General features: G+C 42.0%; 1 protein-coding gene across 1 annotated transcript; it reads right to left on the minus strand.

Annotated features, from left to right (window-relative positions):
- Nucleotides 1–32,630: 32,630 nt before the first annotated feature.
- GAS2L2 (growth arrest specific 2 like 2) lies at nucleotides 32,631–52,482 on the minus strand. Its single transcript, XM_056560120.1, has 6 exons — nucleotides 52,008–52,482; nucleotides 48,657–48,901; nucleotides 45,902–46,009; nucleotides 40,322–40,418; nucleotides 36,752–37,037; nucleotides 32,631–34,671 (listed from the first exon to the last, which is right to left on the minus strand). Exons 1-6 carry the CDS (start codon nucleotides 52,363–52,365, stop codon nucleotides 32,631–32,633), a joined length of 3,135 nt encoding a protein of 1,044 aa, XP_056416095.1. The 5' UTR covers nucleotides 52,366–52,482.
- Nucleotides 52,483–68,722: the final 16,240 nt, after the last annotated feature.

Below are 68,722 nucleotides of genomic sequence, written 5' to 3' on the forward strand. Positions count from 1 at the left end.
TTTCATCTGACCATATGACATTTTCTCAATACTCTTCTGGATCATCCAAATGCTCTCTAGCAAACTTCAGATGGGCCCGGACAAGTACTGGCTTAACTCCTTAACGACGAAGGAGGTATATTTACGTTCTCCGCCGGCTCCCGCGATATGCCGCGGGGTCACGCAGTGTCCCCGCATCATATCGGGTCGGTCCCGGTGGCTATCAATGGCCGGGACCCGCGGCTAATACAGGACATCACCGATCGCAGTGATGCCCTGTATTAACCCTTCAGACACGGCGATCAAAGCTGACCGCCGCGTCCGAAGTGAAAGTATCCCGGCTGCTCAGTCGGGCTGTTCGGGACCGCCGCGGTGAAATCGCGGGGTCCCGAACAGCTTACAGGACACCGGGAGGGCCCTTACCTGCCTCCTCGGTGTCCGATCGACGAATGACTGCTCCGTGCCTGAGATCCAGGCAGGAGCAGTCAAGCACCGATAACACTGATCACAGGCGTGTTAATACACGCCAGTGATCAGCATGATAGATCAGTGTGTGCAGTGTTATAGGTCCCTATGGGACCTATAACACTGCAAAAAAAAGTAAAATAAAGTGTTAATAAAGTCATTTAACCCCTTCCCTGATAAAAGTTTGAATCACCCCCTTTTCCCATAAAAAAATAAACATATGTGGTATCGCCGCATGCGTAAATGTCCGAACTATAAAAATATATCATTAATTAATCCGCACGGTCAATGGCGTACGCGCAAAAAAATTCCAAAGTCAAAAAAAGCGTATTTTTGGTCACTTTTTATATCATTAAAAAATGAATAACAAGTGATCAAAAAGTCCGATCAAAACAAAAATCATACCAATAAAAACTTCAGATCATGGTGCAAAAAATGAGTCCTCATACCGCCCTGTACATGGAAAAATAAAAAAAAGTTATAGGGGTCAGAAGATGACATTTTTAAACGTATACATTTTCCTGCATGTAGTTATGATTTTTTCCAGAAGTGCGACAAAATCAAACCTATATAAGTAGGGTATCATTTTAACCATATGGAGCTACAGAATAATGAATAAGGTGTAATTTTTACTGAAATATGCACTGCGTAGAAACGGAAGCCCCCAAAAATTACAAAATGGCGTTTTTTTTTCGGATTTTGTCGCACAATGATTTTTTTTTCCGTTTTGCCGTGAATTTTTGGGTAATATGACTAATGTCACTGCAAAGTAGAATTGGTGATGCAAAAAATAAGCCATAATATGGATTTGTAGGTGGAAAATTGAAAGGGTTATGATTTTTAAAAGTTAAGGAGGAAAAAACGAAAGTGCAAAAACTGAAAAACCCTGAGTCCTTAAGGGGTTATGCAGGGGGACATGTTTGGCACTGCATGATTTGAATCCCTGGGGGCGTAGTGTGTTACTGATGGTAGCCTTTGTTACTGTGGTCCCAGCTCTCTGCAGGTCATTCACTAGGAGATCTTGCGTGAAGCCCCAGATTGAGGGAGTTTATCAGTGGTATTGTATGTCTTTAATTTTCTAATAATTGCTCCCACAGTTGATTTCTTCACACCAAGCTTCTTGCCTATTGCAGATTCAATCTTCCCAGCCAGGTGCAGGTCTCCAATTTTGTTTCTGATGTCCTTCGACAGCTCTTTGGTCTTGGCCATAGTGGAGTTTGGAGTGTGACTGTTTGAGGTGGTGGACAGGTGTCTTTTATAGTGATAACAAGTTCAAACAGGTGTCATTAATACAGGTAACGAGTGGAGGACAGAGGAAACTCTTAAAGAAGAAGTTAAAGGCCTATGAGAGCCAGAAATCTTGCTTGTTTGTAGGTGACCAAATACTTATTTTCCACCATAATTTGGAAATAAATTCTTTAAAAATCAGACCATGTTATTTTATGGATTTTTTTTTCTCATTCTGTCTCTCATAGTAGAGGTATTACCTATGATGAAATTTACAGGACTCTATCATCTTTTTATGTGGGAGAACTTGCACAATTGGTGGCTGACTAAATACTTTTTTTCCCCACTGTATAAGTAACCAAGTATTAACAAAATATCTCCAGCCACACAGAAGTTATACTAGAACATACATTTCCAATAGATTTGCATTGGACTTTAACCCCTCAAGGACGCAGCCCTTTTTCACCTTAAAGGGGTTCTCCCTTGTTTATACTGTTTTTTGTTATTATGTTTGTGTGTTATATGTGTATAAGTATGTGTTTTTTTATGTGTGTTGTGATTATGTATATATGTATTTTCTTACCTTTTGTGAAGATCCGGAAGCTGGCCCCTTTTTCTTCCAGTGGGTTGCTGTGTAACCTCGGCCTCCGTCATGTTGTGTTCAGTAAGTGGGATGTCGGGGGGTGTGTTCTTGCTTCGGTCCTTCCTATCTTCTGATGTCCGAGGCAAATCTTTTCTTCCTGTTTCTTCCGTGGTTCAGCGACGAATCTGCGGCCTCTTCCGGCGCATGCGCAGGTATTTTCTTTTTTACCAATAAAGTTTTTTTGTCTAATTGACAAACTGTCTGCGCATGCGCGAGTACGCAAGTGCTACGCTAACAGCGTAGCGTACGTTAGGTATACGCTAATAGTGTAGCTTTGCGCAAGCGCAGACAGTTTGTCAATTAGACAAAAAAAACTTTATTGGAAGAAAGAAAGAGGAAGAAAAGATTCGCCTCAGACGTCAGAAACACACCCCCCGACATCCCACTTACCGAACACAACATGGCGGAGGCCGAGGTTACACAGCAAGCCGCTGGAAGAAAAAGGGGCCAGCTTCCGGATCTTCACAAAATGTAAGAAGATACATATATACATAATCACAACACACATAAAAAAAACACATACTTATACACACATAACACACAAACATAATAACAAAAAACAGTATAAACAAGGGAGAATCCCTTTAAGGACTAAGCCCTTTTTCGCAATTCTGACCACTGTCACTCCACGCAGTGGTCAGAATAACTCTAATAACTCTAAAGAGCTTTTTCCGAATATTCTGATTCTGAGATTTTTTTTTTCGTGACATATTCTACTTTATTTCGGTGGTAAATTTTCAGCGTTACTTGCATCCTTTTTTTGTGAAAAATCCCAAAATTTCTTGAAAATGTAGAACATTTTGCATTTTTCTAACTTTGAAGCTCTCTGCTTGTAAGGAAAATGGATATTCCAAATAAATTGAATTTTTATTCACAAATACAATATGTCCACTTTGTGTTGGCATCATAAAATGGACATATTTTTACTTTTTGAAAAAATTAGAGGGCTTCAAAGTAGAGCAGCAATTTTCAAAATTTTCATGAAAATTGCAAATTCTGAAGGGACAGATGTTACAGAACTACAACTCCCAGCATGTCTGGGCAGTCTAGACATGCTGAGAGTTGTAGTTTGGCAACATCTGGAGGGCTACCGTTTGGACACCACTGTAACAGTGGTCTCCAAACTGTGACCCTCCAGATATTGCAAAACTACAACTCCCAGCATGCCCAGACAGCCTTTGGCTGTCTGGGCATGCTGGGAGTTGCAGTTTGGCCTTCCTAGTGGTTGTCACAGTAAAGATCGCTTTACTGCAACTTTCCTCCCCCTCCCCCCTACCCACCATCGCTTCCCTACCTGCGCCGCTGATCTCTGCTGATGTCTCAGGTGATCAGAGGTCCCCACGACATCTTCTTTGCAGGTACGTGGCCTCCATCTTCTCCCCCCGTTCTGCCTGACATCCAGGGGTGGCCAGAACGGGGGGGTTTCCATGGCAACCCACTGTCCTGCGCTGCCATTGGTCAGAATTCATTTCTGATAAATGGCAGGGGATCGGAGGATATTGCAGCACTGCGACCTCGCTCCTGTCCCTCAGGATGATCGGGGCTGTCACTGACAGCTCCGATCATCCCTATTTTCCAGGTGATCGGGTCACCAGAGACCCGATCAGCCCGGAATAGCAGAAAATCGCACGTCTGAATTGACATGGGATTTTCTGCAATCGCCGACATGGGGGGTCTCAGGACCCCCCTCGGCGATGTGCCGGGATGCCTGCTGAATGATTCCAGCAGGCATCCCCGTCCGGTCCCCAACCGGCTAGCGATGGGGACCTGAATTCCCACGGGCATATGCATACGCCCTATGTCCTTAAGGACTCGGGATGCAGGGCGTATGCATACGCCCCCGTCCTGAAGAGGTTAAACAAAAACCCCGACCGACGCAAATGAGGGTAGTTTAGGGTTAAATTAACTATCCTATATTTTTAATGGACATATTAGTAACATGTGACCAAGTATTATGGAAATATCTCCAGCTGTTTGGAAGTTGTGCAGTAACATATATTTCCCATAGACTTGTATGGGACTTTGAACAAAAAACCCCACTCTCGCAAATATGGGTGAGTAAGGGTTAAATTACCTATCCAATGTTTGTTGTTGACATATAAGTAGCATGTGTACCAAGTTTTATGTTAATATCTTTAGCCGTTTGGAAGTGATGCTGGAACATACACACATACATACACACACACATACACATTGAATTCTATATACATTTACTAGCTGAGTACCCGGCGTTGCCTGGTTTTTCCTTCCTAATCCTTGTTGGGTAGGAAAATCAACAAAGAAGGAACTTTTGACTTCATATCCCATCCTCATATATTGTTGTCCTATCCCAACCCCATATCCTGTCCCCATATCATATCCTGACCTCATATTCCGACCTCATATCCTGACCTCATATTCCGAACTCATATCTTGTCCTCCTATCCCGACCTCACATCCCGTCCTCACATCCTGTCCTCATATCCCATCCTCACATCCCGTTCTCATATCCCATACTCACATCCTGTCCTCATATCCCGACCTCACATGCCGACCTCATATGCTGTACTTATATCCCATCCTTATGTACCATCCTTATAGCCTGTCCTAAGGTGGGACTGATTTGTGATTAAGATATTGTAAGCTGAAAATAGAAGGGGACGTGACTTTGTGGGACTGGGCGTGATTTCTAAGCCACAAAAAGGGTAGAGAATAAAAGGTTGGGCATAAACAGTGGGCATGTCTTTGTGAGATGGGGTGTGGCTTGCAAGCCGGACTGACACATTCACCAGGAGATGCAGAGCGGAGCTTGTGGAGTAAGGTCCTGGAAGTCCCATTTACTTGCATGGGACATGAAACAAAAACCCATCTTTTATATAAGGGTGTAGGTAAGGGTTAATTTAACTGTCATATCTTTTTATTTGACATATAAGTAATATGTGTACCAGGTATTATTGAAATATCTCCAGCCGTACGGAAGTTATGTGGGAACATACATTTCCCATAGATTTGCATTGGACTTTAAACAAAAACCCGACCCTCACAAATGGGGGTAGTTAAGGGTTAAATTAACTATCCTATATTTTAAGTGGATATATAAATAACATGTGACCAAGTATTATCGAAATATCTCCAGCCGTTTGGAAGTTATGCAGCAACATATATTTACCGTAGATTTGTATGGGACTTTAAACAAAAACCCCGACCCTGGCAAATGGGGCTGAGAAAGGGTTAAATCACCTATCCTATGTTTGTTGTTGACATATAAGTAACATGTGTGCCAAGTTTCATGTTAATATCTTTAGGCGTTTGGACGTGATGCTAGAACATACAAATATACACACACATTGACTTTTATATATATAGATAGACTAGCTGAGTACCTGGCGTTGCCCGGTTTTTCCTTTCTTATTCTTGTTGTGGAGGAAAATCCACAAAGGAGGAAGCTTTTGACTTCATTTCCCAACCCCATATTCCATCCTCACATCTCAACCTCATATCCAGTCCTCATATCCAGTCCGAAAAAGGGGCGTAACCCGACATTTCTGAGCTTTCCCACGTATTTATTAAGGTTTCCAACCCGAATTTGTTGAATTGTTGTGGATTTTTTCCCGACAGCTCAGAGGAGTTGGAAACCAAAACCAACAAAACCCACGTGAGACAAACAGGATGCGACATAATGATAAATACCAGGGGAAAAAAGCAGTCGGGTAAGAAAGCAACATAGACTTACAACCCGATTTTCTTAGTAAATGAGGGCCATTGAGATATATATATATATATATATATATATATATATATATATATAGAATAGGCAGTCTGAGTAGTAAAATAAGAATTTTTCACCCGACAACCTTTTTCTATACAAAGAAATCACTGTCTAAATAAACTCAATTCTCTTTAACTCTTTATATAACATTTTGAGGTGAGAACAGAGGGAAATACAATGTACGGAATGAACAGTGCATTTATTGTATTTATTGTACATACAGTGAATGAACAGTGCATTTATTGTATTTATTGTACATACAGTGAATGAACAGTGCATTTATTGTATTTATTGTACATACAGTGAATGAACAGTGCATTTATTGTATTTATTGTACATACAGTGAATGAACAGTGCATTTATTGTATTTATTGTACATACAGTGAATGAACAGTGCATTTATTGTATTTATTGTACATACAGTGAATGAACAGTGCATTTATTGTACTGCAACATGCTAAGACAGTGTTATTTGTAGTCATTTCTTATTATGGTATAGTGCCATCTGCTGGGTAAATTTATTCGGACAGCTTTTTAAGTTGCTTTGTTTTACTGGCTATAAAAATTCTACTGGCTTTGATAAATAGTATTGGTATGTTTGAGTTGCCTGAATGCTGACTATCAGTTTTAACAGAAATATAATTTTTTTTTTATAGATTGGTCAGCAGATAGTATATTGAATTTATAGCACTCATAAGTCTTTATATACTGTATAAAACATAAACTGTCAATAAAAAATAAGCAACCAGCAGACGGTGAGTGCAGCTGTAAACTATAACATACGCTGTACCTCAAGAACAGTGCAAGATAAACCATGCAATGTATTTACAAAGTAATATCACATTTTATGCAGGTAATATCTGTGCATGAACTGGGAAAATGTTCAGTCTAATATAACCTTTAAAAGTGTATATGAACATTTAATTGCTATGGCTTTAGTTGTCTCTGTAGATCAATGACATAGCTTGTATTAGGTTAAATTCAGTCGATTAGCTGTGGCTGGGTTACTGAAGGACAATCACATAGTTGTCCCTGAACCACTCCTGTGTTGTCTTGGATGTGTGCTTTGGGTTATTGTCTTGATGGAAGGTGAGCCCAGGATCAGGTTTATATTAAGAACATCAGGATCCCTGAAGAGAGTGGAAAAAATGGGCTCTAAAACAACCCCTTGTTCAAAAAATGGCAGATTTAAATATTGAGATTAAAGGGGTACTCCGCAGCTCAGCGTTTGGAACAAACTGTTCCAAATGCTGGAGCTGGCAGTAGGAGCTTGTGATGTCATAGCCCCGCCCCCTCATGCCATCATGCCCCACCCCCTCAATGCAAGTCTATGGGAGGGGGCGTGGTGGCTGTCATGCCCCCTCCCATAGATTTGCATTGAGAGGGCGGGGCACGACATCATGAGGGGCGGGGCTATGATGTCACAAGCTCCCGGCGCCTACTCCATCGCTCGGAACAGTTTATTCCAAACACTGAGAAACGGAGTACCCCTTTAAGGTTTTACAGGGCTCAAGTCCTCCAGGAACGCATGGGAATGGAGTTTGTGCACTTTATCCTCAGCAGGAACACTTATCCCCTTAGCAGGAGTCCTGCAGGACCAGCCCTTGAGTGCAAATCTTGGGTGAATTCCCACACTTTTTTTCCCAGGACTTGACCCCTGAGGTTTTACACTAAATTGTTAATAGTAAGAAAGTGGATATGAAAGGTTCCCCCCAAGTACCCAAAATTGGTTTCAATTAGTAAATGTATATGAAAGAGAGTGAAAAATGTTTTTATGATTATTATTAGTTTCCTTTCTTTCCCTCAGTTGGCAGGGGTAGTAAAAAAGAAAAAGAGTATGTCGTTTTCCCTGAACCCTGACCAGTCGCCCTGTGCCTGCCGAAAAACACCCCCACCATGCTTCACTGTAGGGACAGTATTAGGCAGGTGATGAGTAGTGCCTGGTTTCCTCCAGACATGATGCTAAAATTTGAGGTTAGGAAGTTAATTTTTTATGTTTCATCATAACAGAGAATTGTGTTTCTTATAGTATGGAAGTTCTTTAGGTGCTTTTTTGCAAACTCCAGGCAGGCTTCATGTGTCTTTTACTGAGGAGAGGCTTCTTTTTGGCCACTCCACCATAAAACCCAAATTGATGGAGTGCTGCAGTGATAGTTGACCCAAATTTCACTCAGAATCTTTAGAGCTCAGCAAGAGTGACCATTGGGTTCTTGCTCTCTTACCAAGGCCCTTATCCCCTGATTACTTAAAGGGGTTATCCACCGTAAGGTGATTTTAGTACGTACCTGGCAGACAGTAATGGACATGCTTAGGAAGGATCTGCGCTTGTCTTGAGGCTAAATCGCTATGTCATGAGATTACCATAACACTGTGGCTAGCTTTTTGTGAACTTGTATTTCTTGTTTCACTTATGTTTTTTTGACTACAAATCCCACAATTCCATTTTCCTCCCTCTCACACATCAGCCACCCCACCCATTGAAACAAAAGACCTGTGGTTTTCAATCAAGGTGCCTACAGCTGTTGCATTAGTTGCAGATTGATCCCTCCACCCATTGAAGCAGACAGATTAGCTGATTAGTGAGTCAGGTCTCGGACGCATTGCAAGCTGGGAAAAATCGGAGACAACAGTTATTTTGTATGCTGGTAAAAATAAATAGTGGGGTGAAAATCACAGAAGAATTGTGAGAAAACCGTCACACACAAGTACAGACACTATATTATGAACTACACTAACTTTACAGCCCCTGTAGCATAATCAAATAAAGTAAATTCCTGGAATACCCCTTTAATTTGGTGGAGCGGCCAGCTCTAGGAAGAGTCCTGCTTGTTCCAAACTTCTTCCATATAAGAATTATGGAGACCACTGTGCTCTTGTGAACTTTATTTTTATTTTATTTTTTTTGTACCAGATCTGTTTCTCTACACAATCCTGTCTCTTAGCTATACAGGCAATTCCTTCCTCCTCATGGCTTAGTTTTTGCTCTGCTATGCATTGTCAAATGACTTCAAGGTGTAGAAACATCTCACAGATGATCAAAAGAAAATTTTAAGTGTCATAGCAAAGGGTCTTAATACTTATGTCTGAGAAAAATTTTAGTTTTTCCTTTTTTGATAAATTTGCTAACATTTCTAAAATTCGGGTTTTATTTTGTCCATGTTGTACTGTGAAAAAAGTGAAAAGGTCTGAAAACTTTCTGAATGTATTATAGCTGTTGCTAAACAGGAGATTTGGGTACACAAACACTGTCCTTTTACATAAGAGATGGAGCCAGTTTGTTCACCCTACAGGCCAGGACTGCAGGTAGCATGGTAGGGATTATCAGAGGCAGCAAAAGTAAGTGACAGGACCGGGCCAGGAGCCGACCGCCAGCATCACAGGTGTGACCGAGGAGAAAAATTCAGCAAAGGGGAATCCTGTAGACATAAGACTTGAAAGCGATCAGAGAAAGATGTCAAGATTGTTCTAGTGATCAATATAGATCTCACCCCAGCACTCCAGTGTTGTGAATTAAGTGATATTTATTCTATAAAACAAGTGTCTTTACAAGGCAAGCCTTCTATAGACACTTGTTTTATGAAATAGACATCACTTGATTCACCACGTTGGAGTGCTGGGGTGAGATCTATATTGATAGATAGGTATTATCCACAGCATGCTTTCAAATCAGCAATTTTGTAATATGCCACATTTGAACAAAGCGCTACTGTGTTATTTTTACATTTAGGCTCTGCTCACACATAGTATTTCAGTCAGTCCTTTTTTTTGGTTGACCCAAAACACAGAAAAAGGCTCAAATCTTTTATACAGTCATGGCCGTAAATGTTGGCAGTTTTTCTAGAAATTGAGGTATTTCTCACAGAAAAGGATTGCAGTAACACATGTTTTGGTATACACATGTTTATTCGCTTTGTGTGTATTGGAACACACAAAGGGAATACAAGAGGAGGAAACAAGCAAATTGGACACAATGTCACACCAAACTCCAAAAATGGGCTGGACAAAATTATTGGCACCCTTTCAAAATTGTGGAAAAATAAGATTGTTTCAAGCATGGGAAGCATGCCCACACCTGGGGCAAGTAACAGGTGGAGGCAATATAAAAAAATCACACCTGAAAGCAGATAAAAAGGAGAGAAGTTCCCTTTATATTTGCATTGTGTGTCTGTGTGTGCCACACTAAGCATGGACAACAGAAAGAGGAGAATAGAACTGTCTTGAGACAAAAATTGAGAACCAGTAATTGAGAACCAAAATTGTGGAAAAATATCAACAATCTCAAAGTCCATCTCCACAGATCTAGATGTGCCTTTGTCCACAATGCGCAACATTATCAAGAAGTTTGCAACCCATGGCACTCTAGCTAATCTCCCTGGGCGTGGACGGAAGAGAAAAATTGATGAATGGTGTCAACACAGGATAGTCCAGATGGTGGATAAGCAGCCCCAAACAAGTTCCAAAGATATTCAAGCTGTCCTGCAAGCACAGGGAGCATCAGTGTCAGCACAAACTATCTGTCGACATTTAAATGAAATGTAATGCTATGGCAGGAGACCCAGGAGTACCCCACTGCTGACACAGAAACATAAAAAAGCAAGACTATGTTTTGCCAAAATGAACTTAAGTAAGCCAAAATCCTTCTGGGAAAACATTTGGTGGACAGATCAGACCAAGATAGAGGTTTTTGGTAAAGCACATAATTCTACTGTTTACCAAAAACTGAATTAGGCCTACAAAGAAAAGAGCACAGTACCTACTGTTACGCCTAGCGCTCCGGGTCCCCGCTCCTCCCCGGAGCGCTCACGGCGTCTTTCTCCCTGCAGCTCCCCGGTCAGTCCCGCTGACCGGGAGCGCTGCACTGTCATGGCCGTTGGGGATGCGATTCGCACAGCGGGACGCGCCCGCTCGCGAATCGCATCCCAGGTCACTTACCCGTTCCCGTCCCCTGCTGTCATGTGCTGGCGCGCGCGGCTCCGCTCTCTAGGGCGCGCGCGCCAGCTCCCTGAGACTTAAAGGGCCAGTGCACCAATGATTGGTGCCTGGCCCAATTAGCTTAATTGGCTTCCACCTGGTCCCTGACTATATCTGACCTCCTCCCATGCACTCCCTTGCCGGATCTTGTTGCCCTTGTGCCTAGTGAAAGCGTTTTGTGTGTCTAAAGCCTGTGTACCAGTACTTCTGCTATCCACCCTGACTACGAACCTTGCCGCCTGCCCCCGACCTTCTGCTACGTCCGACCTTGCTTCTGTCTACTCCCTTGTACCTCGCCTATCATCAGCAGTCAGAGAGGTGAGCCGTTGCTAGTGGATACGACCTGGTCACTACCGCCGCAGCAAGACCATCCCGCTTTGCGGCGGGCTCTGGTGAAAACCAGTAGTGACTTAGAACCGGTCCACTAGCGCGGTCCTCGCCAATCCCTCTCTGGCACAGAGGATCCACTACCTGCCAGCCGGCATCGTGACAGTAGATCCGGCCATGGATCCCGCTGAGGTCCCTCTGCCTTATATCTCTGATATCACCACGGTGGTCGCCCAGCAATCCCGACAGATCGCCCATCTAACCCACCAGCTGTCGGAAATGTCCACCATTGTGCACCAACTTCAGTCACAACTTCAGCAGCAATCATCTCCTCCGCCAGCTCCTGCACCCCTTCCGCAGCGAGTGGCCACTCCTAGCCTCCGCCTGTCCTTGCCGGACAAATTTAATGGGGACTCTAAGTTTTGCCGTGGCTTTCTTTCGCAATGTTCCCTGCACATGGAGATGATGTCGGACCAGTTTCCTACTGAAAGGTCTAAGGTGGCTTTCGTAGTCAGCCTTCTGTCTGGAAAAGCCCTGTCATGGGCCACACCGCTCTGGGACCGCAATGACCCCGTCACTGCCTCTGTACACTCCTTCTTCTCGGAAATTCGAAGTGTCTTTGAGGAACCTGCCCGAGCCTCTTCTGCTGAGACTGCCCTGCTGAACCTGGTCCAGGGTAATTCTTCCGTTGGCGAGTACGCCATACAATTCCGTACTCTTGCTTCTGAACTATCCTGGAATAATGAGGCCCTCTGCGCGACCTTTAAAAAAGGCCTATCCAGCAACATTAAAGATGTTCTGGCCGCACGAGAAACTCCTGCTAACCTGCATGAACTCATTCATCTAGCCACTCGCATTGACATGCGTTTTTCTGAGAGACATCAAGAGCTCCGCCAGGAAAAAGACTTAGATCTCTGGACACCTCTCCCACAGTCTCCACTGCAATCTGCGCCTAGGCCTCCCGCCGAGGAAGCCATGCAAGTGGATCGGTCTCGCCTGACCCTGGAAGAGAGGAATCGCCGTAAGGAAGAGAATCTTTGTCTGTACTGTGCCAGTACCGAACATTTTTTGGTGGATTGCCCTATCCGTCCTCCACGTCTGGGAAACGCACGCTCGCACCCAGCTCTCGTGGGTGTGGCGTCTCTTGATGCTAAGTCGGCTTCTCCACGTCTCACGGTGCCTGTACGGATTTCTACTTCAGCCAGCTCTTCCCTCTCAGCCGTGGCCTGCCTGGACTCTGGTGCCTCTGGGAATATTATTCGGGAGTCCTTGGTGAATAAATTCCGCATTCCGGGGACCCGTCTTGTCAAGCCACTCCACATTTCCGCGGTCAACGGAGCCAGGTTGGATTGCACCGTGCGTTACCGCACGGAGCCCCTCCTAATGTGCATCGGACCTCATCACGAGAAAATTGAATTTTTGGTCCTTCCCAATTGCACTTCCGAAATTCTCCTTGGACTACCCTGGCTTCTACACCATTCCCCAACCCTGGACTGGTCCACTGGGGAGATCAAGAGTTGGGGTCCCTCTTGTTCCAAGGACTGCCTTAAACCGGTTCCCAGTACTCCCTGCCGTGACCCTGTGGTTCCTCCTGTATCCGGTCCCCCTAAGGTCGTTAGGGACTCTGCCTGCCACAGAAAATGCCTCTCCCCCCCTCCCAGTCCACTCAGGCAAGCCTCGGTGCCTCCTCATGGCCCTCGTCCTGGTGTCACACTGCCCCGTGCCAGGCCTCGCCCTCTGCCCTCCCTCCCCATTCCCACTCCTGCTGTACTGCCTGCCATTGAGGAAACCATCCATTCCTTCCCGGTGTCCTCATCCCAGGGGAGGCAGTCACCGGACAAAAAAAAGGGGAGACCTAAGGGGGGGGGGTACTGTTACGCCTAGCGCTCCGGGTCCCCGCTCCTCCCCGGAGCGCTCACGGCGTCTTTCTCCCTGCAGCTCCCCGGTCAGTCCCGCTGACCGGGAGCGCTGCACTGTCATGGCCGTTGGGGATGCGATTCGCACAGCGGGACGCGCCCGCTCGCGAATCGCATCCCAGGTCACTTACCCGTTCCCGTCCCCTGCTGTCATGTGCTGGCGCGCGCGGCTCCGCTCTCTAGGGCGCGCGCGCGCCAGCTCCCTGAGACTTAAAGGGCCAGTGCACCAATGATTGGTGCCTGGCCCAATTAGCTTAATTGGCTTCCACCTGGTCCCTGACTATATCTGACCTCCTCCCATGCACTCCCTTGCCGGATCTTGTTGCCCTTGTGCCTAGTGAAAGCGTTTTGTGTGTCTAAAGCCTGTGTACCAGTACTTCTGCTATCCACCCTGACTACGAACCTTGCCGCCTGCCCCCGACCTTCTGCTACGTCCGACCTTGCTTCTGTCTACTCCCTTGTACCTCGCCTATCATCAGCAGTCAGAGAGGTGAGCCGTTGCTAGTGGATACGACCTGGTCACTACCGCCGCAGCAAGACCATCCCGCTTTGCGGCGGGCTCTGGTGAAAACCAGTAGTGACTTAGAACCGGTCCACTAGCGCGGTCCTCGCCAATCCCTCTCTGGCACAGAGGATCCACTACCTGCCAGCCGGCATCGTGACACCTACAGTGAAATATGATGGAGTTCAATGATGTTTTTGGGTTGTTCTGCTGCCTCTGGCACTGGGTGCCTTGAATGTGTGCAAGGCATCATAAAATCTGAGGATTACCAACGGATTTTGGGTCGCACTGTACAGCCCAGTGTCAGAAAGCTGGGTTTGCGTCCAAGATCTTGGGTCTTCCAGCAGGACAATGACCCCAAACATACGTCAAAAAGCACCCAGAAATGGATGGCAACAAAGCACTGGAGAGTTCTGAATTGGCCAGCAAAATCCCACTGAACACCTGTGGAGAGATTTTAAAATTGCTGTTGGGAAAAGGTGCCCTTCCAATAAGAGAGACCTGGAGCAGTTTGCATAGGAAGAGTGTCCAACATTCCGGCTGAGAGGTGTAAGAAGCTTATTGATGGTTATAGGAAGCCACTGATTTCAGTTATTTTTTCCAAAGGGTGTGCAACCAAATATTAAGTTATGGGTGCCAATAATTTTGTCCAGCCCATTTTTGGAGTTTGGTGTGACATTATGTCCAATTTGCTTTTTTTCCTCCCTTTTTTTGGTTTAGTTTCAATACACACAAAGGGAATAAACATGTGTATAGCAAAACATGTGTTACTGTAACCCTTTTCTGTGAGAAAAGTTCAATATGTAGAAAAATTTCAGGGGTGCCAACATTTACGGCCATGACTGTAGTTTTCTTTGTATCGGTTCTACTTCTTTCGACTAAAAATACTGACCAAAATATTTACTACAATGCTGTGTGTGTTCCTAGACTTATGCTGGGTTCACACACAGTCGGGGACATATTCATAACTTTTTTCCTCTGGAGCATACAGCTTAAAAAAATTACAGGAAGGGTAAAGATTTTTTTAATAGAAGTAATTTAAAAATCTGTTTAACTTTCTGGCACTAGTTGACTTATAAAGACCTAAAAAAAAAATGTTTTCCACCGGAGTACCCTTTAACCTTTTAAGGACACATCCCATTTTGGTCTTAAAGGGGTTATCCAGGAAAAAACTTTTTTTTATATATCAACTGGCTCCAGAAAGTTAAACAGATTTGTAAATTACTTCTATTAAAAAAAATCGTAATCCTTTCAGTACTTATGAGCTTCTGATGTTGAGTTGTTCTTTTCTGTCTAAGTGCTCTCTGATGACACATGTCTCGGGAACCGCCCAGTTTAGAAGAAGTTTGCTATGGGGATTTTCTTCTAAACTGGGCGGTTCCCGAGACACGTGTCATCAGAGAGCAGAAAAGAACAACCTTAACTTCAGAAGCTCATAAGTACTGAAAGGATTAATATTTTGAGATATATATATATATATATACATATATGCAGTTGATATATAAAAAAAAGTTTTTTCCTGGATAACCCCTTTAAGGACCAGGCCAATTTTATTTTTTCATTTTCATTTTTTCCTCCTCATCTTTTAAAATCCATAACCCTTTTATATTTCCATCCACAGACCTATATGAAGGCTTTATTTTGCTCAACCATTTGTACTTTGTAATGACACCTCTCATGCTACCATAAAATGTATGGCAAACCCAAAAATTATTATTTGTGTGAGGAAATGTAAATGAAAACAGCAATTTTGCTAAATTTGGAGGGCTTCCCTTTTCACGCTGTACAATTTACGGTAAAAATGACATGTTTTCTTTATTCTGGGGGTCAATACGATTAAAATTATACCCATGATTATATGCTTTTCTATTATTGTGCTGCTTTAAAATAATCTCAAACTTTTTTTTTTTTTACAAAACCAGTAAGTTTAAAATTGCCCTATTTTGACCACCTATAACTTTTTCATTTTTCCTTACACAGGGATGTATGAAGGCTCTGCAAATGCGGGCTGACTCGCACCCCATTCCCCCCCCGGCAGCGTCACTCGCATCCCCACTGCCTTGAGCCGGATAGCTCCAGCCGTCCAGCCTTGCACTCTGCCACGGCTGTCAGCCACGCTGTTAGCTGACAGTCCCTGCCGTGGGCACTGGGTGCGGACAGCAGGGCTGTGCGGCTGGAGGCAATGAGGGCGGAAGCAGTCCTCCAAGCAGTCACACTATGTGAGCAAGAAGAGAGGTAAGATACAGAGCTTTTCAAAGCTCTTAAAATGTTTTTTTTTTTTTTGTGGGGGGGTTGTTAGGAATAGTTAGGGAACAATAGTTAGGGAACAAAACTTTAGAAAAGTTTAGGGACAGGTACTCTTTAACCTATTATGTCTTTAACCTATTATGCATTATGTTAGGCAAAGCACTGATCAGTATTATCGGTGATCTTCTGATCTGCTCGATCTCAGACCAGAGTAGAAGACCCCATGAGAGCGGCAGAGGCAGGTGAGGGGACCTCTGACTGCCATCTCAGCTTATCTGATCAGATCGGCTATTACAATTGCCGCACTGTTGCAGATTCCGTGATCTGTATTGATCACGGCTTCTGAGGGGTTAATGGCGGACGTCAGCGGGACATCACCGTGATCGCTGATAGCAGACGGGACCTGCCGTGCATGATGCGAGCACTGCTCCGGTGCTCGCAGTCATGTGAAGGATGTAAATGTACGTCCTGGTGCGCTAAGTACCAGCGAATCAGGATGTGCATTTACATCCATCGTCATTGAGGGGTTAAAATTGGTGCAAAATGGAAAAAGTAGCTTGAAACCAAAACCTCACATATTTTCAAAGCAACACAAGTGAGCTATAAAAATGTGAGAAAAAAAAAAAAAGGTTTACTTAACCTGTTGGGGACGAAGGGCGTATGCATACGCCCTTGCGTCCTGGTACTTAAAGGAGAAGTCCCATGTAGAAAAATTATTGTGTTTTAAATGCAGAAGCAAAAGTTATATCACTTTGTAAATCACTGACTTCACCCATCTTGTAAGTAAAACCTGTTTTTCTAGCTTCTTTGTTCATAGAGGAAGTTCAGCAGCTCCCTGTTCTGATGACTTGCGACCCCCCATTGAGCTGCATTATGCTGGGGGCCGTGATGTCACAATTTCCCATAGTTCTGCAGCTTAGCTAGCTCTGTGCACGGCCAGGGAACCTCCCATGTGCAGCTTCAGCCAATCATAGAAGCCCCAGTGAGCTGAGCACTTGTCTTCATCTCCTCGGCAGGGAAGCATCTGACAGCCAGCTCAGTGTTTATAACAGCAAGAACAATGTCCCGAGAAGAAGCAGAGGGGGAGGGGGAGATCCCTGCTTTCCCCTGTGAAGGGTACAAGAGTCTTGATAGAATAATACAGATCTGTAATGTTGTATGATGTGTATCTTAATTCTGTAATCTTGTATGATATATCTTGATTCTGCCGTTTGTAACCGCAAGGCTCGTATCGTACTTCTCGTTATCTCAACTGCTGATTCCTAACTGTTGTGCACGTACATCCTGTTCTTGTGTTCTGCTGACTTGTAACTATTAAGCAACATGGTATATATATATGAACGTTGGCAAATAGTAAAACAGAGCGTACTTAGACGGTATCCTGTGTGCATGTATTTTGTTCCACACCTGACAAGACGCTCTCCTGGCCAGTACAAGCCTTAAGCCAAATTGGACCTAGTACCAGGGGTACAGAAAAGACAGAGAACCAGTACCAGGGGTACTGAGTAGATTATACAGTTATACCTTTCAGCTGGGGGCTCGTCCGGGATCGAGAGGGTCATCCTCCGGACCGGTAAGAACCATATCCTTGTGTGGTATTGTCGACCCGGGGGGCACTGGCCACGTCTCGATTCCAGTAAGTATAACAGTTACTTTCATATCGTGTCTGGGACACAGTATTACAGTATTTGCCTTCTGTTCAGGGAACAGGGGAAATGAGGAACTAAGAGTAATTTGACAATCCAGGGTGGTTGTCTTGTTTCAATTTGGCTTAACGCTTACAAAACTTCTTGTATTTCTGTTTAGTTCTGTTTAGTGTTTTACTTGTAACTTCCTTTTTTCCTTTAAGCTTAAGAAGACACGTGAGTATACTAACCATTGCTTTAATGTATAGAGTAAGGTGCATATAACTGTTATAATAATAATAATAGTAATAATCTGCTGGTTCTCAAAACATCTGTAAGACGCCCCACCCTCCCGGCTAGAGGAAACTTGATGACCCGGGATGTGGTGAAAGCAAGTGACAGTTTGTTCAGAGATACCGTGCATGCTCAGTGATTGGTGCAATTAAATCAGAGAATCCCTAATCTGTTGAGAGGAATCCAAATCCAGAGATTGTGGTTTTGCACCAATTACTGAACATGGGTTCCAAATCATCTAAGTCATATCCTCCTCCCCTTCCCAATGAAACATGTAAGGCTTATGTGGCCCGAGTTAGCCCTACAGGATGGGACTTAGTGAATCCATGGGTAGATGATATAGCTGGTTGGTCAGAATTCATGAAGGACTCCAGCCCATTCCCAAAGGAGGGGGCCAATGATAAATACCACCTGACCCCCACTCTAACAACTACATTTGTAATCTCGAGAAGGGTAGAGAGCGTATATGGAGAGAATTAGAAGAGGAACTTAACCAAGTTTTCAAACAAAAATCACCACTGCCTATTGCTGTGGCATGCAAACAAAAACTTGGTGAAACTGTTACTGAATTTTTGGAAAAGGTTCACAGCATGTTGGCGTTATGATGCAGGGCTGTGTAAATTGTTTGATAGGATTAGAGATTGTTGTCAGAAATAGAGACTCAAAGTTTTGGTGGAAAAGCAGGTGATTTGTGAAGGAGAAAGCATGTGAAGCAGTGTGAGGAATGTAGGATGAGCAGAGCTGGCACTGCTGGAATAAATGAAGTGAAGATGAGTGTTCAATGCTATGGAATGGAGTGATGTGGTAAATCGCTTGGAAAGCCCTGTGTATGTGGTCATATGATGGCGTTTATAGGATGGTTCTTATGATATAAAGTATGTTATATATGTGTGAGGTGTATAGAATCAGGAGTGTATAGCAAATGACCAGTGAATGTTTTCCCTGTGAAGCTGTTGTGTTGTAATGAAAATGGTGTTAAAAGAAAAATATATTCACGTGGTATTAAATTGAACTATTTGATGATATTTCATTAATTTCTTGCCTTCACAGTAACACAGGGTTGATGCCAAAAAAAAAAAAAAATGAAATTTATCAGGAAATGCGATTAATTGTCTGATTATATTACAGGAGTAATAAGAGAAGAAGTTTGTCCAAGAAGATAAAATAAATAAAAAAAGTGATCACTATTTAATTGATAAACATTACTTTAGGCATTTAAAATCAAGCTAATGGTTTACTGGATTATAAACAATGCGCATTGGAGATAATTATTTTTAAAAAATTTTTAAGAGAGCTGTGTACACTTTTAGTTTTATATCTTTGGTGAGAATGTGGGCCCTGTGTGTTGTACGTTAAGTATTTGTAAATGTCGGTATTGTTACATGTTACATGTTTCTTGTATGTCTCTTGATGTAAAGTAACACTGTCAGTAACACATGTGATAATAGATGTTTCATGGTGACTGACCAGAACTGGGGAACGACAAGAAGCCAGACTCAAAGGGGCGGTGACTGGTGACATAGAGGTTTGGGAGGAGTAAGGGCGGGGTTTACAGGGAGCATGACAGCTTCTTCTTCGGATCTGTAGTAGTATTGTTTTTCAGGGGATATGTATGTATGTGCATGTATATATATATATATGCGTATATATATATGTCTACTGTTTGAAATTGAGTATGTTCATAGTACCTGTATATACAATGTCCCGAGGGTGACCATTTAACCTTCTATTCCTTTCGCATCATACCTGAATGCCCTGTAAACCTCCTGAGAAGAGACCTCACATGTAAACTCAAATTACATATCACTGCATCCCAGTCCAGGTTACATGTCACGTCTGACCTCGCACCCATAGTCACACCTGCAGGGTACTAACATTATCCTGTTATGTCCCCGACCCAAGTCCCACCTGAGGTAGACCCCATTGTCTGATCACATGGAGACCATGATGTGGGACACATTGACTGTACACCATACAAGGCAAGACTCAAACCAGACATCCTCCCGGTCTACCAAAAACAGTACCCCTTGTCATGTAAAAAAAAAAAATCAAAGGTATCCGCCCTATGATCAAACATTTCCTACACAATAGAGTTTTAGAACATACTGTCTCTCCCTACTGCACTCCAATTAATACTGTCTCCAAACCCAATGGTACTGTCTGTTTTGTACAAGACCTGAGAGCCATCAACAGACTAATTGTGTCTATTGCCCCTATAGTTCCTGATGTCACCCAACTGTTGTCATCAATCCCAGCACAGGCAACTCATTTTTCTGTCCTCGATCTGAAGAATGCTTTCTTCTCGATCCCAGTGGACAAAGAGACCAGACTCCTTTTTGCTTTTTCCTTTGAGGGACTACAGTTAACCTGGTGTAGAATGCCCCAGGGGAATGCTGATTCACCAGTTGTGTTCAGCATTGTCCTCCAAGCCTTTATAAAATCATGGCACACCCCCCAGGGTTCTGTTCTCCTCCAAAATGTTGATGATTTGTTAATGTGTAGTTTCTCTGAGGAGGCCTGCCTTGAGGATGGTGTTGTGAACAGGTTGAATATCTGGGTTTTGTTCTGCCAAAATGGAGTTGAGCAAGTCTAGAGTCCAGTCTGTAGCGGGCCTGGTCACCCCGCACGCCCAGAAGGAAATGCAATCTTTCTTGGGTATGATAAACTACTGCAGACAGTGGATTCCCGACTGCTCATAGAGATGCTACCCTATCAGGCAAACCAGATCTAATCAAATGGTCCTCATAAATGTACAAAGCTTTTAATGACAAGTCCAGGGCTAGGTCTCCCAGATTACAATTTGCCTTTCCAAATGTATGCACGAGACAATTGTAAAACCATGGCGGGTGTGCTGACACAATTTCACGGAGGCAAACTGCGTCCTTGTGCTTTTTTCTCAAAGGTGATGCCCGTCTCTGTACAGGGGATGCCGGCATGTCTGCGAGCTCTTGCTGCCTGTGCTATGATTGTTGAACAAGCTACCATCTTCACTTTAGGACATGACACTGCCTTGTACACTTCTCATGATGTTATCTCTCTCCTTAAAGGCCTACATACACAACACATGTAAACACAACGGCTCTCTGGATATGAGGCAATTCTCCTCAGTAATCCATCCTTGAAAATGGTGTATGCCTCCCCTACATATGGCCCTGCACACTAGTTGGCCTGAAAATTCATGATGATGTGATGCCGGACATACATGACTGCTTGCCAGTCATCCACACTGACGCCTCACCCAGACCCGACCTCTCTTCAGTGCCCATACCTGATGCTCCAGAAGTCTTTGTAGATGGGTCATGTACACGCCCCAATGACAATGTTTACTATGCCAGTTATGCCATTGTCCAATTACCTGACATTGTCCTCAAGGCCCAGTTCATCCCCTATAAGTCCGCACAAGCTGCAGAACTCATCGCCCTCACAAGAGCCTGTACACTTTTTGCTAAGAAACCTGTCACCATTAACATGCACTTACCCTACCATCACAATTAGTCTTCATTCACTGCAGGACACACACACGTGGGACTGATCACATTTCAAAGGGCAATGCTCTAGCAGACCACACTGCCAAACTGGCTGCTACACAACAACCCGTCTCACTGATGTTACCAGTTCTTACACCTCCTTCACTCGAAGACACACAACTTCTTCTCTCTCCAGTCCTCTGTTCCCGAACAAGAGGAATATGATTGGTGTTATCCGGTATTGCAGAAAAATCCTTTAACAGGATTGATCTGCAAAGAGGGGACACCATGCATAACCCAACACAGTGCCCCAGTTTTATTGCTCATTTCCATGGGTAGGCCTTTCCCGACTCCATGGGCCCAACGACCACTTATAACAGAAGAAGGGGACCTCGACCAGATAAGGGAACAATATGTCACAGACCTTATCCAAACCCTTGATAAAGTAGAACAAAATGTTGTCTGTAATTCTCCTTCTCTCCCACAGGAACCAACACACCAGTTCCAGGAAGGCGACACTGTCCTGGTTAAAACTCTGTCGAAAGGAAAGAAGCCCGGAGACTTCACCTTTGGACCCCCAACCACAGTTGTTGCCGTGACGAGGACGGGGGTTCTCACGGAAGACGGAATCCCTTCTTGGATTCACGCCTCTCGGATCAAACTCGTTCAACATCACCCAAAGGAGGTAATAACGGGGGCAGACAGCCCTGACCTTGAAAGCCTACCGAAAGATGTACCCGCTGATGCCCTGGCCTTGTTCTGGCAGATGGTTGAAGAAACTAAGTCTCCTGATGTTTGCATTAATGACTTTATTGATTTTGATACACCCCACGGTGACTCTACAGAATGAATTAGAGAGACACCCAAACAATAAGTTCCTGAAACACCATATAATGTTAGCACAAAACCTCACTGCAAAGGATTGTTGGATATGCACCCATGCCCCTGTGTCTGCCCAAAGCATGCCCTACTTTGCTATCCCTGTGCCCTCATATGAATTATTTCAGGGAGACTGTTTTGACATGCTTGCTGACAATGAGACACCATATGCAAAGAACTGAAACACCTCAGTGGGTATTCCTATAGTAGGATGGGTGGGGCAGCCATGGTGGCAGGGAAACTTAAGCAGCCCAGGCCTAGGACCACAACAAGTGTTGGCTTTCAAGGGGGGTTCCTGGGTAACTCGAGTGGTCACACATATACTAGACCTAGGAGCAATCCCCACAGAAGGAATAAAAGTTAGTTTTGACAGGACATCCGCAAGTGCTGATCTTCTTAAACCCAGCCAGATAGAAAGGTACTTACATGACCCAAGGTGGCCAAATAACACCCTCATTACTCAGGCTACTCAAGACGTAGACTGCTATAATATAACAGGACACCAACCATGCAATGACACGTCAGAATACCAACTTACTGATCCAATATGTAATAACCCAGATGTGGGCTACTGCGGTAGATTAGGGCAAATACCTTCCTGGTGTTACTTAACAAATGCCTCTAGACTCATTGACATAGTTAATAAACTTATCAATCAACATTCCTCTTTCTGGGAGCTCCCACGAGACATCTATTGGGTATGTGGTAGGGAAGCCTACAAGTGGTTGCCGGTAGGGGTCAAAGGCACATGCACCCTAGCTAGACTTACCCCCTCCACCTTTGTCATATCCAACGACGACATTGACATGAGAGCAGCTCCTAAACATATGTTATACCGAAGAGCAGCAGATAACAAAGAAAGGGAAAACGGTAGGCAACATGTTGTACAAATGGGAATAACCAACAAGCTTTTTAGCACCATTTTTATATATCCAATGGTGATGCAAATATGGGATAAGTTAGTCGAAGCCACTAACTACCTCGACGACCAAATATATGACATTTTAGAAATTACTAATACCTCTGTGTCCGTGCAAAATCAACTGATGATAGTGACTAACCAACACGCAATAGTCTTGGACTATCTCACAGCAGCTCAAGGAGGGATGTGTCAAATCATAGGTCCTACTTGTTGCCATTACATAGACACTTCAGGAACAATTCAGATGCACCACCAGCTTGAGAACATACAAAAATTGAGGGACAAATATGCCAAAGACAATGAAATCAACAGGGATAAGTGGTGGGGGGATACCTTTTCAATATTGAATCCCGCTACCTGGCTCAAGGGCGTAGGAGGATGGATAGGGGGCGTTCTGCAGCTCATAATACACATTACTGTCATTGCCCTTATAGTATATGTATCAATAAAACTTATTTTCTTATGTATGAAACGCTGCAAGCCAAGACCTGCTGCAGATACTAAAATCCTCCTCTCCACCTCATCAGACACCCAAGTCCCTCTACTTCACCGTCACTCAGCAGAAGGCTATACTGCCTACATAAAGACTTTTCAAAAGAAAATAGAAAACAAGAAAAACCAAGTTGTCTAAAGTGACAACTGGTTTTAAGAGGGGATTGAAGGGTACAAGAGTCTTGATAGAATAATACAGATCTGTAATGTTGTATGATGTGTATCTTAATTCTGTAATCTTGTATGATATATCTTGATTCTGCCGTTTGTAACCGCAAGGCTCGTATCGTACTTCTCGTTATCTCAACTGCTGATTCCTAACTGTTGTGCACGTACATCCTGTTCTTGTGTTCTGCTGACTTGTAACTATTAAGCAACATGGTATATATATATGAACGTTGGCAAATAGTAAAACAGAGCGTACTTAGACGGTATCCTGTGTGCATGTATTTTGTTCCACACCTGACAAGACGCTCTCCTGGCCAGTACAAGCCTTAAGCCAAATTGGACCTAGTACCAGGGGTACAGAAAAGACAGAGAACCAGTACCAGGGGTACTGAGTAGATTATACAGTTATACCTTTCACCCTGCACTGATCACAATCTGACAGCAGGTCAGTCTGAAAGAACCATGTCCTGAGAATAGAAGCAGGGGGAGGGGAAACACTGAGCCTGCTGTTAGGAAAGTGATCAGTGTCTAGGTCAGTGTAGCCCAACCAGGGTGCCTCCAGCTGTTGCAAAACTAAAACTCCCAGGCATGCTGGGAGTTGTAGTTTCACAACAGCTGGAGGCACCCTGGTTAGGAAGCACTGGTCTAGGCTGGGCTACTTCTATGATGAACTGAAAGGCATTATGGGAGACAGGAAGTCAGGGACCTCCATGGACCAGGAAGTACCGATCTTTCAGAGGGGATTGCAGGAGAAGGGAGAGGGTGAGATACATGAGGAGCAGATTGTCAGAATGATGAGCTGAGGCACTTTCACATGATATTAAAAAAAATTTGTGACTTGGTCCATGATACTTCTTCTTTAAGGACAAAGGGCGTATCCTTGCGCCAGTGGGAATTTCGGTCCCCGCGGCACGGGGACCGGACAGGGGTGTCTGCTGATATCAATCAGCAGGCACCCCGTGCAAATTCCCAGGGGGGTCATTAGACTCCCCCCCCCCCCCCCATGTCGGCGATCAGCGCAAATCGCAAGTGAATTCACACTTGCGATTTGCGCCGATTACGGGTCATTACGGGTCTATGGTGACTCGGAATATAAGGGGGATCGCGGTTGTCTAAGACACCTATGATCCCCCTGAAGGGATAGGAGTGAGGTGGCAGGGGTGCCAACCCTTCTATCCCTGCTATTAGTGGTCTAGACATGACCACCAATAGCAGATCGGGGGCGGGGGGGTTAACTTTCGTTTTCCCCGTCCTGCCCACCCACAATAGGCGGTGCAGAACGGGGAAACAACGGGGACCGGCGCCGAAGATCCACTTACCGATCCGGAAGCTGCGGGTGACGGAGATCGGTGGGCGGCGATGACGTGCAGCAGAAGAGGACAGCTCCCTGGATCCTACGGAAGCCGGTAAGTTGCCTAGCAACATCTGGAGGGCTACAGTCTGAGACCATTATACAGTGGTCTCTAACCTATAGCCCTCCAGATGTTGCAAAACTACAACTCCCAGCATGCCCAGACAGCTGTTTGGGCATGCTGGAATATGTAGGTTTGCAATAGCTGGAGGGCTACAGTTTGAGACCATTATACAGTGGTCTCTAAACTGTAACCCTCCAGATCTTGCAAAACTACAACTCCTAGCATGCCCAAACAGCTGTTTGCTGTCTGGGCATGCTGGGATTTGTAGTTTTGCAACATCTGGAGGGTCACAGTTTGGAGCAGTGGTCTATTAACTGTAGCCCTCCAGATGTTGCAAAACTGCAAATCCCAGCATGCCCAAACAGCAAACAGCTGTCTCAGCATGCTGGGAGTTGTAGTTAAGTACCTCCAGCTGTTGCATAACTACATCTCCCAGCATGCCCTTCGGCGATCAGTACATGCTGGGAGTTGTAGTTTTGCAACAGCTGGAGGCACACTGGTTGGAAAATACTGAGTTAGGTAACAGAACCTAACTGAAGGTTTTCCAACCAGTGTGCCTCCAGCTGTTGCAAAAGTACAACTCCTAGCATGTACAGTCTGTCAGTACATGCTGGGAGTTGTAGTTTAGCAACAGTTGGAGGCACAATGGTCGGAAAATACTGAGTTAGGTAACAGAACCTAACTGAAGGTTTTCCTACCAGTGTGCCTCCAGCTGTTGCAAAAGTACAACTCCCAGCATGCACGGTCTGTCAGTATATGCTGGGAGTTGTAGTTTTGAAACAGCTGGAGGTTTGCACCCCATGTGAACGTACAGGTTACATTCACACAGACAGGTTTACAGTAAGTTTCCTGCTTCAAGTTTGGGCCTCAGCAAATTTTTCGCCGCAGCGCAAACTCCAAGCGGGAAACTCACCGTAACACGCCAGTGCGAATGTACCCTAAAAACACTACACTACACTACACTAACACAAAATAAAGGGTAAAACACTACATATACACCCCTTACACTGTCCCCCCCCCAATAAAAATGAAAAACTTGTTGTACGGCAGTGTTTCTAAAACGGAGCCTCCAGCTGTTGCAAAACAACAACTCCCAGCATTTCTGGACAGCCACTGACTGTCCAGGCATGCTGGGAGTTTAACAACAGCTGGAGGCACCCTGTTTGGGAATTACTGGCGTAGAATACCCCTATGTCCACCCCTATGCAATCCCTAATTTAGTCCTCAAATGCGCATGGCGCTCTCTCATTTTGGAGCCCTGTCGTATTTCAAGGAAACAGTTTAGGGCCACATATGGGGTATTTCCGTACTCGGGAGAAATTGCACTATAAATTTTGGGGGGCTTTTTCTCCTTTTACCCCTTATGAAAAGGAAAAGTTGGGGGTTACACCAGCCTGTTAATGTAAAAAAAAATAAAAAATTTTACACTAACATGCTGGTGTTGCTCTTTACTTAAAAAGACCCCCAAAATGTGTAACGCAATTTCTCCTGAGTACGGAAATACCCCATATGGGGGCGTAAAATGCTCTGCGGACGCACAGCATGGCTCAGGATTCAGAGCGCACCATGTACATTTGAGGCCTAAATTGGTGATTTGCACAGGGGTGGCTGATTTTACAGTGGCTTTTTCTCCAATTACCACTTGTAAAAATTCAAAAACTGGGTCTACAAGAACATGCCAGTGTAAAAAATTAAGATTTTTAATTTTCTCCTTCACTTTGCTGCTATTCCTGTGAAACACCTAAAGGGTTAAAACACTTACTGAATGTCATTTTGGATACTTTGAGGGGTGCAGTTTTAATAATTGGGTCATTTATGGGGTATTGCTAATATGAAGGCCCTTCAAATCCATTTCAAACCTGAACTGGTCCCTGAAAAATTAAGATTTTGAAAATTGATGCTGAACTTTGAAGCCCTCTGATGTCTTCCAAAAGTAAAAACATGTCAACTTTATGATGCAAATATAAAGTAGACATATTGTATTTGTGAATCAATATATAATTTATTTAGAATGTCTATTTTCCTTACAAGCAGAGAGCTTCAAAGTTAGAAAAATGCTAAATTTTAAAATTTTTCATCACATTTTTGAATTTTTCAGCAAGAAATCATGCAAGTATCGACGAAAATTTACCACTAACATAAAGTAGAATATGTCACGAAAAAACGATCTTGGAATCAAATTTATAAGTAAAAGCATCCCGGAGTTATTAATGCTTAAAGTGACAGTGGTCAGATTTGCAAAAAATGCTCCCGTCCTTAGGGTCATAATGGGCTCTGTCCCCAAGGGGTTAATATTGCTGTAACATAAGTTCACAGGTTTTTTAATATTTTCCCCAGTGTGTTGGTTAGTGTTTTGAAAAGTAGTTTTAGCCAAAACCACTAATCGATACAGAGTAAACTATAATGGAAAGATTTACATCTGGCCTCATCCACCCCACTTGGTGGTAACTATCCAGCAATAAATCAGAAATAAAGTATAAAGATATAGATACTGCCTAAAACATAACTTTGAATAAGTGTTTTTTATATAAAACACACCAAAAAAATTATAAATGTGAGCTTATCACCATTTAAAAAGTTATTAAACAACAGGCTGACATGTCTATCCTAGCCATTTACCACTCAGATTAGATAGGCATATAAGGACCACACTTGCTACGTAAGCACTTGTTCCTATTGGGATAAATTCCCTCTATTGCTCGCGCCCTCACCGCGTTTCTGTCACTTTGTCACAGTGACATCATCAGGATGGCAGGGAGCCCTACTAGAGATTTGTATTCATCCAAAGCAATAACACATAAACTAAAAAAGACTAACCAAAATACTGTGTGTGAATTCAGCCTAAGGGTATGTTCACACATAGGAAAATTGTGTGTATTTTATTTTCCACATGTATAGTCATACGTACAGGCCTATTTTCGGCCAAAAATGTACCTGTAAAAAAAAATATGCCAGCAAATATTACGAAGTGTGAACATAACCTTGGGCCATGTTCATACAGCATAAAATTTGTTGCATATTTTGTTTAATGAACACATTTTCGGCCTCAATTTGTAAAATGTATTTCATGCTGTGTGACCATAGCCTTAGACTAAAAATGTCCTTACTTCTTATCAAAAAATGCATGCGAATGTTATTTAAAGCTGATTTTATTTAGAAAATAAGTGTGTTGAGAAAAAATATTTTATATTTTAGACTGAATTATATTTTAGACAGAACTTCATACATATGATACAGTCATGGCTTATTTAATAATAAACAGTATGCAATTCACAAATAAATCACGTTCTTTTAAAATACAGACATACCACTGACACCGGTCATACATATCGTGACAGATGTGAAGATGTGTTTTTTTTAATCTATTTTTATGAATCTATAGAGCAGATAAAATTATATAAAAAATTAGGCAGAATCAGGAAAAATACTGGACAAACCATAACATAATAATCTGTACCTGCACTGAAAATTATAGAGACCAACAATGTTTGTAATAAACTGTGAACCAGAGGGTTATAAACACAATACAGGGAGGCAGGGTCAAATCTAGACAGCTTAACCCCTTAAGGACTCAGCCCATTTTGGCCTTAAGGACTCAGACAATTAAATTTTTACGTTTTCATTTTTTCCTCCTCGCCTTCTAAAAATCATAACTCTTTTATATTTTCATCCACAGACTAGTATGAGGGCTTGTTTTTTGCGCGACCAGTTTTCCTTTGTAATGACATAACTCATTATATCATAAAATGTATGGCGCAACCAAAAAACACTATTTTTAAGGGGAAATTAAAACGAAAAACGCAATTTTGCTAATTTTGGAAGGTTTCGTTTTCACGCCGTACAATTTATGGTAAAAATGACGTGTGTTATTTATTCTGAGGGTCAATACGATTAAAATGGTACCCATTATTAAATACTTTTCTATTATTGTTGCGCTTAAAAAAAATCACAAACTTTTTAACCAAATTAGTACGTTTATAATCCCTTTATTTTGATGACCTCTAACTTTTTTATTTTTCCAGATAAGCAGTGGTATGGGGGCTCATTTTTTGCACCATGATCTGTACTTTTTTTTGATACCACATTTGCATATATAAAACTTTTAATACATTTTTTATAATTTTTTTTTTAATAAAATGTATTAAAAAAGTAGCAATTTTGGATTTTTTTTTTCGTTCACGCCGTTCACCGTACGGGATCATTAACATTTTATTTTAATAGTTCGGACATTTACGCATACATCGGCGATACCAAATATGTCTGTAAAATTAATTTTTTACGCTTTTTGGGGGTAAAATAGGAAAAAACGGACGTTTTACTTTTTATTGGGGGAGGGGATTTTTCACTTTTTTTTTTACTTTTACTTTTACATTTTTTTTTACACTTGAATAGTCCCCATAGGGGACTATTCATAGCAATACCATGATTGCTAATGCTGATCTGCTCTATGTATAGGACATAGAACAGATCAGTGTTATCGGTCATCTTCTGCTCTGGTCTGCTCGATCTCAGACCAGAGCAGGAGACGCCGGGAGCCAGACGGAGGAAGGTGAGGGGACCTCCGTGCGGCGTTCTGAATGATCGGATCCCCGCAGCAGCGCCGGGGATCAGCCACGCATGACACGGGCATCGCATGTATGTACGTCCTGGTGCGTTAAGTACCACCGCACCAGGACGTACATTTACGTCCTGCGTCCTTAAGGGGTTAAAGGGGTTATCTGACGGAAGTCGATTTTGTTTTTAAAAACATGCCCAGGCAGGCTGACTGCTATAAAAAACAAAAACAAAAAACAAAGCTGTATATACTTTCCACGCTCCCCCTCTGTCTATGGTAACGCTGCCCAATACCTCAATTGCCATTCAGCCAATCACTGGCCTCAGTAATGTCCCACCTTAGCCAGTGACTGGCTAAGCAGCAATGTGACGTGTTTAGACCTAGCACCAGGAAGAGGAGCGTGGCTTAGACTGGGGCTTAATACATCTTGGAACATCCCTGTGGCCAGTAATTGGCTCAGTGGCAATTGATGTATTGCAACGGAGACCAGGAGGAGCATTACTGGAGGCAGCCACAGTGTGCTGTACGTGTATATATATATATATATATATATATATATATATATATATATATATATATTATTATTATTATTATTATTCCAGTAATTTTGGGCATATTTCTAAGAGAAAAAAAAAACTTCTGCCAGTTAATGCCTTTAAAACTAGACCAAGCAGACAAAAGCTGACACAAATGTATGTATTATAGTGGCATATGCTGTGAGATAGACTTGATACATTTTGGTAGACTTTGTTTCTCTTTATCTCTTGGATGACCTACTTTATACCAATATATTGAGCCAAAATTATGGCTATGTTCACACACTGTAAAAAAAGGTTTTTATTTTTTCGATTTATGGCCTGTTTTTCTGCCAATTAAGGGTGGAAAATGGACAAAAAGCTAGAAATTGCTTTGACATTTATGGCTGAAAAAATGGACAGTTGTGTAAACATGACCTTTGTCACATACCATCAATAAACCTGGTGAATTTCAAGACTTCTTTCAGCCATGTTTGACACTGTCTACAGAGAATCAACACTTGTGGTATATTTTGCTTAGTAAATCACCCCCCATTTGTCCTTTCTTTTAGTTTATTTATTTATTGCTGCTAAATATGCACAATAAACAGTAGACTGGAACTGTCCTATTGCCATAATTGGGAGAGGTTTCTGGACATGATCTGTAATCTTTGCATGGGTCATTCTACTAGTAGGGGAGGCTGAGCTGTGAGCGTCACATATTGTCTTATCCATCTACTGTTGTCACCTTTTGCAGTACTCTGCCTGTGATGATAAGGAGTGGAAAGTAATCTATACAGAACAGGAAGTCTCTGTTGACTATTAGACCTAGTGGTCAGAATTAACATAGTAAAATGGCAAATTAGAAAAAAAAAACATCAACAATCCTTAAACATATGTTTGACATAACTTAATGTTAACATAACATATGTTTAACATAAAAACTTAATTTAAACAATAGGTAATTTTCTGAGGATCGAGTATAAAGTGTGTGGATGCTAGCATCAAGGATCATTGGTAGCATAAACTAGAGGCTGCTAAGTCCTGCAGAGCAACTGCAAACCTCAGCCAAACCTCTGACTAAAACCTCTGGTAATGTGAATAATATTGATTATCTCATCTGTCAAGGAGTAGGATATTTTAGGCAGCAAGTGAAGAGTCAGTTCTTTAAAGGAGAAATGTGGTGGAAAACTTTTAAGTTACCCTGTGCCCAGGCTGCAAAAACTTAAAAAACTAACTTTAACTCACTTCCTATTTTCCTCCATTGTGCCGTAGCGGCATCCCGTTCCTCCGGCACTGCTCGGCTCCGTGCTTCTTAGAGTTGGAACGTCACACTGCAGTCAGCGTATCGCCGGCAGCATCGATGTATGGTGATACGCTGACCACAGTGTGACATTCCGAGCCTAAAATGCATGGAGCTGAGCAGTGCCGGTGGAACGGGACACTGATACCGGAGAAACGGGGGGACGTAGGAAGGTGAGTTAAAGTTTTGTTTTTTTAGTTTTTGCAGCCCAGTTACAGGGGAACTTAAAACATTTCTGCCACATTTCTCCTTTAAGTGGATGTGTTAGAAGCGGGGAAATGGGCAAGCGTAAGGAGCTGAGGGGCTCTGAAAGGATTGTAATAACTAAAGAACTGAGCTTGAGGACCTTCAAACAGCGGTTCTTTTGGGTGTTCTTAATATGTTCTGTTTTACAATCTTCTTATTGGGTTTTCAAAACATAAACATAAGACATTTATAACATAGAGTTAAACATGAGCCTGAAAATATGAGGCTGAAGCTGGGAAAATTGCAGACTGGAAGATGGGCATAAATTCAAAGGTCATCTCTTTTTAATGTCTTTCAATATAAAACCTTATGTTTTGGTAATTTACTTTTAAAAAAATGATGTTGACTGGTTTATGATGCTTTGTGTAAGTAAAGGGAGTTTATATTTATTTGGATTAGCTTATTAGGATCCACTTTTTATAGCTTAAGAATTGTTTCATACAAAGGAGATGATTACTCATATTTGACACAAACCTGCAGTTCCCAATGATTAGTTATATAATGTTTTTTTCATGTAATAATACTTAAAAACTATTATATTATGTAAAAATAAATAGATGACTGTAAAAGTGAAAAAAGTAAAAAAAAAAAAAAAAAAATGTCCTTTCCATGCAATAACTTATGCATGGCAGCTTCACTTTCCTTTAAGCCTTTTCCAACTATTTGTAGTTTATAATATTGATAATAACCCAAGAATTGTATTATTTGCATTCTTTAGAATTACTTAAACCCATGTCTCTTCTTCTTCATTATCATCATCTTCTCCTACGCCTTCTTTTCCTCCATTTTCCTCATGTTCTTTATTTTCTTCAGTCTCTTTGTTATTTGTTTCTTTCTTCTGAGAATTTGAATTTTCCAAAGTTAAGGAGAATTCTGAGGACCATGTTCCTTCATCAGTATCTAAGTCTCCTGTACTACCAGCTGTACACTGTGACTCTGTCCGACTTCGGACGCCTGAAGGTTGAGTAGAATTTTTTTTTCTTTTTGCTTTGCTTTGTCCTTGTCGATATGAGATTGGTGTTGGAATTTTGGATGGCTTCTTTTCTGGTCTGTTATCTTTTCGTGGACGTATTTTTGGCTTTAGTTTCAGTTTATAAATTGATGGTACTCTTTCTGGTTTCTTCAAGCCTCTTTTTGGCTTGGATGATTGTGGTAACTTGGACTGTTCTCGACCATCTTCTTTATTAATATTTGAAACTGATGAATTACAGTTGTCATCTGTAGCCTGTAAAGTTTTCTTTTTAGTTTCCATTGCTTGCTGTCTCAGTCTTTGAGATGGCAGCTGAATTTTGTTACTCGTGCTCTCAACAAATATTTTCTTTGTATGATTTTTTTGTATTTCTGGCATTATTGTACTCTTTTCTTGTAATTCTACAGGCTGTAGAAGTAGATCTTTTTCTTTTGTATCGGCCCCTATTCCAGCTTTTGGAGGTATTTTTGAAATCCAGTTTTCCACATCTACTCTATTGAGCTTTACTGGACCCTTTGCCAGTTCTGTAATGACATCGTCATAATTCCCTCCTCCTGCTGGCCATTTGGTGTTTATATAAACACCACTTCTGGGTACTTCTACTTCTCCATCAGGTGTCTTTAGCGTGTTTCGAACTGAGGACAAAGCGGATACTGATTTCCTTTTCATGTCAAAGTCATGAACAGCAACGTCACTTGCAATGCTAGCTGTAAAGTTATTACACTTGTTTTCACGGTTGCTATTTTCATCCGAATCTCCTTCCAGAACTTTGATGTTTGATAGGATTTCGTCTTCCAGACTCTGATACAACTCTTGCTCTTGATCTGGACCAATTGGCAATGGTGTATATCTATAACCAGCTTCAAAATTATCAGACAAAATTGATGCTTCCAAAGAACTGGCATGCTTGTGCTGTGTTTTCATAGCAAAGCTATTGTCCTTTATGGCCGTACCATTTCTGTTGAGTTGCATTGTTGGTGTACTTCTTCCAATTCTTATATTTTTACTTTGTACACTATGATCAGGAACACTTCTTGTTGGTGTAAATTTATTTTGCGGAGTATTGAGATCATTCCCTATTGATCTGCTTCTCCCTCGGTACTCAGAGTCACCATGGTAGGCCCTACTAGGAGTAGATGGTCTGTTAAAAGTAGACAGTGGTTTAACACCATTACATTCTTGTTTTATTGGCTGACTAAATAGTTTAGTTGGAGAAGAAGCCCGGATGTTTGATTGTTTAGTTGGTGATGAAGCTCGCATGCTAAGCTGTTTTGTTGGAGATGAAGAACGTGTGTTATGCTCTTTTGATGGAGATAAACAGCGTGTGCTGAGGTGTTTAGTTGGAGTACATGATCGCATTGTTGTGTCTAAAGAATTCTTAGGCTGTTTTTCAGATATTGTACTTTGCTGATTGTAGAGCAGATACTTGGAAGGGCTAGGTGGTCGTAAAAAACGAGAAGGAGTTTTAGGTCTTGTTTCCCTTTGAATGTTGTCTGTTTCTGTTACAGTTTGTGCTTTTAAATAAGCATTGTGTGTGTGAGTTTGATGTATATCTTTCATTAATAACTCTTTGGTACCAGGTGCAGGACTCTTTCCAACTTCTCTTCTTCCTGTATGATTCTCCATAAAGACATCTGAAGAATTTGAGTTAGCATCTTCACTTCCAGTGAAGTGGGATACTGTAGAGGAGGATGAGAAATTATTCCTTTCATGGTTAGGGTGGGACTGTTGACTAGTTTGACAGTCTTCCCCAAACAGTTGTCTCCTGGATGGTGTAGCTGGTCGTTCATTCCCTCTGTTAACAAGAAAAGAAAAATTATATCCCTAGTAAAATTAGTTGATACATACAATGCTGTAGAAAGTATAGACCATCCTTGCTTTAATGTTCAGCAAAACTGGACATTAAAGTGTAACTGTAATGTAAATTAACTTTTGACATGTCACACATACACTTTAATACATATACAGTGACCCCCCGACCTACGATGGCCCCGTCATATGATCAAATTGACATACGATGGCCTCTCAGAGGCCATCGCATGTCGATGTCAGCATCGACATACGATGCTTTTTTATGTCGGGGCCATCGCATTAAGTGCTATCCGGCAGCGCAAAATGCTTAATGTTCCCCGTGTGGTGCGGTAAGTATTACTTACCCCTCCACGATGCTCCGGGGTGCCCTCCAGGTCCAGAGCTGGTCTTCCAGTGTCTTCTCGGCCCTCTCCGATGATGTCAATACGCTGGTGCGCACGTCATCCAATAGGAATGGCGTACACAGCGGCGTAATGACGTCGCTACGCAGGCCCAGTATGGCCTTGTGGAAGACAGCAGAGGACCGGAGAAGACAGCGGAGGACCGGAGAAGACCAGGAGAGCCCAGCGGAGGCCCGGGGTCACCATCGCGAGCGGCAGGGACAGGTGAGTACAGCTTCCTATACTTTACATTGCACGAATCCCTCAACATACGATGGATTCAACAAACGATGGCTCGTTTGGAACGAATTACCATCGTATGTTGAGGGACCACTGTACTACTTTGATGGCATATGTACTGCCCTCTGTTCTTCTATTCTTTTCAGTCTGACCACATTCCTCTAGCTGACACCTCTGTCCGTGTCAGGATCTGTCCAGAGTAGGAGCAAATCCCCATAGCAAACATCTCCTGCTCTGGACAGGAGATGTTTGCTATGGGGATTTGCTCCTACTCTGCTCTACACTGTGGTTAGATTGAAAAGAACTACACAAATTCCTCTGCAGCATACAGCAGCTGATAAGCACTGGAAGGATTAAGATTTTTATAGGATATTTTAATGACTATTTAAAAATATGTTTTTTTTTTTTTTTTACAATTTAAAGGCAAAATGAACAATAAAAATTTGTGAAAAGTTATCCATAGCTTTTTATTACCTTCAAAGAGATTGCTTTAAAAAGGTTATCCAGGATACAAAAAAATATGGCTGCTTTCTTCTAAAAAAAAACAGTGCCAGTCCTGTCCTCAAGTTGTGTTATGTCTTGCAGCTAATTTCCAGTTACATCAATGGAATTGAGCTTAAAGAAGCACTGTCATTATGAAAAACATTTTATAGTTTGTAGTACTACTGATAAGATGACTTTTTTGAATATACATTTATTTTAAAAAAATTTAAATTTTACTGTAAAATTGAAATAGCTGCCACTAGCGTTCATTTGTCTTTATGCAGACAGACTACTACTGTATTTTGCAGAATAGCGGCCATAAAGTGTGTTGGTATCCAGTATAGGAGATCACATTGCACCACTACAGCCTTCAGCTGTTCCTAAATTACAACTCCCAGCATGCTTGGACAGCCAAAACTTTCTCTGACTCCTGAATGACAAAGAAGCTGATCAGACATTCAGGAGTCTGTGAAAGCTGAATGACACACATAGTGACAGCTATGTTGATTAGCATCCAGCTTTACTAGGAACAGATAGAAAATGTATGCATGAAAACTACTGTGCAGTGATTTGCAGACTGCCAGGCTGCTACCAGACTAAGAGCAGATGAGTCAAAGGGCAAGAACACAAAGCAAGTAAGCAACATAAAAGTGATATTTGTTAGGGATATATAGGTCCTAGACACATAAAAATGATATGTATATGATCAGGATTAGGTACTGAGTAACATATCACTTTTTTTTTGGCACTATGACAGGTACGCTTTAAATATGTAAACTGTGGTGCAGTTTTTTGTTTTGTTTTTTTCAGAAAGCAGCCATGTTTTTTTTTCTAATCCCGTAGTATCCTTGTGATCTAAATGATTTAATGCTGTAAAAAAGAGAGACCAATCAAAAATATCTAATATGCAACTAATCAAACCTTTAGCATATATAAATATTCATGTATAGGGTCACTTACCTGAAAACAAAGCTCCTTTTGAGATCAGAATGCCCCGGAGGGGTTCTATACACAGCATTCTTATCTGCACCATCAGGGGAATTGGATGACAAGGAGTAGGTTCTATTGCTGTTGGATGTGTATGTCTTCCAATCCACTGGGGGCAGTGGACTCTGAGACCTGCTTACTATCAATGTAGTTTGCATTTTATTGGGATTATCCAATCTAGGTGTTAAGCGAGCCTTTATTTCATGGGTTGCTTGTAGTGGCTTCTGGTGACTGACAGATTTGGAAACTTGTTTGTGAGCTATAAAAGGAATGTACCAAAAATACAAAACTTATTAATATGTGATGAAACAGCCTTAAAATAAACTTTTGAGAAGTCACGAAGACATATGATCAATTTTAAACAGTTAGAGTCTCTGTGCTGAGTCCCCCGTCAATCGATAGAGCGAGCTATCATTTTGTTGGGGCAGCAGGATACAAGTTCAAGTGACATCATAGTTACCCTTTAAACCACAGGGACACTTTAAAATAAATATTATCTTATAGACACCTGAAAATGAATCAATTGGTCTCACAATTTTTCTAAAACATCAGTTGCATTTTACATAAATTCCACCTGCTTGTGAGAAGGTGTTCTTTGTATTTGTCTCTTTGACATCAAATCCTTCCATGACTATTGGCTGTACAGATACTGAAGTGAATTCTTCACCTTAAAGGTCTGTTCTCATCTTGGGCATTTAGGGCATGCTGTATCTACAGGGTATGCCATAAATGTCCCATAGATGTGGGTCACATTCACACCTATGCAGAAAGGAAGGAATGGATCCAGCTGTGAAGATGCATAAAGATTGAGGATTTATTTCCAAATAGACACAGACATGTCGCGCGTTTTAAGCTCAGGTGCGCTCTCAGTCAACTAAGAGAACACATGCGCTTGAAACTAATCATTTGTCTACATGGTGTTCATGTCTGTGTCTATTTGGAAATAAATCCTCAATTTTTATGCATCTTCACAGCCGGATCCATTCCTTCCTTTTTGCATGATTGTTATGCTGTCCAGCATTGGATTCTGTGCTCTGGCCGTGGTATCTTGGGTGAACTGGAATTGCTTTCTCATTTGCACCCACATCCACACCTATCTCTAGAACGAACACTCTCTGACCCCCCTACTATGGAGGTTACAGAAACTGCATAGTCCTATCAATGTCAATGGGGAGTTATGAAAGTTGTACAAGGATGCCAACTTAGCTGTTTTCGGCTTCCCATCTACCTGCAAAAGCCTTAGCCGCTAGCCATGATCATACGAGATGGGAATATCCCTTTAACTGACTAACCAGTTAAGATGTTGTCACTGATTTACAGTAATTAACAATTTGCATCTATTGACAGGTTGCTAACATATAGTATACATACTGAGGAAAAGGGATGTAAACAGAGTTTTAGCAAATTGTCTTAGGCAGAACAATTAGATTTTTTGTCTAACTTGTGATCCAGAAAGCTCCATGCTGTATGAGCGTGTTCATAAGTAAGTTCACAGTATGAAGCCTGGCATTAGCAGAAGGTTTATACATTACATAAACCTGGGTGGTAAAGAGGCAGTTAATGTCTCACAAGAAGCCAGGAATAGAATGCTGCAGACATAATGTCACAAGTATCAGAGACAAGTGACATTACGTAAAGAGGTAATGGACCATGCCAAGACTTGATTGTCTCTTATACCTTCTCTAGCAGAATAGAGCCTGCCGCTGGCAGTGTTCCAAGTAAGGAGTGAGTGACAGCAGTGGTGTGCGCGTGAAGCGAGGCATTTCAGGTGACTGATGCTAGAGAGAGGTTAGATGGGCTCAATGAAGCGACCTGTCACACTGTCATTCCGCCGCACAACAATGACCTAGCTCAAGTAATTGATTTTCAAAGATTCTGACAGGTAATTGCTGGGTCTGAATATAGGAGCTGCCCTTTTTGTTTTCCTTTTTTTTTTTAAATCAACAAAAAAAAAAAAAAAACAAGTAAACTATCACACACAGAAAATCAATTCTGACAGCCTATCTGAATAGTAAAGTAATATAATATATTAATATGGCAAGGATACAGTGCCTGCCATAATAAACAATGCCATAACAAATGATGCCATCAATATAAATTTCACTAAGTGAAATAACAGGACTTTGCAACCTTCATGGTTTATGGATAGGTAAATTGATAAACCAAGATTCTGTGGTGCTAAAAATATATTCTTCTGTTTTTTTTGGGAAGGGGTTACATTGAGATTGATGCTGTTAAGGCTGTAATGCTTCCTCAGTTTAGCATCCATATTACATTCACAACAACAGTCCTTCTACTTTCCCCAGCAGTTCTACTAAAATTGTAATAAGACCATGTGAACGTGGGCATCTTAGATGTAATAGGGATGCTAAATGTAGGCAATGTTCTATTATAAAACACTTTGCAGAGTTCAATATAGAGCAGTAGTTATCAACCTTTTCCACAACTGTACCCCCAAAGGGTGAAAGTATGTCCATGGGTACCCTTCGAGCATACGTTCATGCAGAATTTACGCGCGAGGGGTACCCGCGGACAAAATAAGTCATAAAAGTACTTAATTTCATAATGGCTTGTGCTTACCTCTCTAATGTGATACTTAATCCCCTTGTGCCATTATTCCCCCTCCTCTGATCCCCCTTTGCCATTATCACCCCCCCTCTCCATCTTAATCCCCTTGTGCCACTATTCTTCCCTCCGATCCCCCTGGGCAAATATATGAGATACATACATTAATACCCTCCCATACTGCGGTGTTGCAATTAGTTTAACATGCTTACCCGGCCTGTGTCTATCCCGTTCGGTGGGAGTCGGAGGGCCGCACTGATGGGTAACGTACTTCTGCGCTGTGCCGGCACCGCCGCACAACATCAGGGAAGTCGCACGTCAGGCGTGGCAGCCACTGAAGCTCACGTACAATATGGTGAGCTGCCGCGGCGACTGGGACGTCCAATCCCCGCTCAATGCGTGGCCGGTATTTGTCAGCAAATTGCCATACCCCTGCACAACCCTTGGCATACCCCTAGGGGTACCCATACCCCTGGTTGAGAACCCCTCTTATAGAGTACCTGGGGTCAACCCAAAAAATATAGATGTTACTGTGTTTGAATAGATTAGTATGCCCTGATCACCCACCTTTTTACAGGGTTTATAATTTGTCAAATGGATGTGGACATAATTTTAAAAATGGGAGTGAATATCAAGTGATGGGCAGGATTATATAGTCAGGGGGTGTTTTGCATTGTCGGACATGTGTAGTTAATTCACACCCCTTGGCTGTATATTCCCGCCCATCGCTCTTTGCTAGTTAATCATAATGCAATCTCATTTTTTGGGGGGTTGACCACAGGTCCTCTTTAAGTAACAGTACCCAAAAGATAAACATTTGAAGATTTGTATCAAAAAGCAAAGCTTTATATATGTGCTTAGAAATAAAGTAGCACAGACTTAACAACCTATGAATGACATGGTAAATAGTTACTTTCAGTGTATTCCTTATTCAAAAATCAAGTACACACTCAAAATTTTTTTATTAATGTTACATACAGAGAGACGTGCAGCGGCAGGGGTCATGTTTATCCAAATAATGTTCCAGTGTGTCCCAGCCACCTCCAACTCTGACCATCACATGGTTGCGTAGAATCTGTAACACATAGATATACTTATGATTTTCATTATATATTAAATGAAACCAGTAGGTAGCGTGGGTTGCCAAAATGTAGGGCAAGGCAAGTATAGTACCCCCTAACCAGATAAGTGCACTAGTCCAGTGGATGGTTTCTAGCAGATTACAGTAGAAGGCTGTAATCTGATGAAGGTGCCTTGTGACCGCCTTGTCTGAATATTTTAGTAATAATACACTTTTTAAAAAATAATTACTATTAGTTATAGAGTCTTGAGGAGAACCAACAGCCCTGTTCCGTGTGTTACTTTAGCTTTGCTTTGGTTGGCTGACTTTATCTGATACAAAGCACAGAGATCAGACAGGCTATACAGATGTAGCAGCCACCATCAGTATTGGCAGGGTCTACTGAAAGACCCCTGTTCTTGTACAGTAGTAAGCAGTGATTCATACAATGTATTCATCACCACTTACCAAGGTAGGTAAGTTTGGTTTTTTTAATAGTTTAGAAAAGTCAAACTTACCTAGAAATAGCAATAGAAAAAATAAAAATTAAAAAACAAAAAAAGGTTGTTGAAGAGAATTATATCAAGTTTATTAAAAGGTACATGCATCTTAATACGTTTGGTACATTAAATTGTCCTACACACAGAAAATAAAACCTAAACATGCTCACATCTGCTGCACCAAAATGTGTACCATTTACAGACAAGATCACTGTTTTGGACTGCCCAGCAGACATTCTCTCAATAGGATGTCCACATACACTTGACATGGGACGATGCAACCAATCAGGCTTGTGACCACTAAGGCAAGTGATTGGCTGCAGCGACCCATGCTGAGTATACTGGAACATTATCAGAGCACTTCTGCCCCTGCATATGATACCTCTGGGTCATTTTTGCCATTCAGGCCCGAAAAAAACCTTTAGTATGAATAAATCTATCTAAATATTTTAAGCCACGTTACCAAATTTTGTCAAGCATGGCATAAAAAGGAAAATCCTTTAGTTAATGTTGGCTTTTGCAATGATTTGTGACAATTGTTGTCACAGTTTACATCCAAAGATGGCACAAATGCATTCTTAAATTCCCCCCTATAGATTAAAGATAACCATGGATAATGATATGACGATGGCCCAAATTCTTACTTGGGCCATTGACATCAGTCAATGGTTCCACTTTCTTATTGAAAAGGCACTAGAACTTCCAGCAAAAAAAAATCAAGTGGAAACTGCATCCCTCCTGGAGGCAATTCATGACGGCACTAGGTGAGCTGATTTGTTCCTTTCTTACTATAGTGGCTTTGGTTTTGCCAACATTCTGGCACATTTGCAAAAGTACATCTGTGCCAGTATTTTTCTTTTCTCCTAGGCAAAATACCATTGTGATGATGATGTCAATATTTGCCTTTATTTTTAAGCAAAATGTTGTTGTAATGATGTCATAATGGTGTTTGAAACAGGGGCACATGCCCCATAAGCTGACAGGTTCCCCAATGCTCCTGTCTTTTTCCTCCTCTAGTCTTAAAAGCAGCAGGGCTGGTGCAAGGACTTTTGCCACCTTAGGCGAATGCTAATTTTTCCCGCTAGCAGGATTATGTCTGGTGAACTTTTAACATTCACATTGAACAATTTCAGTGGTGGACAATCCCGCTGCTGAAATTGTTCCGCGCAAACAATGAACATGTTCAATCTTTGAGCAGAATTCCGCAAGCTCTGCATAGCCGTCAATGGTGACTGCACAGTCCCACGCGGTCCTACCGCCGCAGAATTTTGGGGGAAAGGCTGAGCCTCAGCCCGCTGAATTCCGCATGTGGAGATTCAGCGAGTATTACTCAGTGTAAATGCAGCCTTACAAACACTAGTTTAGCAGACAGTGTAACAGTATTAGATAGAGACAGTATCACACATTATAGGATTAGATACAGGGGCTCAGCAACCAGTAACAGACATAGTGGGATTAGATATGCAGCATCATAAAGGGATTAAATACCCAGCTCAAATCACACATGGGGATTAGATACAGGGGCTTAGATACAGGGGCTCAGCAAACAGTATAACACATGGGGGGATTAGATACAGGGGCTGAGCAAACAGTATCACACATGGGAGGATTAGACACACTGCTCATCAGACAGATCACACATGGGGGGATTAGATACACAGCTCAGCAAACAGTATCACACATGAGGGGATTAGATACACAGCTCAGGAAACGGTATCACACATGGGGGGATTTGAAACACATTTTAGTAGACAGATCACACATGGGGGATTAGAGACACAGCTCAGCAAACTGTATCACACATGGGGGTTTAGATACACATTTTAGCAGACAGATCACACATGGGGGATTAGATACTATAGACATGCAGAGCCTATTGCATTAGGGTGTGCACCTTAAAGCACAAACTCACGCCGCACGTGCGTATATATATATTTATACATAGACACATACACACACACACAAATACACTCTTGCTTAAATGCACACATACATAAACAGACCTGCACAATTTGCTCATGATCTCTATGTGAATTGCAATCCGTAAACCAGCCCAGGTCAGGTGCTCTGTGTGAACAATATGTAGGATCATGCAAGTTTAAAACAATAAATCAGAACAAACTGTATTTGAATCTAAACAATCAGTCGGTAGCCATTTGCGCTTTTTAATATGTGACACAGATGGGTCTGACTGAGGCTGAACAAATGAGTAAATGAAATAAAAATGCAGCATGAAGGAAGAAGAAATAAACCCATAGTGTACATGGCTGAGGAAAAAAATATATAAAATCTGAAAAATATATATAAAATAAATAAACAATAGCGGTTATTATCATTAACCCCTTAACGCCGAAGGACTTAAATGTACGTCCTGGTGATGGGGTACTTAACGCACCAGGACATACATTTACGTCCTAAGCATAACCGCGAGCATCGGAGCGATGCCCGGATCATGCGCGGTAGGTCCTGGCTGTTGATCGTAGCCAGGGACCCGCCGGTAATGGCGGACACCCGCGATCCCGTGGAGGTCCGCCATTAACCCCTCAGATGCCGTGATCAATACAGATCACGGCATCTGCAGCATCGCGGTCACTAAAATGGATGATCAGATCGCCCGCAGCGCTGCCGCGGCAATCCGATCATCCTGCACGGCAGACGGAGGTCCCCTCACCTGGCTCCGCTGCCTTCCGGGAGTCTTCTGCTCTGATCTGCCTTCCCGCAGACCAGAGCAGAAGATGACCGATAAAGCTAATCAGTGCTATGTCCAAGTGTAAAAATAAAGTAAAAAAATAAAGTTAAAAAAATTAGAAAAATCCCCTCCCCCAATAAAAACGTAAATTGTCCCTTTTTCCCTATTTCACCCCCAAAAAGTGTTAAAAAAATATTTTATATATACATATTTGGTATCGCCGCATGCATAAATATCTCAACTATTAAAATAACATGTTAATGATACCATACGGTGAACGGCGTGAACGTAAAAAAAAAGTCCAAAATAGCTGCTTTTTTTATAACATTTTACTCCAAAAATTTTTTTATTAAAAATGTATTAAAAGTTTTATATAAGCAAATATGGTATCAATAAAAAGAACAGATCACGGCGCAAAAAATGAGCCCTCATACCGCCGCTTATACGGAAAAATGAAAAAGTTATAGGTCTTCAAAATAGGTGGATTTTAAACGTACTAATTTGGTTAAAAAATTTGTGATTTTTTTTAAGTGCAACAGTAATAGAAGATTATGTTATCACAGGTATCATTTTAATTGTATTGACCGAAAGAATAAAGAACACATCATTTTTACCATAAATTGTACAGCGTGAAAACGAAACCTTCCAAAATTAGCTAAATTGTGATTTTCGTTTTTAATTTCCCCACACATAAAGTATTTTTTTGGTTGCGCCATACATTTTGTGGTAAAGTGAGTGATGGCATTACAACGGACAACTAGTCACACAAAAAACAAGCCCTCATACTAGTCTGTGGATGAAAATATAAAAGAGTTATGATTTTTTGAAGGCGAGGAAGAAAAAACGAAAACGTAAAAATAAAATTGTCTGCATCCTTAAGGCCCAAAAGGGCTGCGTCCTTAAGGGGTTAACACTGCTAAACTAAAACATTAGGGTGACTAAATAGAGAATCCATAGAAAGATGGTAGTGCTAGTGTACACTATCATAATAACAATAATTACATAACCAATAAATTACACAATTTATTACAAATTGATGATTTAAAAATTAAAAGATCACCTCTAGCAGATATTGGCTGCCGTAAGCTGTTCTGGGAGAGTGGGATACAGAGAGTAATGACGCTGGTATTGCGCAGTAACCACCTGGCCATGCTGTCCTCACCCTTGCGTTGCCGTGACTCCACCTCCGCGTGACATCACGGATTGCGACGCGCATGCAATGCAGAACCTTCCCCAGTCCCTAGATAAGGGCTTGCACAGCTACGCGTAACGCGTGGTAATGATGTTCGCGCACCTCACGCACACCTAGCACACCCCTTGCGCACACCTATGTTAGATACACAGCTTACCAGACAGATCACACATGGGGGGATTAGATACACAGGTTTGCAGACAGATCACACATGAGAGGGGTTTCACCAGGTAAGTGTCTCTTCCCTCTCCTGTGGTGACTCTGAGGACAGGAATGTCCGATACTTGTGACTGAACTTTTTACCTTGGTTTGAAGACACGTGTGGCGCAGTAGCTGAGGCAGAGGTACGTCGGGGAAGGGAGCAGCGCTCCTCCATCAGGATAAAGTAAGCAAAAAAGAAGCCACAATGTGGTTTGGGGGGGGGGGGGGGGGTGAAGCAGGTGGTACTGGATCTTGCAGCGCTCCTAAAGCATGATGAGGAGTGAGGTGGGGGAGGGGACAGTTGTGCAGTGGATCTCACAGCTTCTCCAGCAACATGAGGGGTGGAGCTGGTGGTGTTGTGGAATGGGGGTGCTGTTTTCGCTTGCAGCTCCTCCAGCATGATGAGGCCGAGGGGAGGGCGTGTATGTTGTCAGTGCAGTGCTGCATGCCACCCTCCTCCAACATGGGGCGGGGGTGGTGCTAATAGGGCTGCGCTGGATGGCTGAAAAGCTAGGTTTGCTGAGACAGGCAGAGCGGCGCCCCCCTCAAGAGGTTGCTCTAGGCCAGTGTTTCCCAACCCAGTCCTCAAGGCACACCAACATTCCGGGTTTTTTCAGTTACTCCCATTGGAATAGAACAGGGAAAAATTTAAATCCTGGACTGTTGGTATGCCTTGAGGACTGGGTTGGGAAACACTGCTCTAGGCGATTGCTTAGTTTGCCTATAGGCAGAGCCAGCACTGAAACAGGCAGAAGAAAGGAGCAGATCTAGGCCAGAAGGACTGGCAACCAGAGCTGCTCATCTTCTCCAGCAATACCCCTTTACGTTTTATCGTAAACTGAAAATAAATATATATATATATATATATATATATATATATATATATATATATACATATAGTTTGACAACTACTTACCCTAACAAAGATAAGAGTGCTGGATTCCCCCACCCTGTATTTTCCTTCCGAGACTTTAACCATACAGAACTGCACTGGACATGTACATCTGCTTACCAAATGCTGCACCTATTACAATAAACAGGAGAGATTATTAATTATAGATGTAACATAAGACCAGGCTTGAATTTCAATTACATAGATAAGAAGAACATAAAATATGTGAATGTTATATTTGCACTATACCAAATTTGTGTCTATGATGTGTACATGGTATAGTAGAAATCGGTGTACAACATTGATCATCTATTCATAACCAATATCTGAAACAAGTTAAAACTGTTTAGTCCTCTTGCACATATATGCCATGTGGCCTGTAGCTGCTGAATCAAGTAATGCTGCATGTATATGATTTCATAGTGGGTGCCAAGTATGCAGGATGATCCATAGGTACAGCGTTGAACCTAACGTCAGCCTATGGAGCAAACGATGGGATGTCAGATGCCAAAGTTTTAGCTAGTGGAATCTGGCATTTCCATCCATTCCCATCAGGGACAGTGCTGGATTGCTGGACAAATGTGAACCCAACAATAAACATCAGTATTCCATTGGGCTGCCCCATACATGATTGACTTTCAGTAGATTTAACTGATATTTATGTAATGTGTACAGCCAACATGAGATATATATGGTAATATTGGAGCATATCCATAACTCTGTCAAGGAGGAAAGCCTGAGTAATTTTATTATATAGTTCCCAAATAATAGTGCCATGTCATGACATGCAGGCCTACATATAGTATGTACGCATATTGCTTCATGACATATAAGTAAGCTCACTTCCTTCATACATGCATGCTTACTGTGTTCAGACATACATATGCTAATAACACACAATACTTTGTTTTAGCAACTGGTGGGGTTCTCTACACCTGGACCCCCCATTCAGAAATGCGGACATTATATGACTGTTCTGGTTACATGTAATCCTGCAGGCCTGACTGAGATACCAGCCTACAATGGAACCTAAACAATAATGTTGAGTAGTAGGCATAGGCTATTGGATAGAGGTGAAAAAGGAAGGGGATAAGCCAGTAATTTCCTTTTACTTTCCTATGACAGTATTTTGTTGTATGTACTATAGGTCAGAGGCAGCAGAGTCAGACTGGCTCCAGATAACTAGATGATGCACCAGTGGGCCCAAGCTTTAACACAATATGTAATACAATAGGTCCATTAGGGTCCTAATGGGTTACTTTATAAGGAAATGATTGGATCATATTGATATGTTCAGTGTGGGCAATAATAAAGGCAATTCTGAAGAAATGTAAAAAGGCTGTATAGATTAGGTAGGGGCTCTGGTAATAATGCCCTCTGGTGGGCCCAAGAAACCATACAGTAGTAGTACACTGCATTCAGAAAAGGGATTACTAGTTTAATATGTAAGGAAATAGGAACTCCCTGGTTTACATATGTATACTAGTGGTAGTTTGCAGGTTGGACAATTACCACAACTACAGTACATACATTTTACAGTAAAATCTCCCTTAGTGGACACCTTCCAATAGGGGACAGTTTTTTATTCCCTGGCAGAGTCCCATAAGACTTAATGTATTTGCACCCTCCGAATAGGGGAAATTCCCAATAGCAGATGCCTACACACGCAAAAGGGGACAAAACGCTCCCAATAGGGGACAACCAGGCTTATGTGCCTACTCTACCTTGTACACAGTGCTGCCGTTAGGGAGGCACAGCCAATACTCCAGTAAGGGTCCCTGGCTCCGCAGCACAGAAGCAGAAGACCGCTGTTTAAACAGTGGTCTCCTGCTTCTGTACATCCGCCAGCCACATAATTCTCCCCTTCCCCTGATCCCCCCCCCATGCCAAATCATCCCCCCTTTATAACCCCCTGTGCCACATTATTTCCCATTGATCCCCCTGTGCTATTTCATTCCTCCTTTATTCATCAACCCTTCTTTAACACCCCCTTTGCCATTTCTTACCCTTCTTTATCCCACCTGTGCCATTTCATCCCCCTTTATCCCCCTGTGCCTCTTTATTCCACCTTGTGCCACATAATTTTTCACCTTCCCTCCTCGCCCTGTTGTTTTTGTTACCTGGCCAGCAAGCTCAAGTGCAGGGGCTCTCAGCAGGTTTGACCTTCTCCTGATGTCTCCTGTGCTGCACTCACTGAGATTCTGTGAGCAGCAGCGGCTGCAGGCACTGATGAGTGACGCTCCTGACATCACTCATCAGTGCCCACAGCCACCGCTGCTGCTCTCAGTACGTGCAGTGCAGAGGATGTCAGGAGAATGCCAAACCCGCTGAGAGCCCCTGCATCTGAGCTTGCTGTCCAGGTAAGAAAAACAACAACTGAAGGAGGTCAAGGGAAAATGATGTGGCACAAGGGGTAAGGGAGGGATGATTTGGAACAGGGTACAGGGGAAATAAAGTGGCACAGGGTATAAAAGGGGAATTAAATGGCACAAAAGGGTTCTAAGGGGAAGAATGAAGTGGAGGGAGTGCAGGGATCAAGAGGGGCGATCCCTGGGAGATTCTACTGTAATATTGTTTTTTTATCATGTTTTATAGGTACTGTAATTACACTCTGGAGTGAGTACAGGACAGTATTCAGTCGAATACAGTCTGTACAGATTGCAGCAGATTTGTGTTGCAGTTATTGGTTGTGCAGTTTTAACAGGTGATACTTATTTTTTTTAAACATTTCACCAATAAGAAAATAAAATGTTATCTTTGGAGTAAGATACTGACTTACCATTTGGTCCAAATTTTTAAAGTCACAAAGCTTTCTTTGGCTTGGAGGTTTAGGGAGCGGTATCTCCACTGGTGGCAGTTCTAGCTCCTCACGAATTTCTTCCTCAATTTGCTCCTCCATCTGGATGAGCATTGGGGCACTCATACCAAAGCGAGATGCCCGTCGAGCCAATTCTAGCAGACACAGGATGAAATTTTTTTCATTCTTCCGCAGAACTAGATCTTCTGTTTCAAACATGACGACATCTGAATAGATCACATATTTAAAGAAAAAGTATGAATCAAAATTTACAATACTATCTATTATTCATCGGAATTTTTTTTAAACCTATTCCTATGAACATTATCCTTTACAATGATATACGTACGATTGCAAAAATTACAATGGCTTTCCGTGGCCACCAATTGTTTCTATGTTATCAATTGGAGTTAACTGAGATTATCTATTGCACCACCTTGCACAACAATCAATATATAGTAGCACAGTAACATAGTTCATAAGGTTGAAAAAAGACCAGAGTCCATCGAGTTCAACCTATAACCCTAATGAGTCCCTACTGAGTTTATCCAGAGGAAGGCAAAAACCCTCATACTAGAGGTAAAAATTCCTTCCTGACTCCAAATATGGCAATCAGAATAAATCCCTGGATCAACCTTCTGTCCCTATAAATCTGTATACTCCAAAAATGCATCCAGATCCCTTTTAAATTATTTTACCGAGTTAACCATGTCCACCTCCTCAGACAGAGAATTCCACAGTCTCACTGCTCTTACAGTAAAGAACCCCCGTCTGTGCTGGTGTAGAAACCTTCTTTCCTCTAAACGTAGAGGATGCCCCTTGTTATAGATACAGTCCTGAGTATAAATAGATAATGGGAGAGATCTCTGTACTGCCCCCTGATATATTTATACATAGTTATTAGGTCTCCCCTAAGCCTTCATTTTTCTAAACTAAATAACCCCAATTCTTATAATCTTTCTGGGTACTGTAGTCCTCCCATTCCCCGTATTACTCTGGTTGCCCGTCTTTGAACCCTCTCCAGCTCCACTATATCTTTCTTGTACACTGGTGCCCAGTACTGTACACAGTATTCTATGTGTGGTCTGACTAGTGATTTGTACAGCTGTAGAATTATTTCCTTGTCGTGGGCATCTATGCCCCTATTGATGCACCCCATGATTTTATTTGCCTTGGCAGCAGGTGCCCGACACTGGTCACTACAACTAAATTTATTGTTAACTAAGAATCCTAAATCCTTTTCCATGTCAGTCGTCCCAAGTGTGCTCCCATTTAATACATAATCCCAGCCCGAATTTTTCTTCCCCATGTGCATTACCTTACATTGTAGGGAATTAAAACCCACAAAGAAAACTACACAACACTCTTAGTAAATCAGGGCCAATATTTATTAAGTGTACCTTGGCTTAGAAAACATTTGACAAAAGTGGTAAGATATACATGTCATACAGGAACACTGTCTACGAAGAGGTTGAGATGGCAAAAGTAAAGAAGATGAACCACATTCCAAGATTGTGAGGGAAGGGGCGGGGAGGGGGTTTACTATGAAGATAAATAGGTTTAAACTGATGCATTATGTGAAATTAAACGCATTTATAAAAACAAGTATAAGAAATCAACCATATTTGAAAGGCAGCCCTACCAATATAGGCTGGATGCTCTCTTGTTTTTTTTTTTGCTTGTTGCTGATGGATATGTCCTGTAAGCAGTTTTCTGTGAATATATAGCCAAATAAGCTGCAGCATATACATACTGTATGTATGAGGAAGTCTGGCTGTCTGACTGAATATTCACTGGCCAGGATGAGGTATAAATACATTATGTACTGCTATAGCTACCAATATTATAGTCTGCTAAGTGGGGGAGATTTATCAAAACCTGTGTGTAGAGAAAGAGTAGTGTAGTTGCCCATAGCAACAAATCATATTGCCTCTTTTACTTTTCAGAGGCCTTTTTTTTTAAAAAACACACAGGTATTGATACATCTTCTCCTACAGTATAACACTAAATTCACTTGACAGGAGGGGAGGGGGAGGGGGAAAGATCATTTTCCCTATAATAACACTGTAGGCTGTGTGAGGTAAAAAGAGATAACTTTACCATTATTAATATACATGTGCTGGAGGCAGCACAGGAATGAGCATCCGCCTTAATGACTGCTGGGAAATGAAGTTCAAAGCAAATCATGTGACAATCAGAAGCTCCACCCACCACACAGATTTTTATATGAAAAGTGGAGTGGATAAAAAGAAGGCTGAGACAAAGGAAATAATGTCATATCTGCATTATTTCTCAGAGGCAAACAGCTATTTTAAATAGTAACTTTGATGTGCAAATTGTTCATGGTAAACCCCCTTTAAAAGGATTTTAAATTTTTAGAAAAATGCTGCTTCTTTTTGAAAAAAACTCCCCATTGTGTCTAGTTTTGCAGTTCATCTCCATTGAACTAATTGGGACTGAGTTGCAGTACTACACACAACCTGTGGACAAGAGTGGTGCTGTTTTTGAAAAAGAATCAGCATTTTTCTTATACTAGAAAACCCCTTTCAATTGTATATATACTTTTCCACACAATAGGTTAGTACAAACCAAGATAAATCATATACACAAAATTCATGTATCTAAATTAAGTAACATACATTGACAAAATCAGAATTAGACTGTGTTCAAACATTTAAGGTTTTCAAATGCAATTATTGAATTGAAAGCGTACCCGTCAGATCCAACCCAAATTTTTTTTTTCAAATATATCACTCAGTACCTAATCCTGACCATGTACATCAAATTTTTATGTGTCTAGCACCTTTATTTATTTTTTATTACACTTTTAATTTAGCTCACTAGTCTGAATTCCTCTCAAAGGGAGGGGGCGTGGCCTCACTGTGCAGGTCTCCGCCCCCTCCCTCAGTATGCTGTCTGCTCACATCTCCCCAAGCATTAACAAAACTACAACTCCGAGCTTGTCCTCACTGACAGTAGCGGGACACAAGCTGACAGTGGAAGGATTTTTCCTCCAGCTATGAGCCCTGTGCACACAGCTGTCAATCAAGGAAGTGTGTCCATGACATAGGTGATGACGCATGGACACAGCAGGACTAGTATGTGTCCAAGCAGGCAGGGGGGGGGCAGTTGTTTGGCTTTTTCAGTATGAAATACTGAAAATTTTCTATTGGTTTTGGATGCTTTACAACTTATCAAAAGTGTTTGTATCTGACAGTGCCCATTTAAAGGAAAGACTGAAGCTTTACTTCTTTCCACATCTATTCCTGGCATTGTATTCAATAATTGCAATTCAAAACCAGACCGTGTGAACACACCTTTAGTCTTCCCTACCTTTAATGACCATCTCCTTCCGGCACCATTGGATGAAGTTGGAAACATTATCCCTTGCCAAAAATGTTCCATGTTGGGCTGATGCATTGAACGTCACTCCAGATTTTGGAAGCCAAAGTTTTTTGGCCAAGTCAGGATATTCTGTAGAAAATCCACCTGCTGCCTCAGTTACATTGTTGGCATGATAACAAAGTAAAGTTCCAGTCTCCAGGACTTCAATAAAGTTTTCAACTGTTATATCCAGATTGTACAGATCCTTCAACCACTCAGCCAAGTCCTCTTTCATGGCATACAGGTACTGTTCACTGGATTTATATGGTCGGATGCTGCGCACACTGCCCCCTTGATGAACTGACATTTTGAAGGTATTGAGACAAATGACGCTTCAGAATGGACTCATTGATACACAATAATTCCAAAGATTCTTTATCACCCTCCAAATAAAGGATGTGAGGGTCAAATGCTAAAGCATTTTGTCATATCTGAAAAACAAAAACAAAAGTATACTTTTCTTGATCTCCTGCGGTAAAGTTAGTTAATGAAAAGTTATGGCAATGAATCAGTTAATCAGAAAATTATCAATATTCTATCAATGTAAAATTAATTAGTACTGTTTGTGCAATTGTGTAAACGATCTGGATTCTGGACTTAAGGGTCTATTCACACGGTGGAATTTCTGCCTCAAATTAAAGCCCATAGACTTCTATGGGATTCTGCACTCCCATTCACACTGAATGGGAGTGCGGAATCCCATAGAAGTCTATGGGCTTTAATTTGAGGCAGAAATTCCTCCATGTGAATAGACCCACAGCTTTTTCCTGCATTTTGGCAGTTTTTTTCTGGCGTTTTCCCTGGTGTGTGGAAACAGCCAAATTTGTCTGCTGTGGCAGTTTTCTCACTGTCTTCAGGTACCACTCTGTGGGTTGGATGCTAGGCGCCCGGTCCACAGAGTGTAAGGAGATGAGGAGGGATGTACAGCATCACTACTCACCTCTCCCGGCTGTATACTATACAGGGGTTCATAGTGTACCCATGTATACTACACAGGATTTGGGAATCCTGTTACCAGCCTGACAGGACTCCCTGCTCCTATAGTCCTTTTGGGCAGTGTACAGAATATACAGCTATCTATAGATGGCTGTATATAGTGTATACAGAAGAGGAGATCCCCTTACCTCCCTCGCTTCATGTCCCTGCCGGGTCAGTGTAGCCCCACCCCCTGGTGATGACATCATTAGGGGGGTGGAGCTACAGACGGGAGGCAGAGTGGTAAGTAGGAGGCTCTGTTCACATTGTACATTTTGTTTTTTGATGCGGGCGGCCGCTCTTCTATGTTCCTCTGCACTGACGTATATATATACACCTATTCATATTTCCCACAGAGAGTTGTGATTGGCTCGAACCATCTGGCCAATCACAGCTCCGGGAAATATGAATAGGTTTATAAATACGTCAGTGCAGGGGACCATAGAAGAGCGGCTGCCCGCCTGCATCTGTACATTATACAGGAGGATTGCAATGGGTGTCAGAAGTGACACCCGGGGTGATCTGTCAATTAGTACATGTACTACTACTCCCATCATGGAACAGTGTGTTCCATGCTGGTAGCAACAGTACTACCTAAAAAATTAAGAAAAAAATTGTTAAACACACACACACACACACACTTTATTCAACACATTATTAGGGTATGTTCACACAAGCGGATTTACAGCGGATTTTACGCTGCGGATCCGCTGGTGAAGGCCCGCTCTATGCTGTCTTTACATGAGCCTGCTTGTAGCGGCAATACGCCGCAACGAGCAGACACACTGCAGCGATGTCCGCGGCGTACTCACACATCGCGGCCACTTTCCCTGCTCTGAGCTAGGCAGAGAGCTGCCGCGATGTGCGAGTATACTGCGACTCGCACATCGCAGTGTGTCTGCTCGTAGCGGCGTATTGCCGCTACGAGCAGGCACATGTAAAGACAGCATAGAGCGGGCCTTCACCAGCGGATCCGCAGCTAAATACGCTGCAAAAATCTGCTCGTGTGAACGTACCCTTAAAATACATTATTAATAAAAAGTTTAACAAAATTAATTATAACAAATATATTATTTTTACATTTAAATGGCCCCTTTCTAAATTTTTATTATTGTTGGCTACATTTTTAGTTCCTTGTTTAAAAATGTATAAAAATTTTGTTATAAAAAAGATACATTTTGTTAAATACAATTTTTTCCATCACTACTGTAACTTTGTTATGTTTTTTTTTAATGGTACCCTACAAAATGTTATAAAAAAAAAAAAAAAGGTATGTCCATCACTTTTTAGGATCGCTAAAACCCAAAAAAGAATAAAAACCGTCTGCAAAAACGCCAAAGTTAAAACCCACATGGTGTTTTTCTTGGCGTTTGTTTCACTCCCATAGACTTCTACGGGAGGAAAACGCCAAGATTTTCCTTAAAAAAAACCCGCTAAAGTCTCAACAAGAGGTCGTTTTTGATAAACTGCCAAGGAGACAAAAATAGCTGAAAAACGCCAAAAGGATATGGCAATTTGCAGTTCCCTACTGACTTGCAGCTAACATCTGGCCGCTGCGTTTTTTCACAAAAAAACGCCATGTGGCAGAATGGGCGTTTTTATTGGCGTTTAAAAAAAAAAAAAAACAAGTGGAAACCTAGCCTTAGGCTCTTGTTTTGCAACATCTAGAGAGCTACAGGTTGTGGAATACTAGTGTAATCTATTTGTCCAGATTTATCAAACTGTGTGAGAAAAAAAAAAGGGGAGTGATTTTCCCACAGCGACCAATCACAGCTCAGCTTTCACTTTACCAGAGCTCGTTAGCTGAGCTGTGATTGGTTGCTGTAGGAAAATCACTAAATTTTTTCTCTCACACAGTTTGATAAATCTGGGTCATTGAGTACTAAAGTTGCCCATACACATGGGGCCTTGTTAGTCCACAACGTGAACTATGAAAGTCTTATAGGACTGTTCGTACAGATGATCCAATCAGCAACATGCCAGAATAAACTAGTCAATCACTAAACATAAGAAACATAATAGGAGGAGATTTATCACATACTGTGCAGAGGAAATTGACCAGTTACCCATAGGAACTGGTCAATTGCTCTTTTTTATTTTTCTGAGGCCTTTTAAAATATTAATTTAAGAAGTGATCTGATTGGTTGCTATGGGTAACTGGTCAACTTTTCCTCTTCACAGGTTTTAATAAATCTCCCCATAGAGCTTGCATAAAGTAACAGATAGTAAGCTGGTTTGGGCCAATAATGCCATAGATGTATTTTTCAATTGACCATGGCTGAATAATCCAACATTGCAAACAATAGTTTACTTCTCATTTTCAGGCAACGATCAGTCAAAATGGCCATTTTGGCCAACCATAGATGGTGTGTCTCATTCCCCTTTGCTGTGCACCGAAATGCAGTCTATTATGTGTAATCTGCCATCTCAGGCCACGGAGGAGATAAAGCTGGCCATATACATTAGAAGTAAGCCAAACCCACCAAATTCTGGGATCAGATGACCATCTAATTTGTGTAGGGACCTTTTGAAAACTGTTGAGCGCATGTTGGATTTCAATATGCCTGATCCTTTTTTTCTTGGGAAATAACCTTCCAGCAGAGGTGTCTGGCAGTGGCTTCCTTCTCATTCAAAATCCAGGTACACATGGCTAAACATGCATGTGTTTGGAGGAACAGCTGTTGGCCAAATAAATCAATGACTGACAACTGACATCAAAAATGTCCACTTCATTGTTGTCTAATGGCAGTAAAACCTGAAAAAAATCTACCTTATGATCCCTACTTTATCTCATATATTATAGGTTTCTATTAACTGTGGATTATAATGTATGAGAGTAGATCAAATAATTCCATACATGACATATAATAAAATTATCGAAAACAACATAAAGAGCAGCACAATGGCTCAGATTTTTCAGACTGCCTGGAACCAAAACTGCCTGTTTTTTTCCCATAACAACCAATCACAGCTCAGCTTTTTAAGAGATGAAAGCTATAATGTCTAGATTTAGAGTAGTTATAGTAGACTTATAGTAGACTTATAGTAGTACAATTGTGCATAGGAAAGTAAAAATGCAACATCTAACACTTTATTCATTTAATATGGGGCTTCCGAACATTGCCAAGCCAAGTGCCATGTTCAGGATTGGTGGAGGTCACAGCAGTCGGACCCCAAACTGTGGCTAAGATATAACTTTTAATGTTCGGATAACCCCTTAAAGGGGTACTCCGCTGCCCTGCTTTCGGAGTTCCGGAAGTTCATTGTTCCGAACGCTGTGTGCTGTGTGCGGGCTGTGTGCCGCCCCTCGTGACGTGACACCAGCCCCCTCGTAACGTCACACCCGCCCCCTCAACAAAAGTCTATGGGAAGGGGGCACAACGGCCATCGCGCCCCCTTCCCATAGACTTTCGTTGAGGGGGCGGGCGTGACATCACGAGGGGGTGGGCGTGATGTCATGAGGGGCAGCCCTGAACACGGAAGCCAGCACACAGCATTCGGAACAATAAACTTCCGGATGCTGGGGAGCGGAGCTCTGGAAGCAGGGCAGCGGAGTACCCCTTTAATGATAAAAAGCAGTATTTTAAAGGAGTGACAGTGAAGTATATGAGTACATGCAGAGGACATATAAAACTGTGCCTTTCTCATTTCTACATGCATATATATTTATAATAAATCTTGATATTACATTAAAACTGGTTTTGTGCACCGAAAGATTTATCTATGTAGCTATTGTTTCTGTACGCAAAGTCTATAACAAATTTTATTTTTAACACATATAGATGTGTATTCAGCATGTGTTGTTTAAAAATGTTCCATCACCTACAGGTTTTTAATACACATGCTGAATACACATCTATATGTGTTAAAAATGAAATTTGCTATAGACTTTACTTTGTGTATAGAAACAATTAGTGATCAGCGGCATAGGCCATATTCGAATTCGCGATATTTCGCGAATATATGGATGAATATTTGTCATATATTCGTGAAATTCGTATATTTTTTTTCCGCATATTTATGCGCATATGTGAAAATATATGCGCATATTCGCGAATATTGAGCCCTCCCTTCTTTAATGGTATAGGGAACTAATGGGCTAGTGCAGTGGTTGCAAAACTACAACTCCCAGCATGCCCGGACAGCCGTTGGCTGTTGGCTGTCCGGGCATGCTGGAGTTGTAGTTTTGCAACATCTGGAGGTCCGCAGGTTGGAGACCACTGCACCAGCCCATTAGTTCCCTATATCAATAAAGAAGGGAGGGCTCAATATTCGCGAATATGCGCATATGCAAAGAGCAGAGAGGGATGCAGTGATAACTGTGATGTGTACTGTGAAAAAAATAAAAATAAAAAAAGAATATTTGTAATTGCGAATATATAGTGCTATATTCGCGAATTCGCCAATATGCGATATTTGCGATTAAAATTCGAATTGACAATATTCGCGAGCAACTCTAGAAACAATATCTACATAAATAAATCTTTCAGTGCACAAACCCAGTTTTAACGTAAGATAATACTAATATACTCCTTGTCTACATAAATAACGTGGATCATTTTTAAAGCAAAGTTGGGCAACTTTATCAAATTCTTTCGGTATAAATAATAAAGAATTATGTTACTTCTAATAACTTTTTCTACCGTACATAACTTATCGGAATCCAAGATGACTTCAATGTTTTCTTCTTCTGGGGTACAAACCTTAGGTCTCTTTGGACAAGCCACATGTCAGTGTCCTGTCTATGGAGGTCCCATGGCATCTTTTGCTGGTCACGAGTTCTGCAGCGTGGTATTAAGACAGGATCCCCCCAACTGACAGTGGGGGAAATGACTATTCTGAAGGAGCTGCTAAGTGTTTTGTTTCCTTACCAATAGCTTACACATTTCTCCTTGGTAACAAAAAGCTTGCTACAAACACTCCCTTTTAACCCTCATAGAGCCACACACCTTGTAGTCCTGACTGGGAACAAAGTATTTGTACCTAACAAAAAAAAAAAGAAATTAAAAAAAAAAAAAAAAAAAGCTTGTAAAGCGTAGCCAAAGCGTAGGAATTAAGTGGTTAAAGGAATGATCACCTACTTAAAAAGTATTCCAAATAGGTTGGCACTTTGTTTCTTTCCAATCTGAAGTACAGTGTCATGTGTTAATTAACCCCTAACCCCTGGATGCTATCTAATACGATTTTTTCAGATTTTTGCATATACCGGGCAGAAACAGCTCTTTATTTTTAGTTTAAATATAGTTTTTGTGTTTTCTTTATGACAAATAGGGCTTTAGTTTTTTGTTCTTTTTCCATGTTTCATCAAATGGTAGTTGTTTTTTTAAGCAATAATGTTCTGTAATAAGAAAAATAATTTTTTTTATCTTTTTCACTTTTTTATTGGTGGGAATAAAACTTCTAAAAAAAAAAATAGGATTTTTGTCTGTTATTGTTTGATTATTATTATTTTTTTTATGACATGCCATGACATGTTGACATCACTGCGTCAGAAGCAGGACTTCTTTATATAATTGGCAAATGTTAGTTTATATTTTTTATATTATTTATGTGTTGTGTTTAAAAAAAAAAAAATTCTTAGCAAAACGAAGAGCCCTGTATGGGAGACAGGAATGGTAATTTGTTATTCTTTCCTTCTTATGTGGGTGTCTGACTGTCTCTGGTAGCCAGAAACCAAAGCCACAGCTGAATGATCTCCCAAGCAGCCATTTTTCTAGAGCACTGTAAAAACACAGTGGCCCTCATTTATTATTCTAAACCCGACTTTTTTTGTCGCATCTTTGTCTGCGACATGTCGCAGCCATCGTGCGCCAGTCTGTGACACGATGCAACGTTTTTTCCCGACGGACCCGATGTGGATTCTCCCAAACCCGAAAAAGGGGCGTAATCCGACATTTCTGAGCTTTCCCAAGTATTTATAAAGGTTTCCAACCCGAATTTGTTGAATTGTTGTGGATTTTTTCCCGACAACTCAGAGGAGTTGGAAACCAAAACCAACAAAACCCACGTGCGACAAACAGGATGCGACATAATAATAAATATCAGGGGAAAAAAGCAGTCGGGTAAGAAAGCAACATAGACTTACAACCCGATTTTCTAAGTAAATGAGGGCCAGTGAGGGTAAGGCTAGGATTCCACTTGGCTTTTTTTCCAGCATTTTTTTTTCACTGAAAAAAATGCCAGAAAAAAAACGCCAGTGCAATTTCCTGCGTCTGATGTTTTTTCTGGCGTTTTTGCATTTGAGTTGAAATAGCATTTTTGGCCCCTTTGGCGTCTTTTTTCGAAACATGTTGGGTACCAAAAAAAAAAAAAAAAAAGGATGCAGTAGGGACGGGGAAAAAAATTTTAAGGAAATTTTTATTTTTAATAATTAACTTTTTATAAATTTTTACTAAAATGTGTGTGTTTCACTTTTTTTTCAGTTTTTTTAATTATTTTTTTTAGGTAGGACTACTACTCCCAGCATGGAACAGACTGTTTCATGATGGGAGTAGTAGTACCTGTACTAATAGACATATCGCCCCGGGTGTCACTACTGACACCCGATGCGATCATCCATAATATAGAAGAGATGTGGAGCGGGTCTATACAGCGCTCGCATCTCTGCTCTGTTCTCCGGCCAGTGATATGAATAGAACATCACTCATTCATATTTTCCGCCCAGAGTGGGAATTGGCCGGATGGTTGCAGCCAATCACAGCTCTCAGCAGGAAATATGAATGAGTGATGTTCTCTGCTATATTATGGACAATCGCATCGGGTGTCAGGAGTGATACCCGCTGTGATCTGTCCTTAACTGCAGGTACTACTACTCCCATCATGGAGCACACTCTGAGTGTAACTTCTGACATCTGTTGTGATCTGTCTATTAATGCAGGTACTACAGCTCACAACATTGAGCAGAGTGTGCTCCATGTTGGGAGTGGTAGTACCTGCAGTTAAGAAAAGATCACAGTGGAAGTCACTCCTGACACTCGCTGTGATCCTCCAGTATAATGTATAGACGCGGCCGGCCGCTCTTCTATGGTCCCCTGCAATGACGTATATATACATCTATTCACATTTCCCACAGAGAGTTGTGATTGGCTGGAACCATCTGGCCAATGACAACTCTTTGTGGGAAATATGAATAGGTGTATATATACTGCAGTGCAGGGACCATAGAAGAGCGGCCGTCCGCATCTATATATTATACAGGAGGATCGCAACGGGTGTCAGAAGTGACATGGGTGATCTGTCAATTAGTACAGGTACTACTGCTCCCTTCATGGAACAGTGTGTTCCATGCTGGGAGTAGTAGTACTACCTAAAAAAAAAAACTGTGAAGTGAAAAACACACACACACTACATTTTTATTATTGTCGGCTACATTTTTAGTGCTCTGCCTGCCCACATAAATTGATCCCTGTTTAAAAATGTATTAAAATTTAATTATAATAAAGATACATTTTGTTAAATACAATTTTTCCCATCACTACTGTATCTTTTTTTAATATATATTTTTTAATGGTACCCTACAAAATTTTATTAAAAAAGGTATCTCCATCACTTTTTTGGATTGCTAAAATCCATGTTTTCTCTGTTATTGCCTCCTAAACGGACCATTCTAATAATGGATGCAAACTGATGCAAAGGGATGCCATTTTGTGGCATCCATTTGCATCAGATTTTCATCCATTGGTATCAGCCATCGGCAGACTCCCGCAGCCGGGACTACTACTACTCCCATCACGGAGCAGACTTCTTTCCATGATGGGAGTAGTAGTTCACTGGCTGTGGGAGTCTGCCGGCGGCTGGGGAGGCTACATTAGTGTTTGTACTACTACCCCCATCATGGAACAGACTCTGTTCCATGATGGGGTTGTAATACAGGGGGTGAGGGATTGATCTAACCGGGTCTCACTTCTGAGACCCAATGCGATCAGAAGTTATTAAACAGGGGAGTGGGTGGCATGCTCTACTCCCCTGCAATGTACGGTGCATTTTTACTTTCATTTTTAAATTCCCCACTGGGAGCCCTGAATGGCCGGTACAGAGGAGCCATTCAGGGCTCTCGGCGGGGTTTTTAAACTTACAGTGTGCCTAATTACTGTATAATCACATTCCCCCAGATTAAAGTATATTCATTTTATTCCCCCCATGTGTATATGTATGATTCCCCCACTGCCTGCTGCCCGTTCATTTTCTAGCGCTGTAACAGCGCATAGCAAGGACATGCCATTCCATTCCCTGTTGCTCATCTCCATATTTGACAGAGAGGAGCAGCAGAGAATGGAGGGACCTGTCCCCACTGTGCGCTCTTATAGCGTTCCATTCCCCACCGCCACCGGTACCTGACCTGTCCCCTCAATTCGATGCCTCATTCATATATTCTTCACCGCCGCCCGACATGTCCCCGCTGCTGCCCTGCTCCAAGCGCAATTAGAGCGCACAGCGGGACATGTCAGTCTATTCGTCAGTGCTCATCTTTGTCGAGTACAGAGATGAGCAGTGTGGAATGGAGCGCTATCAGATATGGAGATGAGCAGCAAGGAATGGAATGGCATGTCCCTGCTGTGCGCTGTGACAGACGCTAGAAGATGACCGGGCAGCTGGCGGGGGGGGGGGGGGGGGAGAGAATCATCCATATGCACATGGGGGAGATAAAATAAATATACTTAAGGGGGAATGTGATTATACAGTAAGGCACACTGAAGTTTAAAAACCCCACCTCATCCATACCAGTCATTCAGGGATCCTGGCAGGGAATTTAAAAATGAAAGTAAAATACATCATATACATCGCAGGGGAGCAGAGCATGCCGCCCGCCCCCTGTTTAATAACTTCTAATCGCATCGGATCTCAGAAGTGAGACCCGGAGCGATCAATCCCTCAGCCCCTGTACTACAAATCCCATCATGGAACAGAGTCTGTAGGTTGTAGTACAAACACTAATGTAGCCTCACCAGAAGACTCCCGCAGCCGGGGATTTACTACTCCCTTCATGAAAAAAAAGTCTCTTTATGATGAGAGTAGTAGTAGTCCCTCAGCACTGCAGGAGTCTGCTTATGTCATCTCTTCTGAGCATGCTCAGAAGTAACAACGTGTATTATAAATAGTGTTGCTCACGAATATTCGCAATGCGAATTTTATTCCCGAATATCGCATATTCGCGAATTCGCGAATATTCGCGAATATAGCACTATATATTCGTAATTACGAATATTCGTTTTTTTTTTTTTTTTTTCACAGTACACATCACAGTGATCATCCCTCTCTGCTTCCAGCTTATGTGGTGTAAAGAAGGCTCTAATACTACTGTGCGAGACTGGGGCGCGAAGTTTCGCATTTGCAAAAATGTGCTTATGCTAAATTTCACATATGCGAATTTTCTCCTATGCAAATGTTCGCATACGCGAATATTTGTATATACGAAAATAAAACGAAATGTTACGAATATGCGAATATTCGCGAATATATGACGAATATTCATCCATATATTCGCGAATATTCGCGAATTCGAATATGGCCTATGCCGCTCAACACTAATTATAAACCAGGTGCAAACGGATGACATAAAGGCTCATGCGTTTGCCATACACTTAAATGTTAAAAATAGCGGCTGTTAATTTACCCGTTTCTCGTGACAGAAGAAAAATTAGTGCATGTGCCGTTTTTCCTTCCGCCACAAATAACGTCGGTTATTCATGACGGGCTATAACGGGTCATAACGGATAATCAAAAAATCCCATAGACTTTAATAGGATTTTGTAACGGCCGTTTAACATCCGTTTTTAAGACTTTTCCTAACGAAAGTTTATAACGGGTCTTTTAACAGAGCAACTTTATAGTGTGAAAGGGGCCTAATAAAAAATGTAGTGTGTTGTGTGTGTGTTTTTCACTTTTTTTTTTTTTACATTTTTTAGATAGTACTACTACTCCCAGCATGGAACACACTGTTTCATGATTGGAGAAGTAGTACCTGTACTAATTGACAGATCGCCCCTGGTCTGTTGTGATCCTCCTGTATAATGTATAGATGTGGCCGGCGGCTCTTTTATGGTCCCCTGCACTGCCGTATATATGCACCTATTCATATTTCCCGCAGAGAGCTGTGATTGGCCAGATGGCTCCAGCCAATCACAATTCTCTGTGGGAAATATAAATAGGTGTATATATACGTCAGTGCATCTATACATTATACAGGAGGATCACAGCAGGTGTCAGGAGTTGCACTCGCTGCGATTTGTCTATTAATGCAGGTACTACAGCTCCCAGCATGGAGAAGAGTGTGCAATTTTCGGGAGCGGGCAGGGACCAGAAAATTCAAACCTCAATATTAAAAATGAATGAGGAGTGCATTTCATAATTTTTTTTTCTAGTTTTCGTTCTAAAGCCGAGCTCTGAAGCCAGTCAAGCAGGAATGGGAGGGGAGCAAGGAGGTGTTTCAGCCCTTAGCACTTCATAGTCTTGGGAACGCCTCTTTGACTCTTGGCACCAGAGAATTAAAGTATTTTTTGTACATAATGGAAAGACAGATTTATAAAGGTACTATGTGTCTTGATAGCTATCTAACAGGCTCAGCAGTCTGTAATGTGACTTGAAGTTGATAGATACGATTTAAGCCCCTCATGCTCCGTTCCCTTTATCTTCGCCGCTTCACACACTTCTTTGTCATGTGCTCCCTACTTTACCCTGCTTTTTCTTTCATTATCTCTAGGGATGAACGAATCGAATCTGACAAATCCGAATTTGTTACAAATTTCAGGAAAAATTTGATTCGCAACAAATCCGAATATCGCCGTGATTCGATCGCAAAAATCACTTCACTAAACTTCATTTAGTGCGGTCCAGGCTCCAGGGCATCTAAGAGGGCGGCTCCAGATGTCAAGACATGGAGCAAGGAACGCTGGGAAGGCGGGAACACGGGTAGGCGGGATGACCTTGAATCACATGCAGCATGCAGCCTATCAGCATCCAGTCACCCCTGTGATGTCACAGCCCTATAAAGTTGGCAGCCAGAGAGAGGTACAGAGAGCAGTGTGTCTTGCACAGAAAAGCATTTTTACAGCAGCGATTCACCTCAAGCCCAAATCCAGCCTAGAAGCACTAAAAGGGAAAGAAGAGATATTGAGAGAGAGTGTGCAATTTTGGGTGCATTACAGCAGTGATTCAACTCAAGGCCAAATCCAGCCTAGAAGCACTAATAGAGATGGGAGAGAGATTGGGAGAGAAAGTGCAATTTTGGGTGTATTAGGGCAGCGATTCACCTCAAGCCCAAATCCAGCCTAGAAGCACTGATAGGGAAGGAAGAGAGATTGAGAGAGAATGTGCAATTTTGGTTGTAGTACACAGCGACTGTGTGCTGCAGCACTGGTGTGTACAACAACTGAAAAGCTAATAGCAGCCAGCCAGTTAGGGTGAGCAGATCACTAAAAGCCATAATCACCTGCTACTAGTGCCTACTACAGGTTGCGTAGTGCAGCATATTGTCCTCTATTAAGTGTAACCTGTGCGAACATAGGTGGTGTACCATTTTGTTCCTGTTTAAGTCATAAGGGAATAGTTACTGTGAAAGGCCAGCCAAAAGTACACACCTGCTGCTGTTCTAGACAAATACTGTTTTAAGAGTAGTGGAGCGTATTGTACTCCCCTCATAAGTACATACCATGTATGTATATCTATGTGGTGTACAATTTTGTTCCTGATATAGTCCTAAGGGCCTAGTTACTGTGAAAGGCAAGCCAAAAGTACACACCTGCTGCTGTTCTAGACAAATACTGTTTTAAGTGTAGTGGAGCGTATTGTACTCCCCTCATAAGTGCATATCACGTACGTACATCTACGTGGTGTACCATTTTGTTCCTGTTATAGTCCTAAGGACTTAGTTACTCTGAAAGTCAAGCCAAAAGTACACACCTGCTGCTGTTCTAGACAAATAATTTTTAAAGCATAGTGGACCGTGTTGCACTCCCCTCATAAGTGCGTACCACATATGTACATCTACATGGTGTACCATTTTGTTCCTGTTATAGTCCTAAGGGCCTAGTTGCTGTGAAAGGCCAGTGAGAACTACACACCTGCTGCTGTTCTAGATAAATACTGTTTTAAGCGTAGTGGAGCGTATTGTACTCCCCTCATAAGTGTATACCACGTACATACATCTACGTGGTGTACCATTTTGTTCCTGTTATAGTCCTAAGGGCCTAATTACTGTGAAAGGCCAGCCAAAAGTACAAGCCTGCTGGTGTTGTAGACAAATACTGTTTTAAGCATAGTGGAGCGTATTGTCTTCCCCTTATATACGCACTAAGTATGTCAGGCAGAGAAGTGCCAGGACGTGTACTGAGGAATGGCGGAGGCCTAAATTCAAGGGGCAGCAAGAGGCTTGAGCTCCTGGTGTCAGCTAGCGGTCGTGTCTCGACCAGCAACCCATCTGCTGTCATTGACTGGTTAACCCTGTCATCCACTTCATCACAAGGGACATCTGACACCCCCATTCAACAGTTGGGGAGTTCCTCAGACACAACCATCAGTTGGCATTGCCCGGGAGCAGACCTGGTCCTCCAATTGCCTCTGTGCAATGCTGTTCCCTCCCCCATAGAAGTATCCTATTCTGTCGGTTCAGCTCCACTTTTTAGTCAGGACGATCTACTAGAGCAGTGTTTCCCAACCCAGTACTCAAGGCACACCAACATTCCGGGTATTTTCAGTTACTCCATTGGAATAGAACAGGGAAAAATTTAAATCCTGGACTGTTGGTGTGCCTTGAGGACTGGGTTGGGAAACACTGTACTAGAGGACATACAGCAGCTTCTGCACAGTCAATAAGTGGAGGAGGCATTCCCTGCTTCCTTCACTAGACGGGCAAGTAGTGATGAGGAGAACGGCATGGTAGGTGGTGTTGGGAGCGTTCAGGCTCCTGAAGCACACACTGTTGAGGAATCTGAGGAGGACATCAGTGACGTGCAGACAAAACTCGGTGGTGATGATGCCGATTCCACTTGGGAGTTGGAGGCAGGGCTTCATCATCATCAAGAGAAGAGGGTGTCAGGTTGCCTGTGAGGCAGCAGTTGAGCCAGCAAGTGGTAGCATGGTTGGGAGTCAGCATGGTTGCAGCAGTGGGAAGTCTGGAGCCAAAAGTGCCCAGGGTAGACCGCCTGCTTCGCAGGAGCCTACTTGCCCAGGAGGTAGTGGAACAGGGGTCCCTGGAGTCAGCGGCAGTAGCAGTCAGTCAGTGCGGACTGTTGGAGGGGGGGGGGAATCAGCTACTCTGCGGTGTGTCAGTTTTTCATCAAATATCCGGAGGATGTTAACATGGCCACATGCAATTTAAAAAACATATCTTTAACTCCTTGGAGACGGAGGGCGTACCTAGACGCCCTCAGCCCGCTCCCTGTCTATAACGTGGGGCCACGCCAAACCACTGATCATTGTAATAGATCAGTGTGTGCAGTGTTATAGCTCCCTATGGGAGCTATAACACTGCAAAAAAAAAAAAAGTGAAAAAAAAGTGAATAAAGATCATTTAACTCCTTCCATAATAAAAGTTTGAATCACCCCCCTTTTCCCAATAAAAAAAAACCTGTGTAAATAAAAATAAACATATGTGGTATCACCGTGTGTGGAAATGTCCGAATTATAAAAATATATCGTTAATTTAACCGCACGGTAAATGGCGTACGCGCAAAAAAATTCCAAAGTACAAAATAGCGTATTTTTGGTCACTTTTTATATCATAAAAAATGAATAAAAAGTGATCAAAAAGTCTGATCAATACATAAATGGTACAGAAAAAAACCTCAGATCACGGCACAAAAAATGAGCCCTCATACCGCCCTATACGCAGAAAAATAAAAAGTTATAGGGGTCAGAAGACAATTTTAAACGTATACATTTTCCTGCATGTATTTATGATTTTTTTCCAGAAGTACGACAAAATCAAACCTATATAAGTAGGGTATCATTTTAATTGAATGGACCTACAGAATAAAGAGAAGGTGTCAATTTTACCGGAAAATGTACTGTGTAGAAACGGAAGTCTCCAAAAGTTACAAAATGGCATTTTTTCTTCAATTTTGTCACGCAATGATTTTTTTTCCGTTTTGCCATAGATTTTTGGGTAAAATGACTGATGTCATTACAAAGTAGAATTGGTTTCGCAAAAAATAAGCCATCATATGGATTTTTAGCTACAAAATTGAAAGGATTGTGATTTTTAATAAATCAATACATTTTTAAGGTAAGGAGGAAAAAACGAAAGTGCAAAAACTGGAAAAGCTGATTGCTGTGTGCGCATGCTGGGATTTGTAGTTTTGCAACAGCTGAAGGGCTACAGTTTGGAGATCACTGTGCAGTGATCTCTAAACTGTAACCATCTAGATCTTGCAAAACTACAACTTCTAGCATGCCCACACAGCAGTTTGTTGTCTGGGCATGCTGGGATTTGTACTTTTGCAACATCTGGAGGGCCACAGTTCGGAGATCACTGTGCAGTAGTCTCTAAACTGTAGCCCTCCAGATGTTGCAAAACTGCAAATCCCAGCATGCCCAAACAGCAAACAGCTGTCTCGGCATGCTGGGAGTTGTAGTTGCGTACCTCCAGCTGTTGCATAACTACATCTCCCAGCATGTCCTTTGGCAATCAGTACATGCTGGGAGTTGTAGTTTTGCAACACTGGTTGGAAAATACTGAGTTAGATAACAGAACCTAACTGAAGGATTTCCAACAAGTGTGCCACCAGCTGTTGCAAAAGTACAACTCCCAGCATGCATGCTGGGAGTCGTAGTTTTGAAACAGCTGGAGGTTTGCCCCTCATGTGAATGTACAGGGTACATTCACACGAGCAGGTTTACATTGCGTTTCCTGCCAGTGCGAATGTACCCTAAAAACACTACACTACACTAACACATAATAAAGGGTAAAAAACTACATATACACCCCCTTACACTGTCCCCCCCCCCCCCAATAACAATGAAAAACGTATTGTACGGCAGTGTTTCCTCAAGCTGTTGCAGAACAACAACTCCCAGCATTTCTGGACAGCCACTGACTGTCCAGGCATGCTGGGAGTTTAGCAACAGCTGGATGCACCCTGTTTGGGAATCACTGGCATAGAATACCCCTATGTCCACCCCTATGCAATCCCTAATTTAGTCCTCAAATGCGCATGGCACTCTCTCACTTTGGAGCCCTGTCGTATTTCAAGGAAACAGTTTCGGGCCACATATGGTGTATTTCCGTACTCGAGAGAAATTGCACTACAAATATTGGGGGGCTTTTTCTCTTTTTACCTCTAATGAAAAGGAAACGTTGGGGGCTACACCAGCCTGTTAGTGTAAAAAAAAAAAAAAAATTATACTAACATGCTGGTGTTGCCCCATACTTTTTATTTTCACAAGCAGTAAAAGGAAAGAAAGACCCCCAAAATTTGTAACGCAATTTCTCCTGAGTACGGAAATACCCCATATGTGGGCGTAAAATGCTCTGCGGGCGCACAACAAGGCTCAGGAGTGAGAGCGCACTGTGTACATTTGAGGCCTAAATTGGTGATTTGCCCAGGGGTAGCTGATTTTACAGCTGTTCTGAAATAAACGCAAAAAACATAAATACCCACATGTGACCCCATTTTGGAAACTACACCCCTCACAGAATGTAACAATGGGCATAGTGAGCCTTAACACCACACAGGTGTTTGACGAATTTTCAT

Source organism: Hyla sarda, chromosome 2 (assembly GCF_029499605.1).
Source record: "Hyla sarda isolate aHylSar1 chromosome 2, aHylSar1.hap1, whole genome shotgun sequence".
Classification (NCBI taxonomy): domain Eukaryota; kingdom Metazoa; phylum Chordata; class Amphibia; order Anura; family Hylidae; genus Hyla; species Hyla sarda.

Bases quoted from the DNA above. Each gene is read 5' to 3' on its own strand.
- GAS2L2 (XM_056560120.1), bottom strand. From the start codon at position 52,365: ATGTCAGTTCATCAAGGGGGCAGTGTGCGCAGCATCCGACCATATAAA. The intron at 46,010-48,656 runs GTAAGTCAGTAT...TTATTGTAATAG, and splicing joins TTAAAAATTTGGACCAAATG to GTGCAGCATTTGGTAAGCAG. The intron at 34,672-36,751 runs GTAAGTGACCCT...TCTTGTTAACAG, and splicing joins AAAAGGAGCTTTGTTTTCAG to AGGGAATGAACGACCAGCTA.